The sequence below is a fragment of the Triticum aestivum genome, chromosome 7B (assembly GCF_018294505.1).
Source record: "Triticum aestivum cultivar Chinese Spring chromosome 7B, IWGSC CS RefSeq v2.1, whole genome shotgun sequence".
NCBI lineage: Eukaryota > Viridiplantae > Streptophyta > Magnoliopsida > Poales > Poaceae > Triticum > Triticum aestivum.
This window is the reverse complement of record NC_057813.1, coordinates 175,569,032-175,641,120: the sequence shown is the minus strand read 5'-3', so window position 1 is coordinate 175,641,120 and position 72,089 is coordinate 175,569,032.

The window sequence follows — 72,089 nt, the reverse complement described above, 5'->3', positions numbered from 1 at the left end:
GATGCCCAATATGTAAGCAGCTTCACCGAGGTCTTTCATTGAAAAACTCTTATTCAAGTATCCCTTTATGCTATCCAGAAATTCTATATCATTTCCAATCAGCAATATGTCATCGACATATAATATCAGAAATGCTACAGAGCTCCCACTCACTTTCTTGTAAACACAGGCTTCTCCAAAAGTCTGTACAAAACCAAATGCTTTGATCACACTATCAAAGCGTTTATTCCAACTCCGAGAGGCTTGCACCAGTCCATAAATGGACCACTGGAGCTTGCACACTTTGTTAGCTTCCTTTAGATTGACAAAACCTTCCGGTTGCATCATATACAACTCTTCTTCCAGAAATCCATTCAGGAACGCGGTTTTGACATCCATTTGCCAAATTTCATAATCATAAAATGCGGCAATTGCTAACATGATTCGGACAGACTTAAGCATCGCTGCGGGTGAGAAGGTCTCATCATAGTCAATCCCTTGAACCTGTCGAAAACCTTTCGCAACAAGTCGAGCTTTGTAGATAGTAACATTACCGTCAGCGTCAGTCTTCTTCTTGAAGATCCATTTATTCTCAATTGTTTGCCGATCATCAGGCAAGTCAACCAAACTCCATACTTTGTTCTCATACATGGATCCCATCTCAAATTTCATGGCCTCAAACCATTTTGCGGAATCTGGGCTCACCATCGCTTCTTCATAGTTCGTAGGTTCATCATGATCCAGTAGCATGACCTCCAGAATAGGATTACCGTACCACTCTGGTGCGGATCTTATTCTGTTTGACCTACGAGGTTCAGTGACAACTTGATCTGAAGTTCCATATTCATCATCATTAACTTCCTCACTAATTGGTGTAGATGTCACAGGAATCAGTTTCTGTGATGAACTACTTTCCAATAAGGGAGTAGGTACAGTTACCTCATCAAGTTCTACTTTCCTCCCACTCACTTCTTTCAAGAGAAACTCGTTCTCTAGAAAAACTCCGAATTTAGCAACAAAAGTCTTGCCTTCGGATTTGTGATAGAAGGTGTACCCAACAGTCTCCTTTGGGTATCCTATGAAGACACATTTCTCCGATTTGGGTTCGAGCTTATCAGGTTGAAGCTTTTTCACATAAGCATCACAGCCCCAAACTTTAAGAAACGACAAATTTGGTTTATTGCCAAACCATAGTTCATAAGGCGTCATCTCAACGGATTTTGATGGTGTCCTATTTAACGTGAATGCAGCCGTCTCTAAAGCAGAACCCCAAAACGATAGCGGTAAATCAGTAAGAGACATCATAGATCACACCATATCAAGTAAAGTACGATTACGACGTTCGGACACACCATTACGCTGTGGTGTTCCGGGTGGCGTGAGTTGCGAAACTATTCCGCATTATTTCAAATGTAGACCAAACTCATAACTCAAATATTCTCCTCCACGATCAGATCCTAGAAACTTTATTTTCTTGTTACGATGATTTTCAACTTCACTCTGAAATTCTTTGAACTTTTCAAAAGTTTCAGACTTATGTTTCATTAAGTAGATATACCCATATCTACTTAAATCATCTGTGAAGGTGAGAAAATAACGATATCCGCCACGAGCCTCAACATCCATTGGACCACATACATCTGTATGTATGATTTCCAACAAATCTGTTGCTCTCTCCATAGTACCGGAGAACGATGTTTTAGTCATCTTGCCCATGAGGCACGGTTCGCAAGTACCAAGTGATTCATAATCAAGTGGTTCCAAAAGTCCATCAGTATGGAGTTTCTTCATGCGCTTTACACCGATATGACCTAAACGGCAGTGCCACAAATAAGTTGCACTATCATTATCAACTCTGCATCTTTTGGCTTCAACATTATGAATATATGTCTCACTACTATCGAGATTCAATAAAAATAGACCACTATTCAAGGGTGCATGACCATAAAAGATATTACTCATATAAATAGAACAACCATTATTCTCTGATTTAAATGAATAACCGTCTCGCATCAAACAAGATCCAGATATAATGTTCATGCTCAACGCTGGCACCAAATAACAATTATTTAGGTCTAAAACTAATCCCGAAGGTAGATGTAGAGGTAGCATGCCGACCGCGATCATATCGACTTTGGAACCATTTCCTACGCGCATCGTCACCTCGTCCTTAGCCAATCTTCGCTTAATCCGTAGCCCCTGTTTCGAGTTGCAAATATTAGCAACAGAACCAGTATCAAATACCCAGGTGCTACTGCGAGCATTAAGGTACACATCAATAACATGTATATCACATGTTCACATTGCCATCCTTCTTATCCGCCAAATACTTGGGACAGTTCCGTTTCCAGTGACCAGTCTGCTTGCAGTAGAAGCACTCAGTCTCAAGCTTAGGTCCAGACTTGGGTTTCTTCTCCTGAGCAGCAACTTGCTTGTTGTTCTTCTTGAAGTTCCCCTTCTTCTTCCCTTTGCCCTTTTTTCTTGAAACTGGTGGTGTTATTGACCATCAACACTTGATGTTCTTTCTTGATTTCTACCTCCGCAGCTTTTAGCATTGCGAAGAGCTCGAGAATCGTCTTATCCATCCCTTGCATGTTATAGTTCATCACGAAGCTCTTGTAGCTTGGTGGTAGTGATTGGAGAATTCTGTCAATGACGCTATCATGCGGAAGATTAAATCCCAGTTGAATCAAGTGATTATTATACCCAGACATCTTGAGTATATGCTCACTGACAGAACTATTCTCCTCCATCTTGCAGCTGTAGAACTTATTGGAGACTTCATATCTCTCAATCCGGGCATTTGCTTGAAATATTAACTTCAACTCCTGGAACATCTCATATGCTACATGACGTTCAAAACATCGTTGAAGTCCCGGTTCTAAGCCGTTAAAGCATGGCACATTGAACTATCGAGTAGTCATCAGCTTTGCTCTGCCAGATGTTCACAACATCTGGTGTTGCTCCTGCAGCAGGTCTGGCACCCAGCGGTGCTTCCAGGATGTAATTCTTCTGAGCAGCAATGAGGATAATCCTCAAGTTATGGACCCAGTCCGTGTAATTGCTACCATCATCTTTCAACTTTGCTTTCTCAAGGAACACATTAAAATTCAACGGAACAACAGCATGGGCCATCTATCTACAATCAACATAGACAAGCAAGACACTATCAGGTACTAAGTTCATGATAAATTTAAGTTCAATTACTCATATTACTTAAGAACTCCCACTTAGATAGACATCCCTCTAATCTTCTAAGTGATCACGTGATCCAAATCAACTAAACCATGTCCGATCATCACGTGAGATGGAGTAGTTTCAATGGTGAACATCACTATATTGATCATATCTACTATATGATTCACGCTCGACCTTTCGGTCTCCGTGTTCCGAGGCCATATCTGTTATATGCTAGGCCTGTCAAGTTTAACCTGAGTATTCTGCGTGTGCAACTATTTTGCACCCGTTGTATTTGAACGTAGAGCCTATCACACCCGATCATCACGTGGTGTCTCAGCATGAAGAACTTTCGCAACGGTGCATACTCAAGGAGAACACTTATACTTTGATAATTTAGTGAGGGATCATCTTATAATGCTACCGTCAATCAAAGCAAGATAAGATGCATAAAAGATAAACATCACATACAATCAATATAAGTGATATGATATGGCCATCATCATCTTGTGCTTGTGATCTCCATCTTCGAAGCACCGTCATGATCACCATCATCACCGACGCGACACCTTGATCTCCATTGTAGCATTGTTCTCGTCTCGCCAATCTTTATGCTTCTACGACTACTGCTACCGCTTAGTGATAAAGTAAAGCATTATAGGGCGATTGCATTGCATACAATAAAGCGACAACCATATGTGCCAGTTGCCGATAACTTGGTTACAAAACATGATCATCTCATACAATAAAAGTTAGCATCATGTCTTGACCATATCACATCACAGCATGCCCTACAAAAACAAGTTAGACATCCTCTAATTTGTTGTTGCAAGTTTTACGTGGCTGCCACGGGCTAAGCAAGAACCGTTCTTACCTACGCATTAAAACCACAACGATAGTTTTTCAAGTTGGTGTTGTTTTAACCTTCGCAAGGACCGGGCGTAGCCACACTCGGTTCAACTAAAGTTGGAGAAACTGACACCCACCAGCCACCTATGTGCAAAGCACGTCGGTAGAACCAGTCTCGCGTAAGCGTATGTGTAATGTCGGTCCGGGCCGCTTCATCCAACAATACTGCCGAACCAAAGTATGACATGCTGGTAAGCAGTATGACTTGTATCGCCCACAACTCACTTGTGTTCTACTCGTGCATATGACATCTACGCATAAAACCTGGCTCGGATGCCACTGTTGGGGAACGTAGTAATTTCAAAAAAATTCCTACGCACACGCAAGATCATGGTGATTCATAGCAACGAGAGGGAAGAGTGTTGTCTACATACCCTTATAGACCGTAAGCGGAAGCGTTAGCACAATGCGGTTGAGGTAGTCGTACGTCTTCACGATCCGACCGATCAAGTACTGAACGTACGGCACCTCCGAATTCAGCACACGTTCAGCCCGATGACGTCCCTAGAACTCCGATCCAGCTGAGTGTTGAGGGAGAGTTTCGTCAGCACGATGGCGTGGTGACGATGATGATGTTCTACCGACGTAGGGCTTCGCCTAAGCACCGCTACAGTATTATCGAGGTGGACTATGGTGGAGGGGGGCACCGCACATGGCTAAAAGATCAAACGATCAATTGTTGTGTCTCTAGGGTGACCCTGCCCAGGTATATAAAGGAGCAAGGGGGGTGCGGCCGACCAAGGGGAGAGGCGCGCCGGGAGGATTCCTACTCCCACCGGGAGTAGGACTGCCCCCCTTTCCTAGTTGGATTAGGACTTGGGAGGGGGGAAAGAGGAGGGAGAGAGGAAGGAAGGGGGCGCCGCCCCCTTCTCCTTGTCCTATTCAGACTAGGGGGAGGGGCGCACGGCCCAACCCTGGCCGCCTCTCCTCTTCTCCGTAAAGGCCCACTAAGGCCCATTAACCTCTCGGGGGGTTCCGGTAACCTCCCGATACTTCGGTAAAATCCCGATTTCACCCGGAACACTTCCGATATCCAAACATAGGCTTCCAATATATCAATCGTCATGTCTCGACCATTTAGAGACTCCTCGTCATGTCCGTGATCACATCCGGGACTCCGAACAACCTTCGGTACATCAAAACATATAAACTCATAATATAACTGTCATCGTAATGTTAAGCGTGCGGACCCTACGAGTTCGAGAACTATGTAGACATGACTGAGACACGTCTCCGATCAATAACTAATAGTGGAACCTGGATGCTCATATTGTCTCCCACATATTCTACGAAGATCTTTATCGGTCAGACCGCATAACAACATACGTTGTTCCCTTTGTCATCGGTATGTTACTTGCCCGAGATTCGATCGTCGGTATCTCAATACCTAGTTCAATCTCGTTAGCGGCAAGTCTCTTTACTCGTTCTGTAATACATTATCCTGCAACTAACTCATTAGTTGCAATGCTTGCAAGGCTTAAGTGATGTGTATTACCGAGAGGGCCCAGAGATACCTCTCCGACAATCGGAGTGACAAATCCTAATCTCGAAATACACCAACCCAACATGTACCTTAGGAGACACCTGTAGAGCACCTTTATAATCACCCAGTTACGTTGTGATGTTTGGTAGCACACAAAGTGTTCCTCTGATAAATGGGAGTTGCATAATCTCATAGCCATAGGAACATGTATAAGTCATGAAGAAAGCAACAGCAACATACTAAACGATCGTGTGCTAAGCTAACGGAATGGGTCATGTCAATCACATCATTCTCCTAATGATGTGATCCCGTTAATCAAATGACAACTCATGTCTATGTCTAGGAAACATAACCATCTTTGATCAACGAGCTAGTCAAGTAGAGGCATACTAGTGACAATATGTTTGTCTATGCATTCACACATGTATTATGTTTCAGGTTAATACAATTCTAGCATGAATAATAAACATTTATCATGATATAAGGAAATAAATAATAACTTTATTATTGCCTCTAGGGCATATTTTCTTCAATTGGTTCAAGGACTTCATCATCGAATTGAGGCAGCAGCTTGCACCTAGGGTAACTTTGACAGGTCGCTCTTGGCCATATTCCTCAGCAGCCAGGACCTTAGTCCACCTTTCATTCAGTGTGTCTTGTTCTTCTTTGAGCTATTGTTGCTTCTTCTTCAGGCACCGGGTTGTAGCAATGAGCTCCCGCTTAAAGAGTTCTTGGTCGAGGGGTTCTTCTGGGACGATGAAGTCTTCGTCACCAAGGCTAACCTCCTCTTCGGACTCTAGCATGTAGTTTTGTCCTCCTCATCTTCATTGTCAGCGTGTCCGGGGCTGTATTCACCCTCTTCCCTTTCATCTTGTACGGACGTGGGCTCGATGGGGTATTCGGGATCATCGACATTGTCCGGAGTCTCGTTGTCTCTGGTGCCGGTATTACTATCCTTCGCCCGACGCGATCGTGAGCGGCGTTGCTGACGTCAGTGTTTTGGTGGTTTATCGGCGGGTTTCTCCTCATCTGGGATTGGATTATCCTCGTCATTCTTCAGAGTGTCCACCATGTACACATCATAGGTTGAGGTGGCCGTCCAACGCCCCGTAACGGGTGGGACTTGGCTTGGTTCATCGTCAGCATCGTCATCCATGCCGTCTATGTCTTCGGACGCATAGTCCAACATGTCGGTTAAGTCCTTGACATTGGCTATTAAGTGGGTGACGGGTGGGGCGCAAAAATCCCCTCTCTCAGCCCCCAGTCCGAGCGTATAGTTCGGAGGTAAAGCCTCCGTGATGGCGAGAGGCTGCATCAAACCCAATGCTTCATCTAAGAGCGGAAGGAGGACTGGGAACTGCGGGTCTGCCGTGCTGAATTCGGCGCGGGGCACCTGATCGGACCCGCTAAGTGCAGGCCTCGGCAGTTCGAGATGGTTGCATTTGGGTCTTCGGTAGGAAGCTCCATGAGAGAGAGAAGTCCGGCGGGGCTTATGTTCCCGTCTTCGGAGAATGAAACCTGCCCCGGATCTAAGGCCGAGGTGGGTATTGGTGTTGAACCCTAGATGCGATCTGGCAGGGGATCCGAAGAGTCCTCTTGGTGGGGACACAGGGTGGCGGCTGAGGCTGCAAACCCGTCTAAGACTAGGTCTCCTCGAATGTTAGCAACATAATTCAGGTTTCCAAACCTGATCTCATGGCCTGGGGCGTAACTATCGACCTGCTCGAGGCGGCAGATCGAGTTGGCCCGAAGCACAAAGCCACCGAACACAAAAACCTATCTAGGAAGAAAGATCTCCCTGGACGCAGCATCATTGTTGACGAATAGGTGAGCCATTGATCCTTCTATCGATGATACGGCGCAGCTCTCAATGAAAGCACCAATGTCAGTGTCAAAACCGGCAGATCTTGGGTAGGGGGGCCCAAGCTGTGCGTCTGAGGATCAATAGTAACAATGGAGAAGGGATATAGTGTTTACCCAGGTTCGGGCCCTCTTAATGGAGGTAAAACCCTACTTCTGCTTGACTATATTCGAGAGTATAGGGGTTACAAGAGTTGATCTACCTCGAGATTGATTCGGCTAACCCTAGATAGCTAGCCTAGCAATGTTGTGATCCTGCCTCCGATCTAACCCTCCGGTTTATATAGACACCGGAGGGGCTTAGGGTTGTACAAAGTCGGTTTTACAGAAAGGACCAACATATTCGGACACCTATACTTGCCATCCACGCATGTGAGAGTCCCCTCTGGTCACGAGAGATAATCTTCCGTCTTGTATCTTGACGGCCCATCAGTCCGGCCCACATCAATAGACCGGACGCCCGAGGACCCCCTAGTCTAGGACTCCCATAGTGTGCGGCCTCGACATGGTCGTGGGTGGCCTCCACCAGGGCTAAGCCCACCGCTGCGGAATGGACAACTGTTGTGCCGCTCTCGCCAGTTGATATCCCCGAGGCAGATGTTGCTGCCGCCACCTGAGAAGCAGTAGCGGTGGTTTGGGCTGCCTTGGCCGCCCGGACGCAGATTGCATCCACGCTCACGTAGCTTGTTAGCATGCGCATGGAGGCTGCGGCCGCATTGCCGCCGGAGTGGGGCTGCCGAAGTTTCCCTCATGATGTGGGCCCATGTCCCCATCTTTCATCGGCGATGATTGAACAGTGAAATGATATTTGAGGAGCGAGCTAGTGTGCTTGACGGCTGTGGACTATAGACGACACATCTTCTCACATAAGCCATATGCGTACTATACTCCAACGGTGCTCCAAGATATTTTGTACTTCATCTCACACGGTTCGTGATAATAAACTGTGTGCGATCTACTTGAATTTTCGTCTTGATTTGAATTACATAATGGGGTCACAGCGGCAAAGGAGGGTGTTTAAATTGCTAGAACTTTTATCTGCAGTGAACATGCAGCTATAGGTGTGTCGTCAAAAAATTGGAATTATTTAGGGTTCGTTTGGACACTTTTATACATTAACTTGGTTTTCTAGGCATTTCAGGTGCACAATTCAAAATTAAACTACATGCACATGCCCCGGTGCACCAAAATGGGTTGCCAAATCATATATGTGTCCATGGGTTGATGCTTATGCCCCATGCAATAAATGGGGATGGATTTCACACACCACGGCACTGTGGCTCTCTGACAAACATTGAGGTACTTGCTTTTGTAATTCTAGTAAATCCAAAACTCGTCTGAAATTCATGAACCTTGGCATCCTATCATGGAATGGCATCAACATGATGGGGTTAAAAATATTGTCCCATTTGGGCCAGGTTATGGTATAAGCTTCTCACTAACTAGAGCTTCTCACAAGAAGCCTCATGGTTCCGGTAGGGAAATGTGTCACCTTTGTGGACAAGACGATATTTGTCGCCTCTTCTTGCTTTCAATTTTTTTTCTGGTGTCAACATAGAACAACAGGAGTGTCGTGTTACATTTTGAAATTTTTGGGGATCGTTTGGACATTTTTATACTGACTGAGTTTTCTAGGCATTTATGTGCATTACATGCACATGCTCCACTACATAAAAACGGGTTGATAAATCAAATGTGTGTCCTTGGTTGCAAGCTTAGATCACATGCAAGAAATGGGAATGAATGTCAAACACCTTGACACTGTCGCTCAGCCGCTAACATTGAGATACATGGTTTTAAAATTCCAGTAAATCGAAAACTCGTCTGAAATTCATGAAACTTGACATGATATCATGGAACGACATCAACATGCCATGGTAAAAATATTGTCCTATTTGGGGCAGGTTTGGATATAATCTTCCCACGAACCAGAGCTTTTCACAGCAAGCCTCATGGTTTTGGTAGGGAACGTGCCAGGACGAAAAGATATCTGTTGCCTCTTCTTGCTTTCAATTTTTTTTCTAGTGTCAACAAAGAACAACAAGAGTGCTGTGTCAATGTGGCACCCTGGCTCATAGCAACCGGTTTACCCTGCATTGCCAGCCTAGACATCAAGTCTTCTGGCAATACACAACATCTTGGTACAAAAAACAACCGCTTTATTGATGCTAGCGGAAACTTAGTGTGATATTACATCAAGCATCGAGGCCAAGCGGCAGACTCGGTGCAGCTGAAAAATATGTACATTATTTAGTGAACATAAGGGGGCCTCGATCACGACAACGCGGCAGCGGAACGACGACGAAGCGGGACCCCATAGCACAGGGACACCGATGTGGACACGATCTAGACACGGCAACACTCTGATCCAGTTAGACTTTCCTGAAATCTGGCATAACACGCCAAGTTAGTACATTGAATGTACTTGCAAGCTCGCAACAAGCATAAACATAATGGCAAACAATATCATGACATTTAATCAAGTTAAATGCAAATAACAACATGCCACTCATGCCATGCAAACAAACTTGTGCACCGAGTCCCTCAGACTCTCTTACCAAGGGTTGCCTCGTAACCAAATGATGATCATTCATGGACCACAAACTGAACCACGCTTGGTCCAATGGGTTACCTTGTAACCAAATGGTGATCATTCACGGATCACAAACGGAACCACAACGGTCAGTCTTACTGACATCATCAAAACTTAACTGGTGCCATGCAAATAACTTAGTGTGCAAGATTACTTTATAGAAGTTGATCCATGGTGTGACCTACTTGCGAACTGGGCCCTTATCCGTGGGCGCGCCTATTGATAGATTTAATACACTCTGCAAAGGTAGCGCACTGTACCCACAACACGGAACCCATGGCCTCGCACTCCTAGTCGGGTGGACCAACGGCATTCCGACGGAACTCCCCCATTGCCGTGACACTCTCTCGTCCACTCCGACTAACTCCCCACTGGGCTAAGTCATGGGTGGCCCCATGCATACCAAAGGCATCAATAGCCATCATCATGGCAAAATACGACCACCATCATGGCAAAACAAAAACAGTCCCAAACAAGGACAAGGTACCATCTCAACAACAACGGGCACACAGTGTTATGCCTGCTTACCGGGCCAGGGTAACACACGCCCATAACCTTCCCTTCTTCGAGGCACCAACAAGAGGCATGACAACAGACCGACTAAAGGCCTTCACATAAAGGCAAATGGGGTTGCACTGGTCAGCTTGATTCAGTGGCACCATGACCCGATCAACTTTATGTTCAAGTTCAATTAACATCATGTTTAACTTGAAATAAAATGCTCGAGTCACCATATGCCATGCTCATGCAACCATATGACATGCATCACATATCACTTAGAAATAACTGATCAACCTCATCAAAAGTTCTACTTGCACGAATTATCACTAAACTTTGCTGATTCTTTCTCACTGGTTATTTGCTCTCATCATTTTCAGTTTATCATTTACCATATGAAATCCATCACGCACATACGAAAAATAATACAGATGCTAGTCATATCATAGTCATAGCAAAATCACATAGTCAAACTACTCATGCTAGATCACACTAGTTCAAGTACTCACTTCTGTAAACTAAGCATCTTGCTCATGACAAAATAACTAACAAAAACATTATTCATTAAATAATTATATGCAAGAAATAACTTATATTCAAGTTGGAAAATCATGGATATCGCAAAGACACGACGAAAATGTTTGTGTGGCTTGCCTTAGTTCGGAGGAGCTTCACACTCCTCCTGGATCTCTTCAAGACAAGTTTCTCCCTCTGAAAATAATAAAAATGACAAAAAGAAAACATCAAGAACACTTCTGAAAATTACTAGAAAATATAGAAAGCATAGAAAATTCACGTCTTTGGTGTGATGTTAGAGATTTCCAGTAAGAACACAATGCAAAAAGAATCAACTCATTTGGACTTGTGGTTTAGGAGTTATAGCTAGTCAAAGTTTCTGGTCAAATTTGATTTAAATTTGAAATAAAAGAAAACCAGGGGTGACGTCGATGGCGCATTTCCAGGAATGCGCCACCACTCATACTGCTTCGCACACAGTTGAGAGGCTGACAACGGGCCCCACCGGTCAGGTCAGAGGGAGAGGGAGAGAGAAACAGAGACGGGCGACGCATCGGCGACACGTTCTCCGGCGAGGAGTGCCCGGCGGCTAGACCTAGAGGGATAGAAAGAGAGAGGAGGACGAGGCACACCTGCCCGTACCCGTAGCATGGCGGGGTGGTTGGACGGGGTTGGAACGGGCCTCTCCAGCGGTGACAGGAAGTAGAGGTCGTCGGAGTTGGAAACGACGGCGTCGTGGAGCTACACCAGGGAATCCAACGGGGTCGGACGGCACTAGTGAGCCATCAGGAAGCCGCCTGATGAGTGGGTTGAGCTCGAGAGGTAGTGGAGTGTGGTAGAGGGGCTGCGGGGAATCGCCGACGAGCTTAGGTCGGGGCAGCGGCTGATGACCCACAAGTGTAGGGGGTCTATCGTAGTCCTATAAATAAGAGTGTCGAACCCAACGAGGAGCGGAAGGAAATGGCAAGCGGTTTTACGTAAGGTTTTCTCTGCAAGCACTGAAATTATTGGTAACACATAGTTTTGTGATAAGGAAATTCGTAACGGGTAACAAGTAATAAAAGTAAATAAGGTGCAGCAAGGTGGCCCAATCCTTTTTGTAGCAAAGGACAAGCCTGGACTAGTTCTTATATAGAGAAAAGCGCTCCCAAGGACACGTGGGAATTATCGTCAAGCTAGTTTTCATCACGCTCATATGATTCACGTTCGTTACTTTAATAATTTGGTATGTGGGTGGACCGGTGCTTAGGTACTGCCCTTTCTTGGACAAGCATCCCACTTATGATTAACCCCTATTGCAAGCATCCGCAACTACAAAATAAGTATTAAGGTAAACCTAACCATAGCATGAAACATATGCATCCAAATCAGCCCCTTACGAAGCAACACATAAATTAGGGTTTAAGCTTCTGTCACTCTAGCAACCCATCATCTACTTATTACTTCCCAATGCCTTCCTCTAGGCCCAAACAATGGTGAAGTGTCATGTAGTCGTCGTTCACATAACACCACTAGAGGAGAGACAACATACATCTCATCAAAATATCAAACGAATACCAAATTCACATGACTACTTATAGCAAGACTTCTCCCATGTCCTTAGGAACAAACGTAGCTACTCACAAATCATATTCATGTTCATAATCAGAGGGGTATTAATATGCATTAAGGATCTGAACATATGATCTTCCACCGAATAACCCAACTAGCATCAACTACAAGGAGTAATCAACACTACTAGCAACCCACAGGTACTAATCCAAGGTTTTGAGGCAAAGTTTGAATACAAGAGATGAACTAGGGTTTGAGAGGAGATGGTGCTGGTGAATATGTTGATGGAGATTGACCCCCTCCCGATGAGTGGATCTATGGTGATGATTTCCCCCTCCCGGAGGGATGTTTCCCCGGCAGATTAGCTCCGCCACAGCCCTAGATTGGTTTCGCCAAGGTTCTGCCTCGTGGCGGCAGTGTTTCGTCTCGTAAGCTTGCTTATGATTTTTTCTAGGGTAAAAGACTTCATATAGCAGAAGATGGCCACCGGAGGGCTGCCAGGGGGCCCACGAGGCAGGAGGCACGCCCAGGGGGGTAGTGCGTGCCCCCACCCTCGTGGACAGGGTGTGGGCCCCCTCTGGTACTTTCTTCTGCCAGTATTTCTAATTAATTCCAAAAAAACTTCCGTGGAGTTTCAGGACTTTTGGAGTTGTGCAGAATAGGTCTCTAATATTTGCTCCTTTTCCAACCAAGAATCCCAGCTGTCGGCATTCTCCCTCTTCATGTAAACCTTGTAAAATAAGAGAGAATAGGCATAAGTATTGTGATATAACGTGTAACAACATCCCATAATGCAATAAATATTGATATAAAAGCCTGATGCAAAATGGACGTATCAACTCCCCCAAGCTTAGACCTCGCTTGTCCTCAAGCGGAAGCCGAAATCGAAAAATATGTCCACATGTTTAGAGATAGAAGTGTCAATAAAATAGAATACAGACATGAGGGCATCATGATCATTCTTATAACAGCAACATATATATATATATTGTCATGTGATTTCTTATGCTCAAGTAATAATCTATTCACAATGTCAAGTATGAATCAGAAATTTCATTGAAAACTAACAACCTATAATCTTGGTCATTGAAACAATTGCAATTTATCATAACATCGGAAAGAGCCAATATAAGAGCTTTTCAGCAAGTCCACCTACTCAACTATCATTTAGTCTTCCACAATTGCTAACACTCACGCAACACTTATGGGTATGGATTTTTAATTGGACACAGAGAAAGATAGGGGCTTATAGTGTTGCCTCCCAACCTTTTACCTCAAGGGTAATGTCAACAATAATAATTCATGCTAACTTACATCCTATTGGATATATATATCAAGATCTTTCCAACACAAGGTGCTTGCCAAAGGATAAATATAAAAGGGAAAGGTGAAGATCACCATGACTCTTGCATAATGTATAAGACAAAAAATAAAAGATAGGCCCTTCGCAAAGGGAAGCAGAGGTTGTCATGTGCTTTTATGGTTGGATACACGAAATCTTAATGCAAAAGAACGTCACTTTATATTGCCACTTGTGATATGGACCTTTATTATGCAGTCTGTCACTTTTATTGCTTCCATATCACAAGATCTTATAAAGCTTATTTTCTCCACACTAATAAGTCATACATATTTAGAAAGCAATTTTTATTGCATGCAACATGACAACTTACTTGAAGGATCTTACTCAATCCATAGGTAGATATGGTGGACTCTCATGGCAAAACTGGTTTTAAGGATATTTGGAAGCACAAGTAGTATCTCTACTTAGTGCAAAGAATTTGGCTAGCATGAGGGGGAAAGGCAAGCTCAACATGTTGGATGATCCATGACAATATACTTTATTTCGGATACAAGAAAACATAACCCATTACGTTGTCTTCCTTGTCCAACATCAACTCTTTTAGCATGTCATATTTTAATGAGTGCTCACAATCATAAAAGATGCCCAAGTTAATATATTTATATGTGAAAACCTCTCTTTCTTTATTACTTCCTATTAATTGCAACGATGACCAAAACTATGTTTGTCAACTCTCAACAACTTTTATTCATCATGCTCTTTATATGTGAAGCCATTACTCTCCATAAAATCAGTAATCTCTTTATTTCCTTTTATTCTTTCTTTTCCTTTTATTCCCTCAAGATCATAGCAAGATAGAAAAGCCCTTGACTCAACACTAATCTTTATTATATATGGCTCACAGACTCGATTACATAGAGGATCATAAGGCAAAACTCAAAACTAGATCATTCTAAAACTTTATTCTACTAGATCAAGATACTACCAAAAGGATCGAACTAAGAAAAAAACCCGGTAAAGATAGGAGTGTGATGGTGATACGATACCAGGGCACCTCTCCCAAGCTTGGCAGTTGCCAAGGGGAGTGCCCATACCCATGTGATTATGCTTCTTTCTTCGGAGGTGGTGGTGTGATATTCTTGGCGATGATGCCCCTCAGGATACGATTCTCCTCCTCGAGCTTATTGACTTGCTGCTTGAGGTCCATTATTTCCTTACGGAGCTTACTCATGACGGTTAGAACTTCTTTCACCCATGGATGTTGCATAGCTGCTGGAGAACAAGTGACACTCTTTTTCATATTTTCATAAGAAAGAAATCTAACACTGGAGGGGATAACTGAGTTTGGAATAGCCGAGCTCTGTAGTTCCCCCATCGTGAATCCGGCTCGGAAACAAGAGGTGACTTCTTGATCCTCCTCCATGGCATCTATCCTTTTCAAGTCAGCCTCCATCTCCTCCTCCATTGATGGCCCAAAGTGGTAGGCACCGCTATTTGCTCCAGGACCTGGTGTCGGATGAGACACCCGACTCTCCCCAACTGACTCTTGAGAAGACATCTCGCTCTAAATATGCTGCAGAAACAGCTCGAAACAAAGACAGAGGATATTTGTGTGATACTGTGGTCAAAGCCTTCAGGAGATTATATAATGAATTTTTACCGACCAAAAGAAGTATTGTGCAAGAAAACTGAGTCCGAATAGCACACGAGGTGCCCACAAGGCAGGGGGCGTGCCCAGGGAGTAGGGCGCGCCCTCCACCCTCGTGGATGCCTCATGTCCTTCCCGGACTACTTCTTATTTTCCTATTTTCTTAAATATTCCAAAACAGAGAAAAATTGCTATTAGAATTGTTTTGGAGTCGGTTTACTTATCGTACCACATACCTATTCCTTTTCGGAGTCTGAAACGTTCAGGAAAGTGTCCCTTTTATATTCCTCCGGGGTTACGGTTTCAATAACATTAGTTTTAGCATTTATAGGATTACCTGAGATATAATGTTTGATCCTTTGACCGTTCACCACCCTTGGACTGGTGCCTTCGAAGTTGTTGATTTTTATGGCACCAGAACGATAGACCTCCTCGATAACATAAGGGCCTTCCCATTTAGAGAGAAATTTTCCTGCAAAAAATCTTAAACGAGAGTTGAAAAGCAACACATAATCACCTACATTAAACTCATGCTTTTGTATCCTTTTGCCATGCCATCTTTTAATTTTTTCTTTAAACAGTTTGGCATTCTCATAGGCTTGAGTTCTCCATTCATCAAGTGAGCTAATGTCAAATAACCTCTTGTTACCGGCAAGTTTGAAATCATAATTGAGCTCTTTAATAGCCCAATATGCCTTATGTTCTAGTTAAAGAGGTAAGTGACATGCTTTTCCATAAACCATTTTATATGGAGACATACCTATAGGATTTTTATACGCAGTTCTATATGCCCATAATGCATCATCAAGTTTCTTGGATCAATTCTTTCTAGATCTATTAACAGTCTTTTGCAAAATTAATTTAAGCTCTCTGTTACTCAATTCTACTTGGTCACTAGACCGTGGGTGATATGGAGATGCAATTCTATGATTAACATCATACTTAGCAAGCATTTTACGAAAAGCACCATGAATAAAATGTGAAGCACCATCAGTCATTAGGTATCTAGGGACTCCAAACCTCGGAAAAGTAACTTCTTTAAGCATCTTAATAGAAGTGTTATGATCAGCACTACTAGTTGAATAGCTTCTACCCACTTAGTAACGTAATCAACAACAACTAAAATATGTGTATACCCATTAAGGAAGGAAACCGTCCCATATAATCAAAGCCCCAAACATCAAATGGTTCAATAACAAGAGAATAATTCATGGGCATTTCTTGACGTCTACTAATATTACCAATTCTTTGACATTCATCGCAAGACAAGACAAACTTACGGGCATCCTTGAAGAGAGTAGGCCAATAAAAACCAGATTGCAATAGCTTATGTGCAGTTCTATCTCCAGCGTGGTGTCCTACATAAGCCTCAGAGTGACACTTGCGTAGGATTTGTTCCTGTTCATGCTCAGGTACACAACGTCTAATAACACCATCTACTCCTTCTTTATAAAGGTGTGGGTCATCCCAGAAGTAATGTCTTAAATCATAGAAAAACTTTTTCTTTTGCTGGTATGTGAAACTAGGTGGTATAAATTTAGCAACAAGGTAATTAGCATAATCAGCATACCATGGAGTTATGAGAAGCATTAATGGCAGCTAATTGTTCATCAGGGAAGCTATCATCAATAGGTAGTGGGTCATCAAGAACATTCTCTAACCTAGACAAGTTGTCTGCAACAGGGTTCTCAGCACCCTATCTATCAATAATACGCAAATCAAATTCTTGTAGCAAGAGAACCCATCTAATAAGTCTAGGTTTAACATCTTTCTTTTCCATAAGGTATTTAATAGCAGCATGATCAGTGTGAAAAGTTACTTTAGAATCAACAATATAAGGTCTGAACTTATCACATGCAAATACAGCTGTTAAAAATTCCTTTTCAGTAGTAGCATAATTTCTCTGGGCACTGTCTAGAGTTTTACTAGCATATTGAATAACATTTAATTTCTTATCAACCCTTTGTCCTAGAACAACACCTACAACATAATCACTAGCATCACACACAATTTCAAAGGGTAAATTCCAATCAGGTGGCTAAACAATAGGTGTAGAAATCAAAGCTTACTTAAGTATTTCAAATGCTTCTACACAATCATCATCAAAGACAAAGGGAATGTCTTTTTGTAAGAGATTAGTCAGAGGCCTAGAAATTTTAGAGAAGTCCTTAATGAACCTCCTATAAAACCTGGCATGACCAAGGAAACTTCTTATACCTTTAATGCCCTTGGGACACGGCATCTTTTCAATAGCATCGACTTTAGCTTTATCAACTTCAATACCTCTTTCAGAAATTTTATGCCCCAAGACAATACCTTCATTAACCATAAAGTGTCAATTTTCCCAATTCAAGACAAGACTAGTATCTTCGCATCTCTACAAAACTCGATCAAGGTTGCTCAAGCAATCATCAAAAGAGGATCCATAAACGGAGAAATCATCCATGAAAACCTCAACAATCTTTTCACAAAAGTCAGAGAATATAGCCATCATGCATCTTTGAAAGGTAGCAGGTGCATTACATAAACCAAAAGGCATACGTCTATAAGCAAAAGTACCAAAAGGGCAACTAAAAGTGGTCTTTTCTTGATCCTCCGCTGACACCGGTATTTGAGAGAAACCAGAGTAACCATCTAGAAAGCAAAAATGTGTATGTTTGGATAATCTTTCTAGCATTTGGTCAATAAAAGGTAAAGGGTAATGATCCTTTTTAGTAGCTTTATTTAATTTGCGGAAATCAATTACCATCCTATAACCTCTAACAATTCTTTGCGGGATCAATTCATCTTTATCATTAGGAAGGACAGTAATACCTCCTTTCTTAGGGACACAATGGACAGGACTTACCCATTACCTATCAGCAATGGGATAAATTATACCTGCCTCCAGGAGCTTTAGTATTTCTTTTCTTACCACTTCTTTCATCTTAGGATTTAACCATCGTTGGTTATCAATAACTGGTTTGGCATCTTTCTCCAATTTTATTTTGTGTTGGCAACTTGGCATAGAGTGGGACTAATGCCCTTAAGATCATCAAGAGTATATCCAATAGTAGCACAGTGCTTCTTCAAAGTTTTCAATAATTTCTCCTCTTCCTGCTCTAAAAGGTTAGCACTAATAATAACATGATATATCTTCTTTTCATCAAGATACGCATATTTAAGAGTATCAGGTAACAATTTAAGCTCAAACACGGGATCACCCTTGGGTGGAGGAGGATCCCCTAGGATTTCAACAGGCAAGTTGTGTTTCAGAATAGGTCCCTGTTTAAAGAATACTTCATCTATCTCCCTTCTTTCATTCATAAACATATCATTTTCATGGTCTAGCAAATATTGTTCTAAAGGATCATTAGGAGGCACGACAATAGAAGCAAGACCAATAATTCCATCCTTACTAGGCAATTCTTTATCATGGGGTTGTCTACAAAATTTAGCAAAATTAAACTCATGAGACATATCACCCAAACCAATAGTAACAATATCCTTTTCGCAATCTATCTTAGCATTAACAGTATTCAAGAAGGGTCTACCAAATATAATGGGACAAAAGTCATCTTGTGGGGAACGAAGAACAAGAAAAGCAGCAGGATATTTAACTTTCCCACACAAAACTTCAACATCTCTAACAATCCCAACTGGTGAAATAGTATCTCTATTGGCAAGCTTAATTGTAACATCAATTTCTTCTATCTCAGCAGGTGCAATATAATGCATAATTTCTTTGTATAAGGAATGAGGTATTGCACTAGCACTAGCACCCATATCACATAAGCCATGATAAAAATGATGTCCTATTTTAACATAAATAATAGGCATGCCTACAACAGGCCTATGTTTATTCTTAGTATCAGGTCTAGCAATTCTAGCAGCTTCATCACAGAAGTAAATAACATGCCCATCAATATTATCAGCCAAGAGATCTTTAACCATAGCAATACTAGGTTCAACTTTAATTTGCTCAGGTGGTGTAGGTGTTTTAGTATTACTCTTACGAACCACAGTTGAAGCTTTAGCATGATCCTTTATCCTAACAGGAAAAGGTGGTTTCTCAATATAAGTAGTAGGAACAATAGGATCATTATAAGTGATAGTCTTTTCTTCAACTTTAATAGGTGCAACTACTTTAACTTCAGTGGGAGGATTATATTTAAACCACTTCTCCTTAGGGAGGTCAACATGAGTAGCAAATGATTCATAGAAAGAAGCTACTATCTCAGAGTCAAGTCCATATTTAGTGCTAAATTCACGAAAAGCATCGGTATCCATAAAAGATTTAACACAATCAAACTTAGGTGTCGCACCTAACTCCTTACCTTCGTCGAGATCCCAATCTTCAGAGTTGCGTTTAATTCTTTCCAATAAATCCCATTTGAATTCAATAGTCTTCATCATAAAAGAGCCAGCACAAGAAGTATCGATCATGGAGCGATTTTTGAGAGAAAGCCGAGCATAAATTTTTTCATCATGCTCATATGATTCATGTTCGTTACTTTAATAATTTGGTATGTGGGTGGACCGGTGCTTGGATACTACCCTTTCTTGGACAAGCATCCCACTTATTATTAACCCATATTGCAAGCATCCACAACTATAAAAGAAGTATTAAGGTAAACCTAACCATAGCATGAAACATATGGATCCAAATCAGCCCCTTACGAAGCAACACATAAACTAGGGTTTAAGCTTCTGTCACTCTAGCAACCCATCATCTACTTATTACTTCCCAATGCCTTCCTCTAGGACCAAACAATGGTGAAGTGCCATGTAGTTTAAGTTCACATAACACCACTAGAGGAGAGAGAACATACATCTCATCAAAATATCGAATGAATACCAAATTCACATGACTACTTATAGCAAGACTTCTCCCATGTCCTTAGGAACAAACGTAACTACTCACAAATCATATTCATGTTCATAATCAGAGGGGTATTAATATGCATTAAGGATATGAACATATGATCTTCCACCGAATAAACCAACTAGCATCTACTACAAGGAGTAATCAACACTACTAGCAACCCAGAGGTACCAATCCGAGGTTTTGAGGCAAAGATTGAATACAAGAGATGAACTAGGGTTTGAGAGGAGATGGTGCTAGTGAAGATGTTGATGGAGATTGACCCCCTCCCGATGAGAGGATCGATGGTGATGATTTCCCCCTCCCGGAGGGATGTTTCCCTGGCAGAACAGCTCCGCCAGAGCCCTAGATTGGTTCCGCCAAGGTTCCGCCTCGTGGCAATGGTATTTCATCCCGTAAGCTTGCTTATGATTTTTTCCAGGGTAAAAGACTTCATATAGAAGAAGATGGCCACCGGAGGGCTGCCAGGGGGCCCATGAGGCAGGGGGCGCGCCCAGGGGGGTACGGCGTGCCCCCACCCTCATGGATAAGGTGTGGGCCCCCTCTGGTACTTTCTTCGCCCAGTATTTTTTATTAATTCCAAAAATAACTTTCATGGAGTTTCAGGACTTTTGGAGTTGTGCAGAATAGGTCTCTAATATTTGCTCCTTTTCCAGCCCAGAATCCCAGCTGCTGGCATTCTCCCTCTTCATGTAAACCTTGTAAAATAAGAGAGAATAGGCATAAGTTTTGTGATATAACGTGTAACAACAGTCCATAATGCAATAAATATTAATATAAAAGCATGATGCAAAATGGACGTATCAGCGGCCAAAGGCCTGCCCGGCTTGGCTACGGCTTACCTACGAGCTTGTGGAGGTTGTGGAAGTGAGAGGTGATGCTCAAGGAGTCGGGAGGGGATCGTATTTATAGGCGAACGATATGAGAGGATTGGGGCTCCGCCGGAAGGCTCTGGACACGGCGCCCGGTGACGAATGGCGTCAGCGAGAGGGGAAGAAGGCAACGCAGCTCACGCGGGCACTGTGGGAGGGCGGAGACGAGCACAGGAGCCAGGAAGGCGACGAGCACAGTGGCACGGGTGCACTGTTGGCTTGGTCGTGCCATGCCCGTGCTCACTGCGGCAAGCTCCGGCGTCGGCGAGCGCCAGGGAGGAGTTAAGGGGGTCGAGACGATGATGGTGGCGAGGTTTGGCAAGGCGCAACGGTCAAGCAAACGAGCACGAGCGCAATAGCAGCTCGGGAGCATCGCAGAGCGCGTCGGCAGCATGCCAACACCCCTGGATGAATGCGGTCACCGCGTGAACTATGACATTAGGCCGCGCTAAGCTCAAACTCCATATCTGGCATGTAGTGCTTGGTGGTTTGAGTGGTTCCAATGATCTGAGTTGAACCTAGGAGCCGTGTGTGCGTGGTTTACTTCCTGGTAAGTTTCTGGACATTAACTTGTGAGGTTATTTGAGAGTGATTCAGTAAGAGTTAAGGGCTGGGCTTTGGGGTTTAGCATTCTCTTAGGAAGGTAATGAAGCTCAGAAAAGATCAGCCTCATTGGAGCAAGGAAAAACATACTTGCTGTGTAAAGTGGCTATTCTGTCCAGAATAGAAATGATTTTATGTAGCAAAATATTCCAAAAAGTTCTGAAATATTTTTGCTCAATGAGGTGCCCTAGAGTTCAAAGAATATTTGGGAATTTTCTCAGGATTTTAGGAGCAATAAAATGAGGGTTTCTTTGGAGCATAATTCTCTGAAGTGAGTTTCAGAGAAGAAAATGAATATTTTTCCGTTATGAAAAATATTCCTTGGGTCATTTTTGGGATTTTGCAGAGAAAGAAAGTTGAGTTAGGGATGGATGGGTCACTTGGGTGAAAACCAAGGGTAGGCCCAAGTGTTCAAGTCCATTTGAATTGATTGAAAACTCCAAATCCAAAGCAAAGGCAAAAGAAAGTCCGGAAAAAGAGAGAAGGCAAATCCAGGCTGTCACAAACCTCCCCCACTTAGGATGAATCTCATCCTCGAGATTCGGTTGCTTGGGAAAACAATTCTGGATAGGGTGTCCTTAAAATTTCCTCTCTTTCCCAGGTTGCTTCTTCCTCGGTATGATGCTCCCACTGAACCTTATAAAACTTGACCGCCTTACTACGTGTGACCCTTTATGCTTCATCCAATATTATGAACGGTCTCTCCTGATAGGTTAAATCCTTGGCAAGCTCAATTTCTGACATATCAGTCCTTTTCTCGGGTGGTGAAATACACCTTCTCAGCTGTGAGACGTGGAACACATTGTGTACTTCCGACGATTTCGGTGGCAATTCCAACTGATAAGCAATTGTGCCAACTCTGGTCATGACTAGGAACAGACCAATATATCTTGGTGCCAATTTTCCTCAGGTCTGAAATCTCTTGATTCCCTTCATGGGCGTGACTCGGAGATACACATGTTCTTCGGGCTCACAACTGACTTGTCGGTGTTTGGCATCATAATAACTCTTCTGTCGTGACTTAGCCAACTGCAGTCTATCTCGGATTTCCTTGACTTGTTTCTCTACCTCCAATATTAAATCAGTTCTGAAAATACAGCTGTCTCCGGTTTGGGACCAGTTTATGGAGTGCGGCACTTACGGCCATACAAAGCTTCATATGGTGACATCTTCAGACTGGTCTAGAAACTGTTGTTGTATGAGAACTCCACATATGTCAGACAATCTTCCCACTTGGGTCCATGGGCTAAAGCACATGGTCAAAGCATGTCTTCAAGGATTTGATTTACTCGCTCAGTCTGACCGTTTGTCTGCAGGTGATAGGTTGTGCTGTATTTGAGGGCGGTCCCCAAAGCTTGATGGAGTCGGGACTAGAATGCGGAGGTAAAGAGTGAACCTCGGTCTGAAGTGATTGTCCTTGACAATCCATGCAGACTGACAATCCGGGACACATATAATTATGCAAGTTGATCAGCTTGATATGTGGTGCGGATTGGAATAAAATGAGCCACTTTAGTCAGCGTGTCCACGATGACCCATATTGCATCATTGCATCGGTGAGTCCTGGGTAGACCGGTGACAAAGTCCATGCATACATCATCCCGTTTCGATTGTGAGACAGGTAGGGGTTGGAGAAGTCCGGCGGGTTTCTGGTGTTCCGCCTCTAATTTGTTGTATATATCGCAACAAGCGACAAAATATGTGATGTCCTTTTTCATTCCATCCCACCAAAATATCTGTCGAAGATCCTCGCACATTTTGGTACCTCTGGGGTGCATTGAATACGAGGATTCATGTGCTTCTGCCAAAATCTTCTTTCTCAAGTTTGCTTGCTCAGGTACACATATCTGTCCTCGAAACCTGAGTGTACCTTGTGAATCCTCAAACAAATCTTGAGTCTTGCTTTCTTGTAGACGTCTGAGATGGACTTGTAGAATTGGGTCATCAGCCTGGGCCATGTGAATCTCATCCTCGAGAGTAGGAGTTACTTCCAAAATATTTGCAAGGTCGGCGTCTACAATTACCAAGTTAAGTTGAGCAATCTCTTGTTGGAGTTTGGGAGGCAAGGACTCCATCCTGGCATTTAAACTGGCAGGCTTGCGACTGAGGGCATCAGCAACCACATTAGCTTTTTTTTGTACTTAAACTTCTTCTTTTTGTTTCTTAGTGTTTATTTATTCATATGCCTTTACTTCTGTGATAAGTGTACTTGAACTTATGTTCTTTATTTTTTGAACTTCTTTCTACTGTTTTTGTACGTGCATATTTCTTTATTTATTTTTATTCCCTTGGTAGAGTACTTGACCTTTTTGCTTGCAATCAATTTTTTGCTTGTAGGATACCACCAGATTTGTTATGTGATCTTAACTTTTAAAAAATAGATGCATTCAAATGGTTCATTTATTTACCAATAGATGCATTTACTTTTTGAGTTGTTAGGTGGGGGGGGGGTAAAAATGTAATTACCACGGCGCTGCAACACCCCACTATAGAGAGGCTCTGTCTCCCTCGGCACCACCTGTCAGAAAATCACCCCTCCCTCTCGCTCGCTCTCTTCTCCCTCTCTGCCACTCTGCTGCCTCCAACCTCCCCCGACTTCTCCGCCGCTGTCCCCTCCGCTCGTGTGTGGAGTAACCGCCGCGCGCCATGTTGCTATTTCTCCCCCATGCCACGCTCTCCCTCGCCCAGTCCACGCTCTTCTCCTCTGAAGTGAAGCCCCAACTGCCTGCGCGGTTCCCCACTGCGCGTGGCGTCGTGGGGGTGGAAGAACCACCACAGATTCATGTGTGCGGGGGTCGTTTGGAGAGGTACAAATGCTGCCCCCTAATGCTTGCTCTTAGTTTCTCCAGATCTGCAAAGGCCTGTCTGTTTCTTCTGTGTGCTCTCGCATCCGCCTCCTACTCCTTCTTCTGATGGTTGGGTTGGAGATTAGGTAGGGTTCTTGCACGTGTGGTGGGTGGATTCCATTCCCCCATGGTCAGATTTGTCTGTGAGATGCTTGCATGTGCTATTTCTCCCTTCAGACTTGTTTTGGATTTCATTTCCCCTTTGGTGATTTCAGCATTCAAATTCATGTAAGAGAGGGTGTGGTGTGATGGTTGAATGCTGGATCTGATGTATGTAATTGTCTTAGTGTTGTTGATTTCGAAGTCTAGATTGTGTCTATCACATGCTAGTTAGTTTATGGATACTTTTTTGTTGTGCTTGCCTAGATGTTCTACTGTATTCACCCTAGGTTTGATTTATTTGCTTTTCTAGATGTGCTACTGTATCTGTTATATGATTTTCTACTTGCTAACTATATGCATTCTATCCCCTGTTTTTTGTACATCAAGGGGGTTGTGTTGTCATGGCTTCAAAACCTTCTCTAGGTTTTTTAATGTGGTTGCATTTTTGTATTTTAAGTAGAAGTTCTGTTATATATGTATGCCCATATCTTCACTTGGTTGTCTTGTTGGACTGCCCATTCTTAAAAGTCTGAACTTCTAGAAAAGTTGGTGTGTATGTTTTACCCTTAGTGTAAGTTAGTAGAGTGTTGCTTAATTTTTATTTAATGAATTGCTGATGAACTATGTCAGCAAGTGTTGTTGGACTTCCCACATGCTGGTATTGATATTTAGTTTGCCTGTGAAATAGTATTTCTGCTCATGCTACATCTTTTTTATGTGGTACTTGCTTGGGCCACATAGTTGAACTTCTGGTTTTAATTATTGTTTTTTTCATAATGAAATTAGGTTAAACTTCTATTCTGTGTATTTTGTTTTACTGCTTTGTTATATATTGTTGAACTTCTGGACATTCATCTTATATGTAGTACCCTCTCTGGTGTAGATTGTTCTATATTTAGTATGTAAATTGGAAATTGTTCATTTGTGTTTACTTCTTTGTTAGGTATTGTTGAACTTCTCGGTATTATATATGGATGCAATAGTAGAACCCCCTTTTGGTGTAGGATTGTTGATTAGGACTCAACTTCCTTTTTTACTTTGCATTTTGTGTAGTTGATGATGGATTGAATAGTTCTGAAAAAAAATGCCTGTGATCAAGATGGGGCTTCAGAAGTTAATATTGATGCTCCAATATCTGATGCGGCTAAATCACCTATTATTCCTTTGTCTTTGATTGCTGAGGTTGCTTTGAGCCTTGAGAATAATTCAAGCCTTGATGAACTTGCTTCTGCAGCTCTTGCTTCACCTAGTATGTGCAACTCCTTTCCTTTTTTATTTTAAATTCTCAAGCCATGTTTTTTAACTTATTCCTGTCGTGTGTGTTTTATTTTTTGTTGCTGACTATTTTTATTTTTTGTTATGCTTTTTGTGTTCTTTGCAGATGTGTCCACAGGAGAGGAAGCTGTGAACACCATCAACGATATTCTATCTGAGATGGGTTTATCAGAAAACACTGCTACTGCCGAGCAGGGGGCTCCATCAGTCAAGGTTCTGATTGTGTTCCGGATCCTTTGTGCTATGTTTAGATGTCAGAGACGCAGTCCCAGTCTGTTGATGGCACTGAACCTGTCACACAACCTGAGGATGTGCCTCTTTAGCTTCTTCTAGAGGACCAGCGCAAGAGGAAGAAGCAAGGAGATTTTGACAAGAAGATGGCGGCCCGCCTTCAGAAAGGTTCTGATGTTCCTGAAACTATCGATGTTGCTGAGCTCACAGTTGGGTATTGCTCTATTGCTGAGGAAGACGTGCTGTGTGGCGCTGATGCCATGGTTGTCCCCGTGAAGAAGAAAATCAAGAAGAACTGCTAGGAAGAATTTAGTTGGTGAACTTACTCCTCGGAGGAGCCCACATGTTTCAAAGTCTGCAGAATTTGCTGAAGAGGAAGGGCTAGCCCTCAGTGGACCGGCACGCTGTAGTCCTCATATGCTTGCCACTGCGGCGCCTACGCCCTCTCCGCTTGGTGCTGGTGCACCTGGTAAGGGGAAGAAATGTGGCGTTAAGCACAAGGTTGCACCTTCAAAGGTCAACAAGGGTGTGAAGAAGTGTTCTCGTGTTAATCCAGAGGACAATGATGATGCTGATTTCAATGCTGATGACGAGGATGATGATGATGATGTTGCTGCCGCTAATCAGGTATGAATCTATCATGTTTACTGCTTTTGAGAGCATTAGATTTTTTTGTAGTTTTTGTGTTTGTAGCACTGCCTTTGTGTACATGGTTGAACATCTTCTATGTACATAGCTGACCTTCTGCTTCATATAGACGAGTAAATAAGCTGAACTCCTTGGCTTATATTGTATTACTGCCTTTGTGTACATAGGCGAACTTCTGGATAAATACATAAGAAATTAGCTAAACTTGATCTTGTACATGTTTTATTACTGCCTTGGTGTACATGGTTGAACTTCTGCTATGTACATTTCTAACATTTTGAAACCATGATAACTTCTAATCATACATGGTTGTACTGCCTATGTAGACATAGTTGGACTTCTGAAATGATTTTTTATGTAGGCATTAGTGGAATTTTGTTGTAGTTTGTGTATCTCATTGTTCTTCCTTTTTTCCTTGTCATTGTATTTTTTCAGTATCAACTTGTGAAGCGGCCTGAGAGGAGGAAGAGAGCAGTCAAAGTGCCTGAAGAAGGTGATGAAGGAGGAGATGCGGTGAAATGTTTTAACAAGACGGTTCGCTCCTCACTGAAAGATGTCAAGACGTGTGCGAAAATGCTAAAACTTAGGCACAGGAAGAGGGTTACACTACTAGGGAAAACCCTAATAGTAGCGCGCGTTTTGAGGCTAGCAACAGCGCGGGTAGCAGCGCTACTAATAAGGCTCTACAGCTAACTGTTAGTAGTAGCGCGGTCCACACCCGCGCTACTACTGTTGACAATATCATCAGCGCTTTTCTGGAACGTGCTACTATTAGTTAGCTGTAGTGATTTCCTAGTCCCTCGCTGCTATATCTTTCATCATTTTCACCTGCTTCCTACCCCTTCCTACCCCTTTCTGTTTCAATAAACTGCAATTTTCAGATACTAGGTACTACCAGATGTCAAACTCATAAACCATTATAAGTACTAGGTAGTACTCGCTCCGTTCCAAATTACTCGTCGTGGTTTTAGTTCAAACCATGACGAGTAATTTGGAATGAAGGGAGTACTATATAACAATTTCATGTATAATCAACATGCATCCTCAAGCAGTACAAGGTCATATCAACGACGATCATCATATGTAGTTCTAGATGATATCGACGACGATCATCATATGTATTTCTAGATGATATTGACGACGATCATCATATGTAGTTCTAGATGATATAGCCACACACACATATGTAGTTCTAGATGATATCTAAGATGATCATCATCCTCAACCCTGGGCGGTGGGTGTTCCTGATAGTAATTAGGATGGCTTGTCCAACACGAAGATTTTTTCCATCGAGGAATCTCTTCCACCCAACCGAGTTTAAGTGTGTGCGACCGTCCGTGTCCATGCGGTAAGTACAGGTTGTGATGGAGCCCCTTGCGGTAAGGCGTAGTCCAGCTGAGCCTTCTTCACCAGGCTCGATACCATAACTCACAAATTGGCTCTTTGCCAATTTCTGAATAAGAAAAACATATCAATTAATAAATAGCCTCGCACATACTCTTGCAAATAGGTATAAATGGATTATCTACACTATTAATAGTTCCTTAGATTCTACACTCTAATACGCATGTGATCGAACTCTACACTAAAGCATGTCATCGACTAGATTCCATACAACATATCATTGGACTCTACACTAAGCATATAATCAGATAATTTGCATTTGTAAGTATAACATGCCATATCATATCGATCGACCATGGTACTTGTCAGGCGGGTCACGAATGGCACCCCGACAAAGTCAGCACGTGGCGGAATTATGTCCCATAGGTTGCACACCTCCTCTTCGCTCAGTCTCATTCTTTGAGCTGCGATGGCTTCATGAAGTGAGTCCTCATCATATTCATTGAGTGGGTCCTCATTATCTTCATCATCTTCATCATCTTCCACCAGGTTGATATAAATGACAACCAGCTTGGGTCTTTCTCCTCTGAAGGAGAAGCTGATCAACTCACCACCAGTAAGACGCATGCGGGCGAGGAAACGAGCCCATCCATCTCCTCCAATCCGCGACATATTGCGTCCTTTCTCGACCTCCATAGTGTACGACCCCCCAGGAGCCTCAAATGTCACATTATCTCTTGTCAGCTTGTTGAATTTCAACCCCACATTGCATGGGATGATGTATGTAAAATAAGCAAAATGACACAATGCAGTAATGGCAACACTAAAAATAAAATAGTTGTTACATTTCATATAATTTCTTACCGCCGCATGACGAAAACTCGGCTGGAAGTAAATGCCGAACAGCTTGCCAGTTGCAAGGCTGCTGGTGCACCTTGACTTGCACAGTCGACATGGTGGTGGTGGTGGTGGCGCCATTTTCCTAAAGCAATATGAGCAAAGGATTAACGATCCACTTCATAGGAAAGAAAAACAGTAGCATGTGATATTTTTGGTTCTTCTTCAGTTATATTTTCATAGCGGAACCCGATCCCAAAAAGTAAACAACAAGCTCTCAATTTGATGAAGAGATTCTTCTGCGAGAAGCAATTTGATGGACAATTATAATCCTAAGATCTAGTAACATACAATGTGACAAGGTATCACCTACGAAAGCATTTCAGTGGCACCTATTGCCCAAAAAACTATTTGGCCCCTACCAAAGGTATAATCCTAAGATCTATAATAAGTTATCTACCAAATCAAGGTACCACCTACCAAGACACATTTCATCTAATTTGGCCCCTATTGCCTAAGATAACTGATTAAAAAAACATGTGGCAAAATTAATTGGGATTAACTAAATACTTGTATCAAAACCAAAGCATTTCAACTAAATTGCCACCTACATTTTGCAAAAAATAACTTATTACAGGAAAACAAAAGCATCTAGTTATCCATATGAAATTTGTAAGCCCTCGCTGCATCTAGGTAGGGAAGCTCTCAGGGGGTGCTGTCGAGGAGGGGGGATGGCATGGTGACCTCGGTCCGGGGTGCTGACTAGGGGAAGGCCGGTGACTTTCCTACGAGAGGAGGTGCCGACAGCGGCCGGCGAGGGGATCGAGGGCGGTCGGCCAAAGGCACCCGACCAGAGCTCGCGGGAAGTGACAGAGTGGGCGGCAAGAGGAGGAGGAGCAGCGGAGGGGCGGCAAGAAGGGGGAGGAGCATTACCTGCGGCGGCGGTGGCGGAGGAGAAACCCTAACCGCAGCTGCCGGTGTCAGGCGGAGGGGGACGATTGAGAGATGAGCGTGCGGGGGGCCGGCTGGGTCTATTTTGTTTTGCTTTAGCAGTAGCGCGGGTACAGAGAACGCGCTACTACTAAGACCAATATCAGTAGCGCTTTTTCGTAGAAAAACTCTACTGTTAAGTCTAAGCATGTAAAAACATCAGAAATATACATTGGTCATCATTGATATTTTTTTGTAGAATCTAAATAGTCAACATGAATCCTCACTGTACCTGTATAGGTACAGGCGAGGATCCATATGGCAGCCACAAATCCCACACATATAGTTCAATGAAGACCAAGTGCTCAAGATAGTTTGAGAAGTAACATATTTAAGGCAGTAAACACCTTGTTCGCTTAGAAGTATGGGACTAAACTTAATTAGTTGCAGGGGGTGATACTTAGCAGCAGCGAGTTTTTAAGAAAAATGTTGCTACTAAGTACTTTAGCAATAGCGCATCCGAAAGAAGGGCGCTACTACTATATCTAGCCTGGAGGCAACACCGTGACAATTATAGTAGTAGCGCATGTTTCACGTACAACGCTACTGCTACTGCGATATTAGTAGCGCGGTTTCCTTCAGCTCGCTACTGCTAATTAGCATTAGTGTTTGTTTTTAGACCGGCGCTGCTGCTAAGATTCTGTGTATAAGGTTTTCCCTAGTAGTGTTATCAAGGCTGGTTTTGGTTGTGTGTCTGACTTGACTATTGATTCCAACATTTCTCGTCCTTTGATGGGCAACATCTACATGAGGATTGACCCTACAACCATGATTCTAGACATGGGTGAGGCGAACAAGGTTCTACGTATTACAAGTGATGCTATTCACCATCTTTTTGGATTCCCTCAAGGTGATCGTACCCCTCCTAGGCCCTCGAATGATGGATTTGATGATGCTGTCATGAGGCTGAAGTCCAAACTTGGCTACGGTAGGAGTGACGACATCAAGACAAAGGATCTATTGAATATCCTTGTGAAACTTGTGGAGGATGAGACAAATGATGATCTGGCTCTACAGGTTTTTACCTGATTCTATTCATGAAGGTGGTTATTCCTGGTACGTCTACACGAGTGTCCAGGAAGGCAACAATGGCTGAGAACCTTGTCTCTGAAGATATGGCAGAAATGGACTACTGCCAGTTGGTTGTTAATAACATTCGAAGGGTTGTTATTAGGTATCAGCTAGGGACCAGCAGAGGAAAAGCTGTCACAGGCTATGCCATCGCGCCGCTTCTTATGTATTTGGACTGCGTTTTCATTGGCAAGAAGCCTATTGTTGACTTGAGGACCCCTCGCATAAGTTTCATGAATCAAGCCAATCTTCTTGAGCTTGCTGCTGCTGGCTTGGTTAGGAAGGGTGATGATGACCTAGCCACCTAGTTGTTTGGGAAACTGCCTATGAGTGTTTCTTCTTTCCTGTGTAGTTAGCACTACCTTTGCGTACATGGTTGAACTTCTGCTATGTACATAGGTGACCTTCTGCTTCATATAGACGAGTAAATTAGCTGAACTGCTTGGCTTATATTGTATTACTGCCTTTGTGTACATAGGTGAACTTCTGGATAAATACATAAGAAATTAGCTAAACTTGTTGTTGTACATGGTTGAACTTCTGCTATGTAAATTTCTAACAGTTTAAAAGCATGTTAACTTCTGGTCATACATGGTTGTACTGCCTATGTAGACATAGTTGGACTTCTGAAATGTACTGCATGTGTAGGCATTAGTGGAATTTTTGGTGTAGTTTGTGTATCTGATTGTTCTGCCTTTTTTCCTTGTCATTGTCTTTTTTTTCAGTATCAGCTTTTGGTACTAACTTGAACTTCTGCTATTGTCTTCTGTATTTCTGCTTCCACGTTCTTTCATTTGTTCCGTGATGTGTTGACTTTTGTTTTTGTATGCAGTGGAAGACACAGGCTGGTTGTGTTCTTTAGGGTTATTGAACGTCCTGTTCTTACTATGCCTCGTGCCTCCGGTCTAGGGAGTGGAACTTCCCCAAGATTTGAATTCGCCCGGGATGTCAACATTGGTGCCCCCGTCGATCCAGGAGGTTCTTCTACCCGTGTGAGTGCTACAGGCCGTGTGTCCTCTGAGGGTTTGGTTGATGCTGCGAATGTTTCCCTTGCTAGGATTGATGGACTTCTAGAAACTGTTTGCAGAGAGATGGCTCGTGTTCCGACAACGGTTGAGCATCTTAGTCGTGTGGATGGGATTCTTCCTCCCGACCAAAGTTTTGATGTTGAGTCTTCGAAGGAGCTTTTGTCGATTGAAGCTAAATATCTTGCTGAGCTTCGTGAGAGCACTTCCCACCTCCATGCTAGCTTTTGGATGTTCAAGGTAATGCAGGATGTTTGTTGCAAGCCATTTGAAGATGAGGCAAGTGTTGTTGTGAGTCAGATTCAGAGGCAAGATGCTGTTCGCTTGAGTCGTGAAGGAGGCCATGTAGATCATACCAAAGAGGTTTGTTTGTGTTGGCCTTTTGATATTTTCTGTGCATTAATGTTCATTGTTAGCTTTTCAGTTATTACTATTTTGTAGTCATAGGTGACCCTTATTGATCTCATGTGTCCTAAATATTTTCCTCTTATCACTAGTGTTTCCTAGGTGACCTTCTCTGTTTACAGTACCTGAACTTCAGGGGCTATAGCACCTGAACTTCTGTCATTTCCTTAACTGGCCCTTTATGTTCCCTTTTGTATTAGAGTAGTTTGCTATCTGAATTTCCATGTTTACTGTATTTAGACTTCCACTATGTGTCATTTTGTCATAGCTGACCTTCTTTTATTATGTAATGTGAACTTCTACTGATTAGGCATTTGTGTTCTGCATGATTTTTTTGTAGGCTGTTGATGATGATACTAGGGTTGAGGAGGATGTTTTACCTGAAATTGCAACTGCTCCTGTGCATGAACCTGTTCCCGCGAGTGATGTATTAGATGATGAGGTTCATGGCATTGAAAATAAAGTACAATTTTTCTTGTCCATTTGTCTCATTTTTTTATTGTACTTGTTTTTGCATTTTATCACCGTGTGCCCATTTGTAATGACTTTCTGTTCTTTGCTGCATAATGATGATTCTAGTGTTTCTCCAGAGAAGGTTGTAGACAAGAACGAGTCAGGCACCGACTGCTCTGACGGGGTGGAGCCAATTGAACCTCAGTCGTCCATTGGCGCTGTGGTTTCTGATGCTGAGCAGGGCAAGATATTTGGAGATATCATTTTAGAGACAGATCTCGTCGAGGCTGCTGTTGATACTGGTGGTAGTGCTGCTGCAGGCCCGGAGAAGTCTCCTGCAGCAGAGCCATTAGTTGTTGTTGTTGTTGAACTAGTTGTTGTTGATGCTGGTTCTCCAGCTGCTCCAGCTGCTCCAACTGCTCCAACAGTTTTTATTGTTTCAGATTCTCCAGCCGGTCCAACTGTTGTTGCTGTCCTCGCTGATGCTGCTGCAATGTCTACTGGAGATGACGATGAAGAGACCGAAAGCGATAGGGTGGGAGAGGAGGTTGATCATTCCAGTGCTGCGACTGGAATAGGCAAGAATCCATAAAGAGAGGAGCATGATTCTCTCTTCTTTCCCCTTCCTCGTTCCTTTTGTTTTTGGTTTTGGTCCATGATATCCCTGTGAACTGCCTATGTGGTGCAAGTTGAACTTCTGGTTTGTGCTTTGTCGGTTGGTTGGTTTGTAAATAAAGTTAAGTGAACCTGTTTCTATGTGGGGGGAGGTCTGTAATGCATGGGTTGTGATGTTTATAATCCTGTTGTTTTCTCTTTTCTGGTGTAGCAGTTGAGTTGTGTTTGTGTTTGAATGTTGTGCTGGAATGTTGCTCTTATTTTCTATTTCTTTTGCTATGCAGATAGTGAACTTGCTGTCGTCCGAAAGAAGGTTGCTGACTTTTATTTCAGTGTTACTAGGCTTAAGAATGACTGTTCTAAGAGGTGAGTGCAGCTGGCCTGAATTTACATCCATCTACCACTATGAACTGCCTATTGTTTCATACCTGAACTTCTTTACTATTTTGTTGCTGAACTTCTAATTTCTTCTCTGTGCTGAACATCCAGTCTTTTTTTACCGCCTATTGTGATATAGCTAAACTTTTGTGCTTATATGTGTGATGAGTTTCTTGAGCTCCTGATGCTTAACTTCTTTTGTACTTTCTATTGCTTGTTTTAGATCAAAGATTATGTTCCAAAACAATGAGTGTGAAGCTACTGTTGAAGATGTAGCAATATCTTTTTCTCCTCACGGAATGCTTCGATCTAATGTAGCTGAGGTTGCACTGTATTGTCTACGTGCGAAATACCAGAAATCAGATAAACTCATTCTGCCGTATTGGGTTTGTGGAAGTCAACCCTATAGTGATTTCTTTTCTATTTTGTTCCTTACCATTTTATTTAAAACTTGTTTGTCTCATTTTGTATTTTCATATGTTGGCGTTGTCTGGATTATTTTAGGACAAGATTTTGAGAGGTCAATTTGATTCCCGTGTGAGGAAGTACTTCTTGGCGACTGGTGCAGATAGCATGGATACACATGATTCTGTAAGCAATATCTTGTTCTTTGTCTCTGTATTAGTTTGCACTATGATCCACTCTGTTTATATTGTTTTATTTTTCTTTGTACTGTTTGATATTAATTTTCGGTTTTCAGTGATTTGTGTGTTTATGTTGCTTCAGGTTGTTTTCCCCACTTCTAGCCCGCCTGAGATTCCTGCTAACTTGGGAGGTGTTGGTCATTGGGTTTCGATATTTCTTGACCTAAAGAATTCAAGGCCAACTTCACGACTCCCACTATGGACCAGAAGATGACTGTGCGATATGCTTGTTTCGGCGGATGACTGATAACATCAACAAGGTTTGGAACGATGCCAACAACGACAGGGAGACACCCTTCAGTCCTGTTACTATTGACCATTTCCTTTTGGATTGGATTGATGTCCCCCAGCAGAATAACAAGTATGAGTTCCACTTTGTCTCTATCAGTTCTTTTTAACTGTAGTTGTACGTAAGTTGCGACTTCTTTTATTCATTGGCTTTCTTTTTTGTTCTAACCTTGTTCTTTTTTGTGTTTGATGGCAGTATCGACTACGGATTCTTCATGCTTACGAATGTTAATTCGTTTCATGATGGGGTTCTTGCAAACTACTCCCATCATAATATCGCGGATATCAGAAAGACGTGGTTGTACTCTATTGCTTCTTCTAACCTATTTGAAACAGACTTCCAAAGCCTGTTTGGCTACTATACATGTAAGCCTTGACACTGGGACTGCTTGCATGTACTTCATCTTTTATTGTACATGAACTTCAGGATATGATGTCTTTTTATGCATTTTAGTTAGCTCTAGTTGATTGTTTTCCAATTCATCAGTTTATGTTGAACTGTCTCTTTGGTTGTGCCTGAACTTCATTTAGTTTTTAAATGCAACACATTTTTGAGGTCGGCTTTTGTAGTTTTTGGATTTCAGGTTCCGACAGACCCTCTAGTTTCGAACTCTGAGGTGCATGCGGAGATCGCACCTCCTACCTACCTATGTCTCGTCGCCTCACAAGGATCTAAACTACACGAAGAGCGACACAAGGGACACGAGGTTTATACTAGTTCGGGCCACCATTGTGGTGTAATACCCTACTCTAGTTTGTGGTGTGGTGGATTTCCTCAGGGGATGATGATGAACAATACAAGGAAGAACTGCCTCGCGAGGGGTGTTCTTGCGTTGGTGGTTCTGGCTAGGGTTCAACTGCTCGATCTCTAGATGCCCTGCCTTGAGAGTGGCTAGTCCTATTTATAGAGCGAGGCCCTCGGCCTCTCCCCAAATATTGAGCGGGAAGGGCGCCAACAATAGGCCATTTTGAAGGGGAACATCTAGTACACTTATCCTGACTAAAGTCGGTCCTCGTCTGCCAAAGACTCTGGCGGTGACGCCGGCTTGGGATCCACGATGACCTCCATCCTGTCGTTCTGCTGGTCTTGGTCTTGTTGCACCGAAATGGTTGCCTTTGCTTGATACTCTTGCCTGCGCTTGCTCCCTTTGCACCAAAGAGGAAACAAGGACTCTACGCAGGCCGACGCCCGCCTGGCGCCCGCCTGGCTTTGGTCGTCATGGCTTGCGTCACGGGCACCTTGTGAGGTACCCCGCCTTGATCTCTCCGCCTTCTCGCGAGCCACCCTGATGAGGTCGTGCCTGAGGAAGCTTCATGTCATCCGCCCCACGAGGCTTGGCCGCTCACGAGGATCTTGAGCTTGTGTTGATGAAGATGGGCCGTACTGATCCACTCCTTGAGCCACGCCGCAGACAGGCAAGTCTGGGTACCCCCGATCCCAGAACGCCGACAGTAGCCCCCGGGCCCAAGGCGCGCCTGGACTTGGCTTAGCCGAGAAGCGAAGGGGCAAGTGCGAAGCACCATGGGCCCCAACAGCCTGCGGCCTTGGGTGCCGCATGGCGGTTGATTGGACGTGGGCATCCTCGCTTCCCCATGACGCCTCGACAACTGCACGAATTGACAAGTCCCTGCATGCAAAGCGGGTCATGATTACCTATGATCGTGGAGGCCGACGGTTGGCCTCCTCCGACTATATGTACGGAACAGCGAGAGCCCTTCCAGTCCACTCTCTCCTGTTGTTCTCCGCCTTCTTCTCCGCCCTTGCTCCACCATACGCCAATGGCACCGATCCGACGGTTTTCTGCCGAGGAGAAGGGGAAAACCCCCCGAGAGGGTCCTTCCCCGCTTCCGCCGAAGAAATGGCTTGTCTCTCGCCGCGGAGAGGAGGGTGACCGGCAGGAGGTGTCGAGGCCATGGTTCGAGCGGCCGCCTCCTGGATTCCCATTACCCTTGTACGCCCGGATCGAGGGTCCTGAAGGCGCCGAGAAGCACCGCCAGAGGCGCCATCGCCGTCGGCGGATCATGGCGGTGCGCGTCATTCCTCCCGGGGTTCACGTCGAGGCCTCCTCCCACGAGCTTGTGCTTCACGCCGCCATGCCTCCTCGATCCTGGATTCGTCTTCCTCCTTCCTTCGCCTTTGAGATTCCGCCAAGGAGGCCTTTCAGGCTCTGGCTGCAGCATGCCAACTGCCAGACTCCTGCGACCGAAGCGGATGTCGAGGTCGTTGCTCCAGGCAAGGTCTTCATGACCCGAGGTTGGGGCGAGATCGCCCGGGTCTGCCGATTGGAGGGGGCCCTCGTGATCCACTTGGATTATGATGGCGCCTCCTTGATGCTCTTCAAGGTCTTCGACGAAGAAGGACGCCGGCTGGAGTGCTGCCCCAGAGGCGGCGACCGAAGCTCTGGAGCGGTAGGGACCAGGCCTGCCGTCACCTGCTCTTCCAGCAGCTCCTCTGATGGCAGTGGGCGCCTCAAAGGATCCAGTGATTCCTCCGAGCTCCTTCTGACCCCGGCGACAAGCGATGACAGCTACGAGCCTCCGAGCTCGCGCCGTGTCCGAAGCAGGGCCGGCACGCCCAGCGGTCGACGCAGCTGATCTGGATGAGGTTGGCGCTGGCTGTTGCGCGACCCACTGTTGATGATGGCGTCTGCCGTCATGGTCCCTGTAGTTAGGACTCCTTAGGATACGCGTCTTTTGTCCCTGCGAGGAACCAAGAACACACCCCGCGGGGGCTTGTAAGGTGTCTGTAGTTCCTTTTGTTAATATGATCCTTATCGTGAAGCAGTGTGAGATGCTCGTCCCGCCTTAGCTTAGTTCCTCCTTCTGAACCTCGCGAGGGCTCGATGCTCTGCGCCGACAGGTCCCGGTCCCAAGGCAAGCTTCAGCCGTCGCTGGTATGCCAGGTCGCGATGCCGTGGTCAAGACCAGGAGGTGAGCGGCCCGAGGTCCAGTAAGAGCCCCTGAGTCGCGATGCTCAGGAGGTCCCCCTTAGCACTCAAGCAGCCATCGTTCAGTGAGAAAGGAGCGCAATGTTGCCAACACGGGGCTGCATTAGGTGCAAGGTTGGTGTTGCGATAGCTTGTAGCTCCGGAGGATGACTTATCTCGAGAGTCTGAAGCCACTCCTTGGCGCGGCACCAGGCCCGCGCGTCGGCAGCTGAGGAGTTGCCTGGCGAGGTCCTCGCGAGCCTCTTCCCTCTTGCCTTTACTCCCCTTCGTGATCTACGTCCTCGGGTCCCGGCCCTCGAGCGAGCTCAGCCGTTGCTGGTATGCCAGGTCGCGATGCCGTGGACAAGGCCAGGAGGTGAGGGCTGGAGAGCCAGTAAGAGCCCGTGAGTCATGATGCTCAGGCGCCCCCCTTTAAAGTGAAAGCGGTTTGCGCGGACGAGAGGGAAGGAGACGCTATGAAGGCCTCGCTCGATGCTGCTCCTTAAAGAGATCATGCGAGCTCATCACAAGGAAAACGAGAGTTGCCGTTACAATTGCCAGCCAGCTACTGGTTGCTCTGGAGGGGTGACGAGGGCACTGAGGGCCTGGTGAGGTGGTGCCGTGCGGGGTTGCTGCGGCCAGAGCTCAGCCACTCAGGTTTGTCGATGTTGCAGGGATGGACCCATGCGCAAGTGTCGTGCCATTAGGGAGCAGCTCCATAAGTTGGTGTCAATCGAGCGGGCGATTAAGTCGGGCACGTTAAGCATGAAGGAGCAAATCCATTTAGATGGATGTAGAAAAAGGAAAACACCACTGGGTCAGGCCCGAGTGGCTTGGGGATAATGCAGCCTGAGGGGCGTCCCCAACAAAGCAAGCTAAAAACATGAACAAAAGGGATACATGCCGCAGGGACGGCCCACACGGCCTGGGAATGATGCAGCCCTGAGGGCGCTCCCAGCTGAAAAACAAAACTCGAAAGCTGTCACCTAGTGGTGTTGAAGATGAAGGGATGCTGTAGTAGCAACGTCGTATGCTGCGCGAGCCAATCTTCACGAGCCCCCAGGCTCAGGAGCCTCGGGAGGCTCCGGAGGCGCTCGTGGCTCCTCGCGGACCATCTCCATCTCTGCCAGAACTGCGGAATGCCTGGCCGCCCGAGCCTCCAGGATGCTCCTCATGAGGCGCTGGCGCACAACAGCCGCGTTTGGCAAGCCGTAAGGCATGCGAACATAGCTGTGGGGTGGACCTTTGCAGCTTCCCACGCGTGAGGGCCAGAGGCGCTCCTGAGAGGCGGCTCGGTTGAGCCCTGGTATGTCGATGCAGATGCGTAGCCCACCATCCTCACCCGGATGGGGAGCTACAGCGGGTAAGCGGCAGCTGCCACTTATGACTCTTGACTCCAGCAGCTCCTGGATGATCTCGCTAACGAACTCCCGAGGGTTTGGCCCTCCTTGCCTCGCTCCTGCCTGAGGGAAACATGCTTTGAAACACGCCTCCAAGTGGTGCCCGAGCGCCTCCCTCGTGATCTTAGAAAAGTTGGTGGCCCTCCAGGAGAGAGCCCCCGAGCCTTGCTCAAGGAGGGCGTCGGGTGCACCTTCCTATGCGACAGAAGGTGGCGCCCTTGGAACGGGTGCAGACTCTGAGGGGCTTGCCTCTCGAGGGTTCTGACCAGGCGACGCCTTCTTCTTCTTAGGGACTGCCTCGGGAAGCCTTCCGCTCTTGTGATCTGGGTCTTCAATTGACGCGGCTTGAAAAGCACGCTCCAAAGAACATACTGCATCTCTCTCTTCATAAGGCACTATGATGACTCCACCGCTTCCTGGCATCTTGAGGACATTGTAACCATGATGAGTCACGGCTATGAACTTGCCAGAGCTGGTACCCGAGGATGGCATTGTACGGCAGGCGGATGTGCATGACGTCAAAGTCAATGAGCTCAATGTGGTAGTTGTCACGCTTCCCGAAGGTGACAGGAAGGCGGACCTGCCCTATCGGGACTGGGGGACCATCAATGACTCCTGAGAAAGGCTTGGTTGGCTGAAGCTGGTTGTATGGCACTTGGAGATTGTTGAATGTCTTGACGGATAGGACATTGAGCCCTGCCCCGCCATCGATGAGGGTCCTGGTGACCTGCACATTGCTGATGATCGGGAGCAAAGCATCGGGAGGACTCCGGCTGTGGCTGCGCACTTGAGCTAATCCGCTGAGCTGAACGTGATGGCGCATGCTGACCACCTGAGGGGGCGCGTGGCTTCGAGCTTGGGGAGGACTGCATTCACTTCATGAGCAAACTGCTTGAAGATGCGCTGAGAGGCTGGGGCTTGAGCTCCGCCCAAGATGCAAGCGATTGCGCGCGGCTCCTGGAAGCCCCCAGCCCCCTCATCCTGATGATGGTCTTCGTTCCTCCTTGGCTGCGGTGGTAGAGGAGGGAGGCCCACATTGCCTTGCGGACGATCCTCGCGAGGCTGATCCTGCCAGCGGTCCTCGCGAGGTCGGTCGCGCCACCCTTGGCGAGGGCCACGGTCTTCCCATCGTCCTCCACCTCTTCCTCCTCCTCGGCCACAGCCCCGGTCGTTGCGCTCGGGGCGTCGGCCGGCGCGCACGTCCTGCACAACCCTGAGCTCTTGGCAGTCGTTGGTGTTGTGGGTGTGGAGGTCGTGGTACACGTAGTACCGGCTGCCTTTGGACGACTCAGGCTGATCTCTTCCCTGCTTGGTGTCCGGTTTTGCTGCAAGAACGGCCGCCCCCTTGCGCTTCACGTCCTTGACCTTGGGCTTCTTCTCTTCTGGGTTGGCAGCCGATAGCTCGAGGAGGGAAAGGCGTCCTTCCTCAGCCCTAGCGCACTTGGTTGCCAAGTTGAACAGCTCAAGGGAGGTGCACAGGTCTACATGGATCGCAAGCTCTTCTTTCATCTTGACGTCCCGCACACCATCGGAGAAGGCTGAGAGGATGGCCTCCTCAGACACCCCGGGGATCTTAAGACGAGTGTTGTTGAAATGCTGGATGAACTTCTGCAGGGTCTCTCCTGGCTGCTGCTTGATGCAACGCAAGTCGCTCATGGCCGGGGGCCGGTCGCGTGTGCCTTGGAAATTGACGATGAATCGGGTGCGCATCTCGTCCCAGGAGGAAATCGTGCTAGGAGTCAGGTTCAGGAGCCAGGTGCGGGCACCATCCTTGAGCTCCATGGGGAACCAGTTCACCATGACCTTCTCATCCCCGTTGACGGCCTCGATGCCCAGCTCATAGAGGTGGAGGAACTCCGTAGGGTTGGCCGTGCCGTCATAGCGTGGGGGAAAATCTGGCTTGAACTTGCCCGGCCAGGCCATGCCGCGCAGCTTGGTGGTGAAGGCGCGGTAGCCTGCAGTGGCCATGGGAGGCCTCGGGTGACGGAAGGCTTGATCTTGGAAGTCTCTGTGCACTACCGCCAGGAGCAGCGCAGGGTCTTGGCACGCTGGAGCAGGAACGCGGTCATGACGGGCCGGCATGGGGAGCGCCCGGGCAGCTTCTTGGGGACGAGGGATCTCTTGGCAGCTCTTCTCTTGCTGTGCTGGTGCCGGACGGAGCAGGTTCCGTACAGGGGCCACGTGCCTTGGGGCCAAGGCACCTTCTTGAGGGAGAGGCGACTGAGGTGCCCCTGGAGCTTCCTCGCCCACGCAAGGCGGGGCGCGGTGCAGCAAGAGGGATGGAGCAGGGGAGCCCCCAGCGGTGCTGACAACTCGTCGTAGAGGTCGTCGACGAGACGGCAGTGCAGGAGTTCCCGCGCCAGGAGCAGCACGGCGTGCGTGTCGGCAGGAGCGCGACAGGCGTGCGATGAGGAACCGGCTGGAGTCAGCGACGGGGTGGCGGTGCGGCCGTCTCGCCACACCGAAGGATGCAGAGACGATGCATGCTGCTCGTTCCCCGCCGGGCCGGTGGCGGCGTTGATGGAAGGCGATGGGGAACGACGGCGGCACCCGCCGACGGGGGCCGTCTGGGTGATGCGAGTGGCGAGGGCGGCCCGGCGTTCGGCGCGGGCTCGACGAGCGTCCGACATGGATGCGAGGGGCGGCGAAAAACAGGGCGGTGGAAGGCGGATTCCGGTGCACCCCTACCTGGCGCGCCAAATGTTGGATTTCGGGTTCCGGCAGACCCTCTAGGTTCAAACTCTGGGGTGCACATGGAGATCGCACCTCCTACCTACCTATGTCTCGTTGCCTCGCAAGGATCTAAACTACACAAAGAATGACACAAGGGACACGAGGTTTATACTAGTTTGGGCCACCATTGTGGTATAATACCCTACTCTAGTTTGTGGTGTGGTGGATTGCCTCAGGGGCTGATGATGAACAATACAAGGAAGAACTGCCTCGCGAGGGGTGTTCTTGCGTTGGTGGTTCTGGCTAGGGTTCAACTGCTCGATCTCTCGATGCCCTGCCTTGAGAGTGGCTAGTCCTATTTATAGAGCGAGGCCCTGGGCCTCTCCCCAAATATTGAGCGGGAAGGGCGCCAACAATTGGCCATTTTGAAGGGGAACATCTAGTACACTTATCCTGACTAAAGTTGGTCCTCGCCTGCCAAAGACTCTTGCGGTGCCGCCGGCTTGGGCTCCACGATGACCTCCATCCTGCCGTTCTGCTGGTCTTGGTCTTGTTGCACCGAAATGGTTGTCTTTGCTTGATACTCTTGCCTGCGCTTGCTCCCTTTGCACCAGAGAGGAAACAAGGACTCTACGCAGGCCGGCGCCCGCCTGGCACCCGCCTGGCTTTGGTCGTCATGGCTTGCATCATGGGCACCTCGTGAGGTACCCCGCCTTGATCTCTCCGCCTCCTCGTGAGCCAGCCTGATGAGGCCGTGCCTGAGGAAGCTTCCTGTCATCCGCCCCGCGAGGCTTGGCCCCTCGCGAGGGTCTTGAGCTTGTGTTCATGAAGATGGGTCGTACTAGGCCACTCCTTGAGCCACGCCGCAGGCCGCAGGCAGGCAAGTCTGGGTACCCCCGTTCCCAGAACACCGACAATAGTGACCATGTCATCTATATTAGTTGGACTGTACATTGTGCTGTACCTGAACTTCAGTTATAATTAATGGTCTTTTTTGTCTTCCTTTTCTTTTGACAGTGGATCTGTTGGACTTGACCGATTACCACTAATCATTCCTCGGGTCACAGGAATATCAACCTAGAGAGGAATTAATGAGTGCAACTCCGAGAGAAGATGATAGCGCTCGAACCCTTATTCCTTCCAAGTTGGGGAAGCAGGCTGTCGGTATCTGTGGTGCTCCAAACACCCCTTGCTCCAGGAAGGTTGGTGCAATCGCATCAGATGAAGCAGAGGTGATTTCGTCGGATGATGATTTTGAGAAGATTGCTTACCCGAAGAATGGTAAATCTGCTACTGGTACTGTTGCTGGGAGAGGTGGGAAGAATGCTGTCATCACTAGGAGGAAACCAATAGTTGAGTCTGGCAATGTAACTTCCTCCAAGAGAGCATCGAGATTGCCTTTGAAGTGGCGTTCTATTGTCGCTCCCCTAAATAAGTACATTTACCCTCATCTATCCGAGGCCCGAAGAGTGAAACAGTTTGTGCTCAGTGATGATGGTCTGGAGAAGTATTCAGGGTGAGTTTTTCTTCTTCTTATTTTTGTTCCTGCTAGAGATGCTACTTTGTTCTGGACTTCTGTTGTATTAGTACCTGAACTTCTGTAAATTTCTCCCTGCCTTTTGGACTTATAGTTTCTGAACTTCTGTTGTATTAGTGTCTGAACTTCTAATATTTTTTCCCATTCTTTTAATTCTGCAGGACAAGCTACTGCATGTTTACCATCCCTGGAAATGTGATTGACCTCACAGGGCATGTCCTTTATGATATTTTCGGTGAAGGGTAGCAGATGGAAGGAGATATAATGGATTATCTCATAAGCTTGTGGAAGGATAAGCCGGAGATCTCTGATATCTTCTCTTCTACTGACAGGGTTGTACTTAGTCCCTACTTCATACAGGTTTCAGTTATTTGCACCCCTGTCTCCCTTTTTTGCTCTAGTTTTGGTGTAGTGGCATTTTGGGACGTTGTTTTAATTCTGTTTTTGTGAATGCACAGTACTACCTAGAGTATGATTTCTTCGCTGCAACAGTTCCAAAGTTTGATGCCAAAAATTTGGCTAAACTCCTCCCAATGTTTGTTTGCATGGAAGAAGACCTTCTTAATGCAAAGCTGGTTAGGTTTTCATAACTATTTGCTTTTTTAATTATATGTACATCCTTTTGCTGAGTTTGTCAAGAAGTTTGTGTTCATCCCGGTTGTTCAATACCTATGCTTTATAGTTTGTGTTCACCACCTATTTCATTTTTTGGCAGGTGTTTTTGATACTATTCAAGCCAATTGGCTCAATGGCGCACTACAATGTGTATGTGCCGAATAGATATCATGGGAGCATTGACATCCTTGATTCAGTTCCTTACAGTAATAAGGGAATGTCACAAACTTCTTTCAATGGAGACTGCCAAAATATCATGAGTGTTTCTTAGCCTGAACCTCCTTTCATATTTTCTTGTTTGACACGAAGTTTATTATGCCTTCCGTTGACAAAATATCTTTCTGCCTCTGCTTTGGTAATACTGCTTGAACTGTCTATCATTTGACAGTTGAACTTCTGGTATTTGTTTAGCTAGATCTTATGCAAGTGCCGCTTTTACGTACCTGAACTTAACTATTTTTGGTTATCATGTTTTTGATTTCATCTTATTTTTGTCATTTCTTGCAGATCAAGAGATTTGTTGGGTTGCTTGAGGAGGTGTACGGCAAGAATGCGTACAAAGCGAGCAAGCAGCCTAACTGGGTGACTATTACAAAGAGGCCGACCTTTATCAATGTTCCAAAGCAAGTGAATAATGATTGTGGTTTCTTTGCCGTGATGTTCTGCTCTACATATGATGGCGATGAGCTTGTTGATGATTTTAGTGATGTGGAGGTATGTTTTGTCTCATCATCCTTTTAATTTTTGTTGTGTGTTTTTGCTAAGACGCTCCTGCTATGGTTTTAGTTATCCTTTACTAAACCATCATTTTCATTTCTTGTTTGTCGTCTGCTGCAAATGACTGGAAGGCCGAGTTCATGCACACTCTAATCTTTAGTAACAAGAATGAAGTCTTGCGTACAGAGCTTCCTAAAGAGATCCAGTCCTTGTGCCCGTGAATTCAAAGCATTAGTTTCAATGTAGATTTGATTTCGTAAAGTTTTAGGTTTGATAGTGATTGGAACGATTCGGTAAAGATTTGATTGTTAGAATGGTGTAGTAATTTGTGTATCATTAGCTGCAGAACTATTATTTACGATATTGAGGACAAATGTATCTAGTTTGAAGAATGATTTGGCTTTGTGAATTTCAATGTACTACATCGTTTTTCATTATCCATGTGTTGTGTGTTTTTTCCCCGACATATGTACTTGAACTTATCTCTAGGCTATGGTTGAACTGCTGGTGTTTTTTTATGTGCCCGAGCATATGATCTTTGACTTGACCTGATGCTTGAGACCTTGCTGGACTGCTGGTTTCAGATGGGAGAGAATTTTCTGTGTCGTGTAATGTATTGTTATTTTTAATTCAACCAATATGTAGCCTTTGCAGAGAATCTATATGTGTTTTTTGTGATTTTTCAACTGCAAATGGTTTTCAAATATAAGTTCGTGCAAAAATAGTGTCATACACTCCTTTACGTTTCTTTATCTTCTTGTCAGCATTCAACATGAACTTCTGCATGTATCCAAACAGAAACTTCACTTCTGAACGTGTTGTCTTAGGCTTGCTAACCTTAGTTCATAGGGCAATACTTTTTTTTGTAAACATATTTTTTCCTACATCAATTTATGTACCAAAACTTCTTCTGCAAGCTGACCTGAACTTCAGACTGTATAATTATTCCTGCTTGCTTGAACTTCTTATGGATTACAACACCAGCACATCCTGTCATAATATACCAGAACTTCCACTGTAAGCTTACTTGAACTTCATAGTGTATATTTTTTCATTTGTGTTCCATCTTGCACATTTATTGAATACATCACCAACACAACAATTCCTCTCATAATTGTAACGCCCCGGATCCGATGCGCCAGGTGTCTGCCAGTTATTCGCCGTCATTGCCATGTCATTTGCTTGTGTGTTGCATTTTATCATGTCATCATGTGCATTTCATTTTGCATTCGTGTTCATCTCATGCATCCGAGCATTTTCCCCGTTGTCCGTTTTGCAATCCGATGCTCCTATGTCCTCCGGCTTTCCCCTTTTGTCTCTCGTCGTGTGCAGGTGTTAAACTTTCTCGGAATGGCCCGAGGCTGCCAAGTGGCCTTAGTATACCACCAGTAGACCACCTGTCAAGTTTCGTGCCATTTGGAGTTAGTTTGATACTCCAACGGTTAACCGGGTAACCGTAAAGCCCCTTCTCTTTAAAGCCCAACACCCCTTCCAAAGTGGCCCAAAACCCACCTAACTCCTCTCCATGCCCTCGGTCGTTCGATCACGATCGCGTGGCCGAAAACCGCTCCTCATTTGGACTCTCCTAGCTCCCTCTACCTATAAGACTAGACCTCCCCCTGAATTTTCACGCAGATCAAACCCTAGCCTCTTCCCCTGCGCGCCGCCGGACACGTCCGGTCCGCGCCCGGACATGTCCGCCCGTCACCCCGTCCAATAGGACGCCGACACCTTAGCGTCGCCGCCTCCCTCCTCCACTCCCAGGTCGACACGTGTCCCTCCGCCGCCTCCCTCCGCCGCAGGCCCGCCAGGCCCACGGGGAGCCCGCTCCGGGCCGCACCGGGCCCGATCCCGCCGCAGCCGCCGCCGCGGGCGATGCCCCGCCGGAGCCACCCGCGCCCCGCCGCCTCTGCCCGCCGGTGACCCTGCCGCCCGGCGCGCCTCGCCGCCCGCGCCGGCCTGGGCCGCCGCCGCCTCGCGTCCCCGGCTCCTCGCCGGCCATCTCCTCCGCGCCTCCCGCGCCGCCGTCCATCGCCATCGGCCGCCGCCTCCGCCGCGGTATGCGGCGGCCGCCGCGCCCGAGCTCCTCCCCGCCGGCGCCTGCCTGCGCCCGGCCGGCCAGCCCGCGGCTTCGCCGCGCCGCCCCCGGTCGCGCCGCGGTTCCGCCGCCCCGCATCCGCCAGAGCTCCGCCGCTGCCTCCCGGTTGCAGCTCCTCGCCGGCGTCCATCTCCGGCACCGCCCCGACCTCGCCGGAGTCCACCATCGTCGCCGGAGTTGCCTCGTCCCGGATCCGGCCGGGCTGGACCAGATCCACCAGCCCGCTGATCCAAACGGCCTCCCCGTCCTAGATCCGCTCCGTCCCGGGATCTCCTCGTCCCGGGTTGACTTTCCAGAGGGTAAAAATTCGTCTAAGTCCCCAGATTCAGTAATTTTCATGCCATGTTCGTCATGTCGTATCTCTGCATCCGTAGCTCCGTTTCGTGCATGTAATATGTCAAATTGTTCGCCTCGACGAGTACATCATTTCATTCCATTGCATCATATTCATTTGAAGGCATCTAGATGCCTGAATCATTATTGTAAAAGTGCTTCATGATGTTTTCTGCTGTCTGTTAACAGAACGAGCTATTTTGTCATTTTTGCCATGATTGATGTGTGCATCCTATGAGGTTGATGTCTACATGTGTTTTGAACTAGGCTATGTCTTCTTTACAGGGGTGTATGCCATGTATTTTTGTGATCAATGTGGTGACTAGCACAAGCATGTAAACTAGGCATCATGATGTTGCTGTTTTAATCCTTGTTCTGCTGTAATTTTGATGCCATATAAACATGTTGTTACAGAGAGATCCATGCATAATTTGAGATACTTCAGTAAGGGTGTTTTGCAAACATGGTTATGCTCTATCCATCCATGGTCCTGGTTGCAATTATGGAGTAGTCTAGCATGTCATTTTCGTGCTCTACTTTTCCTACAAAATGTTTCCTGGCAGATTGTTTACGTGTTATTCAATTTGGCCAAGCTTGTTGTAGTTGATCCTTGCATGCTATGAACTTGTTCTTGACTTGGTTTGTTTCACAAACATGCCTTCTTACTGTTGGGTGCCTTGCCATGCCATGTTTTGCTCTGTAGTGAGTTGCACAAGCTCATCTACATGTCTTCATAATTATGTTCCTACCATGTTTGAATCTGTATAAAAACTTGCTATGTTTACATGGGTGCCATCATATTCTATGATCCTTTTTGGCTTATGGTTAGTAAGGGATTTTTGATTTATGCTTTGAGTAGATTCATGCCATGCCTTTGTTTGCCATGATAAGTTCCTGTAACATGTTGTTTGATAGCTCTGAACATTGCATCGTGATGTTATTTTCTGCAAAGTCTGAAATTGTAATAACTTGCAATCTTCCATGTGTGTTTGAGCATGTTCTACTGATTTCTGGAGATAGCTCAGTGTTCATGTTTTGTTGTGCTTTACCTGTACATCATGCCCATGCCTTTTGTTATTATGTTGGGGTGCTGTAGCTTATTGTTTTGGTGCTTGCAATATGCCTAGTTGCTGTTTTGGACAGCTTGTCCTTTAAACTTGTTTCATGCGTGTGTGTTGAACCGTTGCTCCGTTTTGAGTGTGCTCTATATGAAATTTGCTTGATTTTGCATACAGTTCCATTTTATCATGTTGCATCCTTGTTTTGAGGTGTTTGCTTGATGTTTGGGTGCATTTCGCATCAATGCCATGTTTAACTTGTTTTGCTCATATCTTCTAAGCCGTAGCTCCGAATTAAATGAACTTTATATGTAACTTGACTAGAATCTCGTGTAGATCATCCTTGTGCATCTTAACTTGCTGTTTAACAACTTGAACATAAGGTTTATTCAGATCTGGACCAATTTCGAAATATGCATATGAGGACTTACCGGAATTGTTATATGTTGTTCCCGGCCTCAATTAAACTTGCCTTGATGTGTTGCTCTTGTTTGCATCATCTCTTGCCATGAGTAGCTTCATGTAGTCTTGTCTTGCATCATGCTTGTTCTGTGTATCATGCCTTGTTCATGTGTGGTGTGTTTACCATGTGGTGTGCTTCTTTTCGATAGTTCCTGTTTCGTTGCGACCGTGAGGATCCGTTCGTCTACGATTGATTCGGCTTCATCCGTTCATCTTCTTCATGGATTCGTTCTTCTTCCTTGCGGGATTTCAGGCAAGATGACCGCTACCCTGGATCTCACTACTATCATTGCTATGCTAGTTGCTTCGTTCTATCGCTATGCTGCGCTACCTATTACCTGTTTATCAAGCCATCCCATATTGCCATGAACATCTAACCTCTGACACCTTTCCTATGCAAACCATTGATTGGCTATGTTACCGCTTTTGCTCAGCCCTCTTATAGCGTTGCTAGTTGCAGGTGAAGTTGAAGATTTCTCCATGGTGGACAGGATTTTGGTTGGGATATCACAATATCTCTTATATTATTAATGCATCTATATACTTGGTAAAGGGTGGAAGACTCGGCCTTTTGCCTGGTGTTTTGTTCCACTCTTGCCGCCCTAGTTTCCGTCATACCGGTGTTATGTTCCCAGATTTTGCGTTCCTTACGCGGTCGGGTGATTTATGGGACCCCCTTGACAGATCGCTTTGAATAAAACTCCTCCAGCAAGGCCCAACCTTGGTTTTACCATTTGCCTCACCACCACCTACCCTTTCGCTTGGGTCGGCCAACCCAAGGGTCATCTTTATTTTAGCCCCCCCCGGGCCAGTGCTTGTCTAAGTGTTGGTCCGAACTAGAGCCCTTTGCAGCGCCCCCTCAAGGAAACTTGAGGTCTGGTTTTAGTTGTACGGATTGCTCATCCGGTGTTGCCCTAAGAAAGAGATATGTGTAGCTCCTATCAGGATGTCGGTGCATCGGGCAGTCTTGCTGGTCTTGTTTTACCATTGTCGAAATGTCTTGTAAACTGGGATTCCGAGTCTGATCGGGTCTTCCTGGGAGAAGGTATATTCATTCGTTGATCGCGAGAGCTTGTCATGGGATAAGTTGGGACACCCCTGCAGGGTATAATCTTTCGAAAGCCGTGCCAGCAGTTATAGGCAGATGGGAATTTGTTAATGTCCGGTTGTAGATAACTTGACACCAGATCCGAATTAAAACGCATCAACCGTGTGTGTAGCCGTGATGCTCTCTTCTCGGTGGAGTCCGGGAAGTGAACATGGTTTCTGGGTTATGTTTGACGTAAGTAGGAGTTCAAGATCACTTCTTGATCATTACTAGTTGACGACCGTTCCTTTTGCTCTCTTCTCGCTCTTATTTGCGTATGTTAGCCACCATATATGCTTAGTCGCTGCTGCAGCCTCACCACTTTACCCCTTCCTTTCCCTTTAAGCTTTGCTAGTCTTGATACCCATGGTAATGGGATTGCTGAGTCCTCGTGGCTCACAGTTTACTACAACAACAGTTGCAGGTACAGGTTATGCGATGATCATGACGCGAGAGCGATGCTTGCTTGCGTTGAGTTCTTCTTCTGCTTCTTCGATCAGGGGATAGGTTCCAGGTCGGCAGCCTGGGCTAGCAGGGTGGATGTCGTTTGAGCTTCTATTTGTGTTTCATCCGTAGTCGGATGATGCTCTTATGTATTGTGATGTTGTATTTGTGTGGCATTGTATGCCTTATGTATGTATGCCCATCTATTATGTAATGTTGATGTAATGATATCCACCTTGCAAAAGCGTTTCAATATGCGGGTCTATCCTTGGTGGGACCTTCGAGTTCCTTGCGGATAGGGTCGCATATTGGGCGTGACAAGTTGGTATCAGAGCCTCGACCGACCATAGGAGCCCCTTTGTTTGTTGGCCGTTGTTGAGTCTAGAAGAAAACTATTTTGAGTCTTAGGATTATATATATCGGAGAGTAGGATTCTTTTTACTCCCCAGCCCCCTTCGTCGCTCTGGTGAGGACTCTTGACGTAGATGTTTTGTCTTTCCTCTCCTCAAATTTCACTAAAAAAAATTTTAGGATCACGCGGGTATCTTGGAATCGTTCCGATGGTTTTGTGATGAGAACATTGTTCTTGGTGCCTCCTCTCTATTTATGTGGTTTTGACCCGGGGAGTCGAGCTCCGAGGTGTTGTCGTCACAATTTTATCGTTGCAGTTCTGGAATACCTGAGTTTTGCCGACATCGAAAATCTCTTTTATGCAGTTGTTGGTGAGATAACCTTGATGTCACCCAGTACTGGGGAGTTCGGGAGTATTGCCATAACCCGTATAACGGATGCTTTTCGAAGGTTGGGGTACACGATTTCTGAAGGTTTCTTGGTTATGTGTTGACAGATAGATACAGCTTGGATGTAGGTATTGTTAGTTTGGGTGAGATATATTGCTTCCCCTGTATCCCCAACACCAGATTACATAACCAGAAAGTTTCGGGAGTTTATAGGTGGGAATTCAAGTAGCTCGTAGGATATCTTTCCAACAGACACATGATACGATATGGGATCTATCATATGTTTGTTCTAGCTTATTCTGCAAGCCAAATCCTTTGTTTTGTTTTGAGTTGTGGTATTCGAGTTGCTTCAATGTCAAGTGTTGATTCCATACCTTTCAAGTGGTGTTCTCATATTTCTATGGGAGTACTAATCCTTTTGATCATCGAGTTTGTCATGTTAATTCTTTCCAACCGGTGTGCTTCTCTTCAAGTGGATCCAATCATTTCAATATTTGCAAGTTCAATTTTCTCAACGGTGTTTGTTTCATCCGTCCCAAGTTGTCTTTGTTTTCCCGCCCTCCCACCCTTTTCTTCTTCAAGGACTCAGATTTCTTAATCATGTATCCTTTTATTTGAGAGAAGTCTCTTTATTCTTTTCTTTCGATGTTCTTATCCGGTGATTTCCCATGAAGATGCTCAACAATTGCAAGTTATTTATTCTTTGTCTCTTTTCTCCTCCGGTGGATCCAATTCAAGCTTTTAGTGTTGATCATATTCCTTTCCTTGTGTCAAATGCTTTCTCACACCGGTGCTCCTCTTATTTGTTCACCTCTCTCTATTCTTGTCCGGAGTGCTCAAGATATCTCAGAAGACTCGTCTTTTCTTCCAAGATCCATTCAAGCTATTTGGATATTATTATCTCATTCAAGCCATTTAATTCAACCGGTGCAATCTCTATTTCAAGCAATCCTTCAATGATGTTTCTTTTGAGTGGGCCCTAACCCACAGGTCTTTTCCCAGGATCTTACCTGACTCTTCTAAATCCCCGGAGTTATTCTCAAATTCATTTCCAAGATTGACGTAAGAATGAATTATCATCAGTCAAATGTCTTTCTCCAAGATTTTTCAAATCATTTCATTGTTGGCTCAACCTCTTCGCTTTTCATTCTCCCGGAGTATCTCAGTATTTTGGTGTTGTTTCTCGTCGTCATTTCAAGACCGAAGAAGAGTTCGTCCTCTAAATCTTGCTCCATTCTCTTCAAGATTCATGGTTCTAGCTTGATGCCATCCCCTCATAATTATTTTCGATGAGAATTCTTTTCTTACCATCCGGAGCATTTCATGAGTTGTTTCCATTTCCTTCCTCCGAAGGCCATCATGTCATAATTCTTCTTTCTCAGCCTTCAGCTCTTGTTCTCCAAATCCAACCGGTGCATCATTCAAGTATTCTCTAATAAGCTCTTTATCCCTTTGTTCTTTTGCATCTAAATCCCCTCTAGCTTATTTGTTCTTCTAATCCTTCCCGGTGATTCATTCTCTTTCATCAGTCATTTTCGAATTCTTACGGTGGTTCGTTCAAGATTTCTCTTCCTTCGTTATCGTATCAATTCATTCATTCTTTCGTTCTTTTCAATCCTACCGGTGGCTCGTTAAAGACCTTCCCAAGTTTGCGCTATATCCCTCTTAATCCTTTCCACGAGAATAAGTAGTATGCCAAATCCGTTGCTTGTCATCAATTTAAATTGGTGAAGGATAGGCATGACATAATTCTTATTCTTGTTCCATCCAAGTGATTAATTCTTTTCTTCCGGAGATTGTTCATGATGAAGTAATTCTCGGTTCTAGTTTCATCTTTTCGTTTCCGGAGTTCCAAGTTCTCTCGGTTATATCATCGCAAAGCTCCATCTAAATCATCGCAAGGCTTCACCTTGTGTTTTCAACTTCTCTTTCGTTTGATCATTCTTTTATTACCGGAGTTCTTCATGGAAGATCTACATGATGGTTCATCAAGGATTCTTCTCATTCTTCAATTTTTCTTCAAGATTTCTCTTGAAGTTATGACCCGCCAAGCTATACTCTAAAATAAACATGGTGCTCAACACATGTTTTGTTTTGAGGAGCTCAAGTATTCTTCATCTTGCATTCCGAAGTGCAATTCTTTCTATGTTATCATTTGAGGTGGTGTTATGTCATTCTTGATAATTTTGAGTTCACGTTCCTTGATTCACATGTTCTCAAGAATGAGGTATTTTAAATCCATCAGTATCTTCTCTGGAGTTATCTTCGTATAGATTTCACCTAAAGCCTTCACTAAGGAATGTTGCTATTGTGGTGTTTATCAATGATCCAAGTTTTCTCCATATCCTTCTCTGTGAAAGAGGTTTTTCATCTCTTCGTTGTTCTCAAGCAAGCAATTGTTTCCTTTAGTGGCCGGTTGTCACCTCATCATTTTGAGTTGTTTGCCATAAGCCCACAACAAGCCTGTGCTTTTCGTTGTTGATTTTCCAACAACTCTGTTCAATACTTCTTTGCAAGGGTGCTTTCCGAGCTCTTTTGTGGCAGAAGTTGGCAATTTCTTCTCCATTCTATTATTTCAATGGTCTATCTTCTATTCTTTCGTTACGGAGGCATTGTGATGTTGTGCTCTTCACCCATCACCTCGTTTTGTGAGGATCGTGTTCTTTTCTCGCTTAACCATTTAACCGGAGTGTGTGTTTTCATTCAAGTTCTTTTCATCTTATCAAGTTTTCCTTCTTCTTTCAGACGGAGTGCTGCCCAAATTATATCAATCTTATTCCATTCTCCATCTAGTTTTAACCAGAGTGGTTTCAATATCTATCTCATCACTAAACCTACAAGGTTCTCGAATGTTCCTTGTTCCTCTTTTCTAACGGAGTGTTTTCAACTTTGTTCATCTTTGTTGTTTTCTTTCTTCATTTTGCTCAACCTCTCAAGCTTCATGGTTTCACTCATTGGTCGAAGAAGCAACTTAGTTTTACCGCTTATCTTCCTCTTCCTTTTCCCTCCGGTGCCATCCTAGATCTCGGGACGAGATCCTCTCGTAGTGGTGGAGTGTTGTAACGCCCCGGATCCGATGCGCCAGGTGTCTGCCAGTTATTCACCGTCATTGCCATGTCATTTGCTTGAGTGTTCCATTTTATCATGTCATCATGTGCATTTCATTTTGCATTCGTGTTCATCTCATGCATCTGAGCATTTTCCCCGTTGTCCGTTTTGCAATCCGACGCTCCTATGTCCTCCGGCGTTCCCATTTTGTCTCTCGTCGTGTGCGGGTGTTAAACTTTCTCGGAATGGCCCAAGGCTGCCAAGTGGCCTTGGTATACCACCGGTAGACCTCCTGTCAAGTTTCGTGCCATTTGGAGTCCGTTTGATCCTCCAACGGTTAACCGGGTAACCGTAAAGCCCCTTTTCTTTGCAGCCCAACACCCCTTCCAAAGTGGCCCAAAACCCACCTAACTCCTCTCCATGCCCTCGGTCGTTCGATCACGATCGCGTGGCCGAAAACCGCTCCTCATTTGGACTCTCCTAGCTCCCTCTACCTATAAAACTAGACCTCCCCCCGAATTTTCGCGCAGATCAAACCCTAGCCTCTTCCCCTGCGCGCCGCCGGACACGTCCGGTCTGCGCCCGGACATGTCCACCCGTCACCCCGTCCAATAGGACGCCGACACCTCATCGCCGCCGCCTCCCTCCTCCACTCCCAGGCCGACACGTGTCCCTCCGCCGCCTCCCTCCGCCGCAGTAGCCCGCGCCCCGCCGCCTCTGCCCGCCGGCGACCCCGCCGCCCGGCGCACCTCGCCGCCCGTGCCGGCCTGGGCTGCCGGCGCCTCGCATCCCCGGCTCCTCGCCGGCCATCTCCTCCGCGCCTCCCGCGCCGCCGTCCATCACCATAGGCCGCCGCCTCCACCGTGGTATGCCGCCGCGCCCGAGCTCCTCCCCGCCGGCGCCTGCCTGCGCCCGGCCGGCCAGCCCGCGGCTTCGCCGCGCCGCCCCCGGCTGCGCCGCGGTTCCGCCGCCCCGCATCCGCCGGAGCTCCGCCGCTGCCTCCCGGTTGCAACTCCTCGACGACGTCCATCTCCGGCACCGCCTCGACCTCGCCGGAGTCCACCGTCGTTGCCGGAGTTGCCTCGTCCCGGATCCGGCCGGGCTGGACCAGATCCACCAGCCCGCCGATCCAAACGGCCTCCCCGTCCCGGATCCGCTCCGTCCCGGGATCTCCTCGTCCCGGGTTGACTTTCCAGAGGGTAAAAATTCGTCTAAGTCCCCAGATTCAGTAATTTTCATGCCATGTTCGTCATGCCGTATCTCTTCATCCGTAGCTCCGTTTCATGCGTGTAATATGCCAAATTGTTCGCCTCGACGAGTACATAATTTCATTCCATTGCATCATATTCATTTGAAGGCATCTAGATGCCTGAATTATTGTTGTAAGAGTGCTTCATGATGTTTTCTGCTGTCTGTTAACAGAACGAGCTATTTTGTCATTTTTGCCATGATTGATGTGTGCATCCTATGAGGTTGATGTCTACATGTGTTTTGAACTAGGCTATGTCTTCTTTACAGGGGTGTATGCCATGTATTTTTGTGATCAATGTGGTGACTAGCACAAGCATGTAAACTAGGCATCATGATGTTGCTGTTTTAATCCTTGTTCTGCTGTAATTTTGATGCCATGTAAACATGTTGTTACAGAGAGATCCATGCATAATTTGAGATACTTCAGTAAGGGTGTTTTGCAAACATGGTTATGCTCTATCCATCCATGGTCCTAGTTGCAATTATGGAGTAGTCTAGCATGTCATTTTCGTGCTCTACTTTTCCTTCAAAATGTTTCCTGGCAGATTGTTTACGTGTTATTCAATTTGGCCAAGCTTGTTATAGTTGATCCTTGCATGCTATGAACTTGTTCTTGACTTGGTTTGTTTCACAAACATGCCTTCTTACTGTTGGGTGCCTTGACATGCCATGTTTTGCTCTGTAGTGAGTTGCACAAGCTCATCTACATGTCTTCATAATTATGTTCCTGCCATGTTTGAATCTGTATAAAAACTTGCTATGTTATACATGGGTGCCATCATATTCTATGATCCTTTTTGGCTTATGGTCAGTAAGGGACTTTTGATCTATGCTTTGAGTAGATTCATGCCATGCCTTTGCTTGCCATGATAAGTTCCTGTAACATGTTGTTTGATAGCTCTGAACATTGCATCGTGATGTTATTTTCTGCAAAGTCTGAAATTGTATTAACTTGCAATCTTTCCATGTGTGTTTGAGCATGTTCTAGTGATTTCTGGAGATAGCTCAGTGTTCATGTTTTGTTGTGCTTTACCTGTACATCATGCCCATGCCTTTTGTTATTATGTTGGGGTGCTGTAGCTTATTGTTTTGGTGCTTGCAATATGCCTAGTTGCTGTTTTGGACAGCTTGTCCTTTAAACTTGTTTCATGTGTGTGTGTGTTGAACCGTTGCTCCGTTTTGAGTGTGCTCTATATGAAACTTGCTTGATTTTGCATATAGTTCCATTTTATCATGTTGAATCCTTGTTTTGAGGTGTTTGCTTGATGTTTGGGTGCATTTCGCATCAATGCCATGTTTAACTTGTTTTGCTCATATCTTCTAAGCCGTAGCTCAGAATTAAATGAACTTTATATGTAACTTGACTAGAATCTCGTGTAGATCATCCTTGTGCATCTTAACTTGCTGTTTAACAACTTGAACATAAGGTTTATTCAGATCTGGACCAATTTTGAAATATGCATATAAGGACTTACCGGAATTGTTATATGTTGTTCCCGGCCTCAATTAAACTTGCCTTGATGTGTTGCTCTTGTTTGCATCATCTCTTGCCATGAGTAGCTTCATGTAGTCTTGTCTTGCATCATGCTTGTTCTGTGCATCATGCCTTGTTCATGTGTGGTGTGTTTACCATGTGGTGTGCTTCTTTTCGATAGTTCCTGTTTCGTTGCGATCGTGAGGATTCGTTCGTCTATGATTGGTTCGGCTTCATACGTTCATCTTCTTCATGGATTCGTTCTTCTTCCTTGCGGGATTTCAGGCAAGATGACCGCTACCCTGGATCTCACTACTATCATTGCTATGCTAGTTGCTTCGTTCTATCGCTATGCTGCGCTACCTATTACCTGTTTATCAAGCCATCCCATATTGCCATGAACCTCTAACCTCTGACACCTTTCCTATGCAAACCATTGATTGGCTATGTTACTGCTTTTGCTCAGCCCTCTTATAGCGTTGCTAGTTGCAGGTGAAGTTGAAGATTTCTTCATGGTGGACAGGATTTTGGTTGGGATATCACAATATCTCTTATATTATTAATGCATCTATATACTTGGTAAAGGGTGGAAGACTCGGCCTTTTGCCTGGTGTTTTGTTCCACTCTTGCCGCCCTAGTTTCCGTCATACCGGTGTTATGTTCCCGGATTTTGCGTTCCTTACGCGGTCGGGTGATTTATGGGACCCCCTTGACAGTTCGCTTTGAATAAAACTCCTCCAGCAAGGCCCAACCTTGGTTTTACCATTTGCCTCACCACCACCTACCCTTTCCCTTGGGTCGGCCAACCCAAGGGTCATCTTTATTTTAGCCCCCCCGGGCCAGTGCTTGTCTAAGTGTTGGTCCGAACTAGAGCCCTTTGCAGCGCCCCATCAAGGAAACTTGAGGTCTGGTTTTAGTTGTACGGATTGCTCATCCGGTGTTGCCCTGAGAACGAGATATGTGCAGCTCCTATCAGGATGTCGGCGCATCGGGCGGTCTTGCTGGTCTTGTTTTACCATTGTCGAAATGTCTTGTAAACTGGGATTCCGAGTCTGATCGGGTCTTCCTGGGAGAAGGTCTATTCCTTCGTTGATCGCGAGAGCTTGTCATGGGCTAAGTTGGGACACCCCTATAGGGTATAATCTTTCGAAAGTCGTGCCTGCGGTTATAGGCAGATGGGAATTTGTTAATGTCCGGTTGTAGATAACTTGACACCAGATCCGAATTAAAACGCATCAACCGTGTGTGTAGCCGTGATGGTCTCTTCTCGGCGGAGTCCGGGAAGTGAACACGGTTTCTGGGTTATGTTTGACGTAAGTAGGAGTTCAGGATCACTTCTTGATCATTACTAGTTGACGACCGTTCCTTTTGCTCTCTTCTCGCTCTTATTTGCGTATGTTAGCCACCATATATGCTTAGTCGCTGCTGCAGCCTCACCACTTTACCCCTTCCTTTCCCTTTAAGCTTTGCTAGTCTTGATACCCATGGTAATGGGATTGCTGAGTCCTCGTGGCTCACAGTTTACTACAACAACAGTTGCAGGTACAGGTTATGCGATGATCATGACGCGAGAGCGATGCTTGCTTGCGTTGAGTTCTTCTTCTGCTTCTTTGATCAGTCGATAGGTTCCAAGTCGGCAGCCTGGGCTAGCAGGGTGGATGTCGTTTGAGCTTCTGTTTGTGTTTCATCCGTAGTCAGATGATGCTCTTATGTATTATGATGTTGTATTCGTGTGGCATTGTATGCCTTATGTATGTATCCCCATCTATTATGTAATGTTGATGTACTGATATCCACCTTGCAAAAGCATTTCAATATGCGGGTCTATCCTTGGTGGGACCTTCGAGTTCCTTTCGGATAGGGTCGCATATTGGGCGTGACAATAATATACCAGGACTTCTGCAGAAATATTAGTTGAACTTCACAATGTATTTTTTTCATTTTTATTAATGCTTGCTCTTTCATGCAATACATCACCAGCACCTCCTGTCATACTATACCAGGACTTCTGCAGTAATCTTACTTGAAATTCTACTGTATAATTTCTTTGAAAGTTCAACAATAGAAGTTCAAGTAAACTTCTTCTCCCTAAAATATTGTTTCAAAAGTGGAATAACATTCTGCACATTGACATGACATAATTTTGCTTTGTTTAATTGACCTAGTCTAATTGTTCATCAGCCTTGCGCTCCTCCTAGGCTTTGGTTGTAGTGGTTTTTGCTTGACATGTACCTCTTCCTTTTCCTCTTCATCTTCCTCTTCCTCTTCCTCTTCGTCGTCCTCTTCCTCTTTGTCGTCCTCTTCCTCTTCATCATTGTCTATCTCTTCCTCTTCGTCTTCGTCTTCTTCCATGGTGTCTGTCGGATTTGGGGTTCCGGCAGACCCTCTAGATTCGAACACTGGGGTGCACGCGGAGATCTAGCCCTCTGCCTACCTGTGCCTCACCGCCTTGCTATGAACTAAGCAATCAAAGGAACAACACAAGAGACACATAATTTATACTGGTTCAGGCCACCATTGTGGTGTAATACCCTACTCCAGTGTGTGGTGTGGTGGATTGCCTCTTGGGCTGATGATGAACAATACAAGGGAAGAACGGCCTCGCGAGGGGAGGGGTTCTAGCGTTGGTGGTTCTGGCTAAGGTCCGACTGGTCGATCCGTCGATCCCCGGCCTAGAGAGTGGCTAGTCCTATTTCTAGAGCGAGACCCTGGGCCTCTTCCCAAATATTGAGCGGGAAGGGCGCCAACAATTGGCCATTTTGAAGGGGAACATCTAGTACACTTATCCTGACTAAAGTTGGTCCTCGCCTGCCAAAGGCTCTGGTGGTGACGCCAGCTTGGGCTCCACGATGACTTCCATCCTGCCATTCTGCTGGTCTTGGTCTTTTTGCACCGAAATGGATGCCTTTGCTTGATGCTCTCGCCTGCGCTTGCTCCCTTTGCACCAAAGAGGAAAGAAGGACACTGTGCGGGCTGGCGCCCGCCTGGCGCCCTTGGTCATCATGGCTTGCGTCATGGGCACCTCGCGAGGTGCCCCCCCTTGATCTCTCCGCCTCCTCATGAGCCAGCCTAACGAGGTCGTGCCTGAGCAAGCCTCCTGTCATCCGCTCCGCGAGGCTTGGGCCCTCGCGAGGGTCTTGAGCTCGTGTTGACGAAGATGGGCCATGCTGGGCCGCCCCTTGAGCCATGCCGCATGCCGCAGGCAGGCAAGTCTGGGGACCCCCGTTCCCAGAATGCCGACAGTAGCCCTCGGGCCCAAGGTGCGCCCGGACTTGGCCGAGCAGAGAGGCGAAGGCGCAAGCACGAAGCGCCGCGGGCCCTAACAGCCTGCGGCCTTGGGCGCCGCGTGGCGGTTGATTGCACGTGGGCGGCTCTGCTCCCCCACGATGCCTCGGCAACCGCACGAACTGACAAGTCCCTGCATGCAAAAACCAGTCATGATTACCTGCGATCGTGGAGGCCGACGGTTGGCCTCCCCATGTTATAAGTACTGAACGGCGCGGGCCATTCCAGTCCATCTTCCTCTGCTACTTCTCTTCTCCTTCATCTTCGCCACTGCTTCGCCTTTCCGCAATGGCTCCGATACACCGGTTCTCTGCAGAAGACAAGGGAAAGGCCCCCCGAGAGGGTCCTGACCCGCTTCCGCCAAAGAAGCGGTTGGTCCTCTGCCACCGAGATGAGCGCGTGCGGCAAGAGGTGTCGAGGCCTTGGTGCGAGCGACCGCCTCCAGGGTTCCCACTGCCCTTGTACGCCCACCTTGAAGGCCCTACAGGAGCTGACGCCGAGCGCCATGGACGACGCCGCCGTCGGCGCCAGCGGGTCACAGTGGTGCACGTTGTCCCTTTGGAGTCCATGCCGAGGGCTCCTCCTGAGAGTTTGTGCTCCACGCCGCCATGCCTCCTCGGTCTTGGATTCACCTTCCTCCTTTCTTCGCCTTCGAGATTCCGTCGAGGGGGCCTTTCAGGCTCTGGCTGCAGCACGCCGACTTCCAGGCCCCCGCGACCGATGCGGATGTCGAGGTCGTCGCTCCAGGTAAGGTCTTCATGACCCATGGCTGGGGCGAGATTGCCCGGGTTTGCGGGACGAGGCGTGCCCTCATGATCCACTTGGAGTTCGATGGCGCTTCCATGATGCTCTTCAAGGTCTTCGACGAAGATGGGCGCTGGTTGGAGTGCTGCCCCAGAGGCAGCGGCCGGAGCTCCGTAGCACCGAGGAATAAGCCTGCCGCTCGCCCTTCCAGCAGCTCCTCCGGTGGCAGCGGATGCCTCGAAGGATCTAGCGACTCCGACGAGCCCTTCGCGACTCCGGAGACGAGCGACGACATCTACGAGCCCCCGAGCCCGCGCCGCTCTCGGAGCAGGACGGGCTCGTTAGGCCGCCGCCGCCTCTGATCTGGATGAGGCTGGCGTCGGGCCTCACGTGGCCCACTGTTGATGATGGCGTCTGCCGTCATAGTTCCTGTATTCAGGGTTCCTTAGGATTCTCGTCTTTTGTCCCTGCGAGGAGCCAAGAACACACCCCGTGGGGGCTTGTAAGGTGTCTGTAGTCCCTTTCGTCAATATGATCCTTATAGTGGAGAAGTGTGAGATGTTGATTCCGTCTTAGCTTAGTTTCTTCCTTTCGAACCTCACGAGGGCTTGGTGCTCTGCGCCGGCAGTTCCCGGTCCCAAGGCGGCTTCAGCCGTCACTGGTATGCCAGGTCGCGATGCCGTGGTCAAGGCCAGGAGGTGAGCGGCCCGGGGTCCAGTGAGAGCCTCTGAGTCTCGATGCTCAGGAGGTCCCCTTTAGCGCTCAAGCAGCCATCGTTCGGTGAGAAAGGAATGCGACATTGCTAACACGGGATCGCATTGGATGCGGTGACGATGCAGTTATGGCTAGTGTTTCCGGAGGGTGACTTATCTCGAGAGTCGGGAGCTGCTTCCTGGTGCGGCGCTAGATCCGCGCATTGTCCGACGAGGGATTGCCTGGCGAGGACCCTGCGTGCCTCTTCCTCCTCGCCTTTGCTCCCCTGTCTGCTCTACGTCCTCGGGTCCTGGCTCTCGAGCGGGTCTCAGCCGTCGCTGGTATGCCAGGTCGTGGTGCCGTGGACAAGGCCAGAGGGTGAGGGATGGAGAGCTAGTAGGAGCCCTGAGTCGCGATGCTCAGGCACCCCCATTTAACGTGCAAGCGGTTCGCACGGATGAGAGTGAAGAGGAAAACGTGAGGGCCTCGCCCGGCGCTCATCCTTGGAGGGATCCTGCAGGTCCACCACAAAAAGAGCGAAAGTCCGCTATGACAAGCGGCGGTCAGCCGTTAGTTGCTTTGGAGAGGCGACGAGGCGCTAAAGGCCTGATGAGGTGTATGGGGGCACCCACGAGCCAGCGCGGGACTCACGGGGCCCTACCCCAAGGTGGGTTGCCCCTGGCACCGGGCCTTAATTTGTGTTCCTGCAAATTTGGCCAGATGCTGATGCTCTACGTCCTCGGGTCCCGGCCCTTGAGCTAGTCTCAGCCGTCGCTGGTTTGTCAGGGCGCGATGCCGTGGACAAAGCCAGAGGGTGAGGGCTGGAGAGCCGGTAGGAGCCCTGAGTCGCGATGCTCAGGTACCCCCCTTTAACGCGCAAGCTTGGTTAGATGTTGACGCTCTACGTCCTCGGGTCCCGGCCCTCGAGCTAGTCTCAGCCGTCGCTGGTTTGCCAGGGAGCGATGCCATGGACAAAGCCAGAGGGTGAGGGCTGGAGAGCCGGTAGGAGCCCTGAGTCGCGATGCTCAGGTACCCCCCTTTAACGCGCAAGCTTGGTTCGATGTTGACGCTCTACGTCCTCGGGTCCTGACCCTCGAGCTAGTCTCAGCCGTCGCTGGTTTGCCAGGGCGCGATGCCGTGGACAAAGCCAGAGGGTGAGGGCTGGAGAGCCAATAGGAGCCCTGAGTCGCGATGCTCAGGTACCCCCCCTTTAACGCGCAAGCGGCCGACACGAAGGAAGAAGGGGTGCCACAAACAGGCACCAAATAACAACCATAATAGGTCGAATGCATAGCCAGAAGATAAACGCAGGAGGGATACATGCCGCTGGGTCTGACCTGAGCGACTTGGGGATGATGCAGCCCGAGGGGCGCCCCCAACAAGGCAAGCTAAAAATATGAACAAAAGGGATACACGCCGCAGGGACAGACCCACGCGGCCTGGGAATGATGCAGCCCTAGGGGCGATCCCAGCTGGAAATGAAACTTGAAAGGTGTCACCTGATAGGGTTTGACAATGAAGGGGTGTTGAATTAGCAGACGTAGCGGGGTGTAGGAACCGATCTTCACGAGCCCCCAGGCCCAGGAGCCTCGGGAAGCTCCAGAGGCGCTGGTGGCTCCTCGCGACCATCTCCATCTCCGCCAGGACTGCGGAATTCCTGGCCTACTGGGCCTCCAGGATGCTCCTCATGAGGCGCTGGCGCACCGCAGCCGCGTTCGGCAAGCCGTAGGGCATGCGAACGTAGCTGTGGGGTGGGCCTTCGCAGCGCCCCACGCGTGAGGGCCAGAAGTGCTCCTGAGAGGCGGCTCGGTTGAGCCCTGGGATGTCGATGCAGACGCGTAGCCCGCCATCCTCGCCTGGATGGGGAGCTGCGGCGGGTAAGCGGCGGCTGCCACTCATGACTCTTGACTCCTGCAACTCCTGTGTGACCTGACTGATGAACTCCTGAGGGTTTGTCCCTCCTTGCTTTGCTCCTTCTTGAGGGAAACGTGCTCTGAAACACGCCTCCAAGTGGTGCCCAAACGCCTCCCTCATGACCTTAGCAAGGTCGATGGCCCTCCAGGGGGGAGCCCCCGAGCCCTGCTTGACAAGGGCACCGGGCGCGCCTCCCTATGCGACATAAGGAGGTGTCCCCCGAGCAGGCGCAGACCCTGAGGGGCCTGCCTCCTGAGGGGTCGGGCCTGGCGATGTCTTCTTCTTCTTGGGAGCGGCTTCGGGGAGCCTCCCGCTCCCGTGATCTGGGTCTTCAAGTGATGCGGCCTGAAAAGCTCGTTCCAGGGAACACACTGCGTCTCTTTCTTCACAGGGCACCGTGATGACTCCACCGCTTCCTGGCATCTTGAGGACGTTGTAGCCGTGATGAGTCACGTCCATGAACTTGGCGAGGGCTGGGTAGCCAAGGATGGCGTTGTATGGGAGGCGGATGTGGGCGACGTCGAAGTCAATGAGCTCGGTATGGTAATTGTCGCGCTTCCCGAAGGTAACAGGAAGGCGGACCTGCCCTATCGGGACGGTGGAACCGTCGGTGACTCCTGAGAAAGGCTTGGTTGGCTGAAGCTGATCGTATGGCACTTGGAGATTGTTGAACGTCTCGACAGACAGGACATTGAGCCCTGCTCCGCCATCGATGAGGGTCCTGGTGACCTGCACATTGCTGATGCTCGGGGAGCAAAGCATTGGGAGGACTTCGGCTGTGGCCGCGCACTTGAGCTGATCTGCTGAGCTGAACATGATGGCGCACGCCGACCACCTGAGGGGGCGCATGGCTTCGAGCTTGGGGAGGACTGCATTCACTTCGCGGGCGAACTGCTTGAAGATGCGTTGAGAGGTTGGGGCCTGAGCCCCGCCCAGGATGCAGGAAATCGCGCGTGGCTCCTGGAAGCCCCCAGCTCCCTCGTCCTGATGATGGTCCTCGCTTCTCCTTGGCTGCGGAGGCAGCGGGGGGAGGCCTGTGTTTCCTTGCGGGCGAACCTCGCGAGGCTGATCCCTCCAGTCCCCCTTGCGAGGCTGATCCTGCCGGTGATCCTCGCGAGGTCGGTCGTGCCACACCTGGCATGGGCCGCGGTCTTCCCAGCGTCCTGCGTTCTTTCCTCCTCCTGTGCCGTAGCCACAGTCATTGCGGTCGGGGCGCTGGCCAACCTTTCCTTCTCGCATGGCTCAGAGCTCTTGGCATTCGTTGGTGTTGTGGGTGTGGAGGTCGTGGTACACACAGTACCGGATGCCCTTGAAAGACTCGGGCTGATCTCTGCCCCGCTTGGTGTCTGGTTCTGCCGCAAGCACGGCAGCCCCCTTGCGCTTCACGTCCTTGGCCTTGGATTTCTTCTCTTCTGGGTCTGCGGCTGGCAGCTCGAGAAGGGAGAGGCGCCCTTCCTCAGCCCGGGCGCACTTGGTTGCCAGGTTGAATAGCTCCAGGGAAGTGCACAAATCTTCATGCATCGCCAGCTCCTCCTTCATCTTGACGTCACGCACGCCGTCGGAGAAGGCTGAGATGATGGCCTCCTCGCTCACCCTAGGAATCTTGAGTCGTGCGCTGTTGAAGCGCTGGATGTACTTCTGCAGGGTATCCCCTGGTTGCTGCTTGATGCGGCGCATGTCGCTCACAGCAGGTGGCCGGTCGCGAGTACCTTGGAAGTTGGCGATGAAACGGGTGCGCATCTAGCCCCAGGAGGAGATTGTGTCTGGGGCCAGGTTCAGGAGCCAGGTGCGGGCCCCGTCCTTGAGTGCCATGGGAAACTAGTTCGCCATGACCTTCTCATCCTCGTTGGCGGCTTCGATGCCCAACTCGTAGAGCTGGAGGAACTCCGCAGGGTCGGCCGTGCCGTCGTAGCGAGGGGGCAGGTCTGGCTTGAACTTGCATGGCCACGCGACGCTGCGCAGCTCGGTAGTGAAGGCGCGGCAGCCTGCTGTGGCCACGGGAGGCCTCTGGAGATGAGGAGCTTGGTCTTGCAGGCCCCCATGCACTGCAGCTGGGAGTAGTGCGGGGTCTTGGCGTGCTGGAATGGGAGCGTGGTCGCGACGGACCGGAGCAGGGAGCACTCGGGCAGCTTCTTGGGGGTGAGGAACCTCTTGGCAGCTCCACTCTTGCTGCGCTGGCGCCGGACGGGGTGGGTTCCGCCCAGGGGCCACGGCCCTTGGGGCCAGGGCGCCTTCTTGAGGGGGAGGCGGCTGAGGCGCCCCCGGAGCTTCATTGCCCGCGCAGGGCGGGGCGCGGTGCAGCGAGAAGGACGGCGCGGGGGAGCCCCCTGCGGCGTGGACGAGTTCGGCGACATGGTCAAGCCATTCTTCGTAAACGTCGTCGACTGGGCGGTAGCGCAGGAGCTCGTTTGCCGCGATGAGCGCAGCCCGAGCCTCCATGGCCGCGCGGGACGAGGAACCAGCTGGGGCGAGCGAGGGAGTAGTAGTCCGGCCGTCTCGCCTCATGGACGGGTGCTGGGACGATGCCTGCTGCTTGTTGCCCGCCGGGCCGGTGGCAGCGTTGACGGCGGGCGATGGGGAACGGCGGGGGTGGCCGCCGACGGGGGCCGTCTGGGCGACGCGGGAAGCGAGAGCGGCTCGGCGCTTGGCATGGGCCCGACGAGCGTCTGACATGGACGTGATGGTTGGTGAAGAGCAGGGCGGTGGAAGGCAAATTCCGGCACACCCCTACCTGGCACGCCAAATGTCGGATTTGGGCTTCCGGCAGACCCTCTAGATTCGAACACTGGGGTGCACGCGTAGATCTAGCCCTCTGCCTACATGTGCCTCACCGCCTTGCTATGAACTAAGCAATCAAAGGAACAACACAAGAGACACATAATTTATACTGGTTCAAGCCACCATTGTGGTGTAATACCCTACTCCAGTGTGTGGTGTGGTGGATTGCCTGTTGGGATGATGATGAACAATACAAGGGAAGAACGGCCTCATGAGGGGAGGGGTTCTTGCATTGGTGGTTCTGGCTAAGGTCCGACTGGTCGATCCGTCGATCCCCTGCCTAGAGAGTGGCTAGTCCTATTTATAGAGCGAGGCCCTGGGCCTCTTCCCAAATATTGAGCGGGAAGGGCGCCAACAATTGGCCATTTTGAAGGGGAACATCTAGTGCACTTATCCTGACTAAAGTTGGTCCTCACCTGCCAAAGGCTCTGGTGGTGACGCCGGCTTGGGATCCACGATGACTTCCATCCTGCCGTTCTGCTGGTCTTGGTCTTGTTGCACCGAAATGGATGCCTTTGCTTGATGCTCTCGCATGCGCTTGCTCCCTTTGCACCAAAGAGGAAAGAAGTACACTGTGTGGGCTGGCGCCTGCCTGGCGCCCTTGGTCGTCATGGCTTGAGTCATGGGCACCTTGCGAGGTGCCCTACCTTGATCTCTCCGCCTCCTCGCGAGCCAGCCTAACGAGGCCATGCCTGAGGAAGCCTCCTGTCGTCCACCCCGCGAGGCTTGGCCCCTCTCTAGGGTCTTGAGCTCGTGTTGACGAAGATGGGCCATGCTGGGCCGCCCCTTGAGCCACGCCGCAGGCAGGCAAGTCTGGGGACCCCCATTCCCAAAACGCCGACAGTGTCTTCATCTTCGTCTTCGTCTTCATCTTCCACCACTTATTGCTGGCTATGGGTTTTGCTTTCTGTTTCTTCTCTAGCTTTTTTCTTGTCTTTTCAGCATCAGCGCGCTTTGGGCATGTTCTTGCATTATGTGGTTCATACTTCTTGCATATGCTACAAAGTGTGCTACTTGCTTTCTGTGGGTGTGGTCCCTTGTTTTGTTCTATAACTTTGGGCTGCTGTTTTTGAACTTTGGGTTGTTTGACCTCCTCTGTATCGTTTGTTTCTAAGAGTGTTGGACATGTGAGCTTGTTGTGTCCTGCAACCATTTTGCACACACTACATTGCCTATGTCCAAGTGGCACTCCGTTCCCATCGAGCACGACGACTCTTCCTGCATGTGGTGCCTTTATTTGAGCTCTCTCACTTTTCTTTGATGCAGAAATTTTCTTCCTACCCTTTGTTTCAGAGTACAAAGGAAGTTTCATCGTCTCTTGCTACCGCTGCTGCATTAATTGGTGAACACCCTGCTTGGATTGGTTGGCTTGAGCAGCGGCCTGGAGCATTTTAGCTGCATAATAATGAAGGTCATCTTCAATTTGAGCATCCTCTTCAGCCATCCTTTGGTCAGCATCCGCTTGATTTGCTGAATGTATTTCATCAAGCTCTTCCACTAGCCCCTTGAGAACATAGAAGGCTCTGTCATATTGCTGGTCACATCTCATCGCTTTCTTGTTAACCATCAAATTTAGCTGCAGTAAGATGTCTTGCTTCGATGGTCTTGAGATGCCATCTGATGCAGTTGTGTTGTAGTCCCTTGTATCAAATGTTGGTTGTGATCTTGCAGTCTTTGTGTACTATTTGAGGATATACTTGTTTGGAAATTTGTCAGGCTTCAGGTGGTCCAATATGTTCATGATGTGAAGGTAGAAGAGGCCTGCATTTTTGTGATGAATGTAGAATACATAGTTTGTGAGCCAACAATGAGTTTCATCTATTTTGATATGATACCACTAGTTTAGGTATTTAATGAGTTTGTTTTTCTGCTCACCTGTGTGTGTCCATAGCTTGCATTCACACTCGTATATTTCATTATCAGGGTCAGCTATAACCTGGAATTCATGCTTTGACCAGGCAAGTCTTTCTTCATCATCATGGCCAGCCTTGTTGTGGTAGTACACAAGGTACTTAGTGGGCTCTGCTATAGGCTTTGCATGAAATAGCGTCGCTTTTCTCATCCTAGTCCTCATCTTGGTGTACAAGGCTCTCGTGTACTTGATAGCCATGTCTTCCTCGTAGCCGTAAGTTGTTTTTGTCACAGGATTGGCCTACACACATGTCAAGAAATAAGATATTAGTCCAAGCAGAGTCATTTTTAAATACAGTATGCACATGTTAAAGGAAGTCACAATATGATGGGGGTGTTTTTTTGTCTTTAATACCATGCTGGTCATTGTTTGCTCGTTCTCCTTCTGCAACCGAGTTTGTATGCAGGCATTTACCCGCCTAGCAAACCTGTGTAGGTTCCGAGTCCCCTTGACAAACCCTCTCTTGACAACGTGATTTATGCTCTCGCTTCGTTGTGTGGAAGTCATTCTAGCACAGAAAATATTCTTGTAATATGCTGAAATCCACATCTTCCTATCATTCCAGAGCTGCATCATCATCTGGTTGTTTTGCAGGTTGAACTTCTGCACGAGTGTAGCCCAGGCAGTTTCAAACTCTATAGGCATTAGCGGCCAGTTCAAGATCGCTCTGAACTCCTGTTTGAATGTGTCATACTTTTTGTATAGCAACGCGAGGTATTCCTTGAACTTCTCCAGGATGCCGTAGGCATAGCTTCTGGATGGTGTTTGGGAATGATTGTGGTATAGCTTTCGCCATCGATGGGCACTGGTCTGCATGAATTAAAAAAAAGCGAAACTTGCTTCTTTTTACTCATGGTGAACTTATGATGTATAAGTACTTGAACTTCACAGGTAGCAGTAGGACAAACAAATAATGTGACATATATTTTTTCTTACAGCAGTGTTGTTGAACATCTGTGGTACCAGTGCTTGAAGTTGACATACATAACTTCATGTTTGATGTGTTTTTTCTTGCAGCAGTGTCCTTGAACTTCTATGGTTTCTCTATTTGAACTTCACATCCATAACTATATTTTTTCTAAACATGTGACATATAATTTTGCTTCTTATACTGTTTTTGTTGGAATTTTGTGCTAACAGTGGTTGAACTGCTTGCTTAACATTATTTTCAGAAAAAACCAGTGTACTCAGATACAGACCCATAGACTATACAATTGATGAAACTTGTATAGTTTTTTTTTCTGAACTTACCTGTTAGAATGCAAGTTGGATGTTTGTTGTTCATGCACCGTACAAATATATCGAATAGCCACTTAAATGACTTTGCATCTTCGTCTCTAATCAGGGCAACAACAAATATCGTTGACTGCAAGTGATGGTTTGTTCCAACAAACACTCCTAGAGGCATATGAAATATGTTGGTCTTGTAAGTTGTGTCGAATGTGACGCAATCGCCAAAGTCTTGACATGCTCCTCGACAGCTTGCATTGGACCAGAAAATGTTTTTAACTGTTTTGTCGTTGTCTACTTGTATATCATAGAAAACTCATCATTGATGGCCTTCATGTCTTTAAAGAAAGATACAAGTTTCAATACAGCATCCAAATCATCTTTCCTTGCATTCATTGCTTTCCTACAAATTATATGCAAACATGCATTTTGTTATCTTTGCTAGCTGGCAAAGGGTTGTGATTGAGGATGCTATGTACATTGCAGTATGTGCATTTCTTGAGATACTTACTGGTTTAGTAGGTATCGTCTGGTCATGCTTAGGAAGTAGCATCCATCTTCATTTTCAGATAGCATGGACATGATTGTTGTATGCTTGACATCATGGTACTGCGGAGCTTTACATACTCCAAAATAGTGGGGTCATAATTCTTGTGTGAGTGCAAGAATACCAACATGTCATCAGATTGCATGAGATGGTGATTATGATTGTACTCAATGTCCACTACCACACATGTGTCATCCTCCTGCACCTTCACCCTCATTCTTGCATTGCAACCTGTCCTCTGTGATGTTTTGTTTCGTTTCCTATCAGCCTCTGAAAAAGAAGTTGTGTGTTTCGCTTGGAAGGTGCAAACAAAATACCTGTGATTGTCATTCCCTCCCGTCTTCCTGATTCCAAAACCTGCATGTCTAGCGTATCTGTTATAAAACTCCATTGCTTTCTCTACATTCTGGAATCACATTTTTAGTCTTGGTATTAGATAATCCGGGAGATCCGGCATTTGCAGAAAAAGAAAAAATAATGCAAAGAGGGAGTATAAAACTGGTAGATAATACACGATGCGTATATAAACTTACGTGCGTGTATGATCGCAACTCCACTGGAGTCTGCTGCTGGCCCTCTGGGACAGGGCATGGCAGAGTTATCATAGCAGGATGCATGAGTGGATCACGAGGAGGAAGGAGGGCTGAAGATGGCCTCTCTCTTGTTTGCGCCCTTTTTGCTTGAGGTGGTTCTGGAGGCATTGCGATCCTGGTTTTTGTTTACTCTCTTGTTTTGTGAAGCAATCCATCTACCTTATGTCCCGTACAATTCTAAGTTGTAGCAACAACAGCATCCAACGGTGGTAGTGTGCAAAACACTCTTCTCCGTGTGTGTGTTCCTGTTGGATTTGTCCTGGGATCCGGTTTAGTTGCTTCCCTTTGGAATTGACGAGGCACACCAGGATAACCTCCAGAGTTACACGCAGGACTTGAGCTAACCCCCTCCTACGTCGGCGTGCTTGGGAGTCTGTTGGTGGATACAAAGAATACGTGTGGGATTTCCAGCGTCACCCAATTAGGTGGAGGCGCAAAATTGTCTCGATGCATTTCTGGTGTCATCAAATTTTGGTGTGGAGCAGGTGGTGTGACCCATTGAGGGGGTGGTGCAACACGTACAGGCTTAGGATTGTGTATTTGTTGCCGGGAACTTCTAAGCTTCTTCATGCATCTCTTGTCTTGCTGACATAAAAGGGGAATTTTTTTATTAGCACACATGTTACATCTCCCTATAACTTTCTAACTGAACTGAGCATTATTCACACCCTGAACTTCTTGTTTGCAAAGGGGAAATACGGTCTACAGCTAAATAAAGACTGAGCCTTCATGAGTTTGAATGCTTGAACCACTAGTGCATAGAAACCTGACCTTCATGTGATCACATGTATGTTTTCTTTTCTATTTTATTTTTTTCACACAACCAGGTACATATCAACCTGAAATCTAGCACACTTAGTAGTTGAACTTCACATGGCTTTTGACATGTAAATGCAGGCAGGGGTTCTTCTGTTTTATAACCTGGACTGAGGCTTACTTACTAGTTGAACTTCACATGGCTTTTGACATGTGAATGCAGGCAGGGGTTCTTTTGTTTTATAACCTGGACTGAGGCTCACTTACTAGTTGAACTTCACATGGCCTCACATTTCTTTACGAAAATAACAACAAAAGTTAGGAATATCAACCATACCCTGGCTAGAAGTTCAGCCAACCTTTTCCCGGCAATAGATAGGCCACCTTGAGAGCAATTCGTCGAGGAGCTAGGAGAGGAATTCTGTGACAATCCATGTATTGCAGAGGGCGCGAAGTTCATCTGCACGAAGAAAGAAGGTCAGGCACGGCAAGATTGAAGAAGAAGGCAATAAGTGGGAGGAAGTTCATCTACCGTTGCTGGATTTGAAGGCGCCACCGATGTCGCATCCGTCGCGGAGTTGCTCCATTCGCCGCAGCTTGCGTCAGGGCCGTCATCTGCTCTGCGAAGGCGTCGGGCTGTGAGGATGGAAGGAGGATGAGGCTTCTGGAAGTCCATGGCGGCTTCGCCGCATCCAGGTGATGCAGGCTCCCTCGCTCCGGCGTCCGCCGTCACTCGCTCGCCTGCGCCGGTGGTCTGCCAGGAGG